The sequence below is a fragment of the Phalacrocorax carbo genome, chromosome 7, assembly GCF_963921805.1.
Source record: "Phalacrocorax carbo chromosome 7, bPhaCar2.1, whole genome shotgun sequence".
Lineage (NCBI taxonomy): Eukaryota > Metazoa > Chordata > Aves > Suliformes > Phalacrocoracidae > Phalacrocorax > Phalacrocorax carbo.
Window position 1 is genome coordinate 48,361,836 of NC_087519.1, and position 72,089 is coordinate 48,433,924.

Here is a 72,089-nt window from a genome sequence, read left to right on the forward strand (position 1 = left end):
TTGCGGGTGGGGAGGGGTACTTAGCGCCTTCTCCTGCTGGTCGAACACTGCGAGGCCAAGTAAGGGATTTTTATTTTCCATTTGGATAGTTAAATTCTGCACTTTCTTCAATTACAAACCTCAATTATTTTAAGAACCACAGCTTCAGCACCTGCAGCACAAAATCTATGCCAGTGTTACTAGGTCAAACCTGATGTCCTCTATTTATGTTTATTTTATAACTGAGCAATAAATGTCAATTTTGGTCTGTGACAGTTAAATTTTCTGTGAGTGGACATTGATGGAATAAGATGCAAAGGGTTACATAGTTATAACTTTTGAAAGCCTCTTATTATAGCACAAATATTATGAATTAATTTTTTTTTAACTTAGAAAACATGGAGTGTAGCTGTCTTTGGTTCTCTTGTCTGACATTGCTTTGCCAGTCTGGAAATTCTCTTCCAAATTAGTAGACTGAGTTTTCTTATCAACCCCTAGCCAGTTGCAACTACTGTCACTCTCTTCAGCTGATTTAACAAGTTTGTGCCAACTAAACAGAAATTTTTGACATAATTAGGGATTTTACTGAGTGGCCTGAACTCGCTGATATTGTTTTAAACGTAAAAGCTGTTTTACAAGTAGAGGTGGCAGGCAGGCACAGCCAAACTTTGTTCTCTGACTTCACAAACTGCACTGGACAATTCAATAAAAACTTGAGTGCCTAAAGGATTATACTTCCTGCATTTTTGCAAGGGATTATGTTTTTTGAGAACAACAATAATTTAAAGTAGAATAAACACAAGGCAACAGGTACAAGACAGAGCTTTTGAAAAATGTGCAGTCCAAATATATATTCTATTGGGAATTAAAGTGATGTCGTCTGAAATGCCATTGAAAGTGTTACTAGTCACATATTTCCATGGCCTGTTGTTCTCTACAGGCACATACAAAAAGTAAAGTTCTGATAATGCAGAAATATATAGAACTAAGAAGAAAATACACATAGACCCCAAGACAGCTAGGCTTCCTTTGCCACGTTTTCTCACTAGTATTTGCAGGAAAGGATCAGGTATGGGAAAGAATGACACGTAAAGATAGACGCAGGTACGTTCCTCTGAAAAGAAAAATGGTTTCAGCTCTTCTCTGATGGCAGTACCTGCTTTCACTAAGGATACTTCGTTTCTCTTCCTAGTGCTTCCTGCCAATAAGTGTTTTGACATTTGCCCATCTTGGGGCTTTTGAGATCACAGGAAAATGATACACCAGCCATCTGTGGAGCGCACAGCATCTGTGTAATGCATTACAGTTTTGGATGGTGTCTCTAGTCAAGATGGCTGAGCCAGTTCTTGCCCATTGCATGGGAATTAAAGCCCTTTTTATAGAAGGTAAAGGTTTTACAAAGTGTTGTCTTAGAAAAAGAGAAAGTTTGCCTTGTTTAAGAAGAGGGCCTTTGTTCTGGGACAGTGGGGCAGAAGAAGTAGTAGCTCCTCTTCCTCCTTGATGGTCTTTTGTATTCAGCTGTGGGAGGGGGGAGTGGCAGAGGACATTTTCAGCTAAACACATATTTATATATAACATCAGGGGGGTGATCAATGTTTTTCACAGGGTTTTACAAGCTCCTTACTCAAAATGATCTGAAGCAGCAGTGAGACCTCTCACACCCAGTTGCAGCAGCCTGTGTTGGAGAGTCCCAGCCTAGTGGGGGAACAGCCCTAAGAATGTCTGCCCATCGTGTCCTGCCTCTGGCAGTGGCCAGGAGCAGATGCCCAGGGCCAGAGTACAGGAACTGGGCAAACACTGAGAGATAACTCCTCTGGATATCCTCTCCCAGCTTCCAGTAATCTGCTACTTAAGGACTTACTGACCTGGAAGTAGCAGCTACATCACTGCATCTAACAGCCCTCAGCGGACCTTCCTGCTGCAAAGCTTGCCTCGTTGTGCCCTTTGCACAACAAGATGCAGTGACTTGAATGAGCAGTCCTAAATCAGAAATGTCTTCATCTTTAATGCTGGGTTATGGCACACCAAAACCATTCTTCTAATATGGTTTAAAATGTTTCACACACACACACACATATATATATATATATGTACTTGTGGAGGTTGTCATGCATGAAAACCCAGCCTCACAGCCTCCCTGAAGTTAAAGTTGTTCTAGTGTTACCAGTGTGGATCAATAAATCAAAACACTCAACAAAATACTTCGGTACTGGAGTCCAAAGCTGTGTCTGAAAAGTGTTCATGACCACGATGCGAAGCGCTGGATGAGTTCCCTTAGGTAGTGTTTCTATTGTGTGGCAGTATTGGCTAGTGCTCCAGGGAGAGGAAAGGCTTAACGTTTTAAAGGCCAGTGGAGAATTTTTTTAACAATAAATCTATATGCTTTGTCACTTATATGTAGACATAAAACAACTGTTTCTTTTGAAAGGAAAAAAGAATACTTACTGTGAGGGAGGAGCATGAATATATGAAGGGACTCATTTGACAGGAATGAGGTACAGCAGATTATATTTTGTCATTGCTGTGTTCTCCATAGATGTTTTTTAGGCATAGGTGCATATAGAATCTCATAGAGGGTTTTTTGCCATAATCACAGATATAAAAGAAAATACTGCTTTTCTCCCACACGTTAAGCTCTGGTTTTGTTCTCTGGTTTGAACTGAAGAGCGATAGGTTGATCCCAGCCATGCTGGACTTTGAGGTAAAGTGCATTGAAAACCTGAACCCAGAAGTGACTCCAAGGTGGCTTGCGTATGTTAAGCAACCACAGTTGTGATGTGGCTTGTAAGTAGGAAGGAGTAAGCTTTTATGAATGCTACATCTTAAGGCAAGGCCTCATTCTCTGTTCAAAGAACATTTAATCTATATCCTGATTTGACAAAACTGAGGCAATGTTGCAGTCAGACCCACTAACTCCTTATTACCAGTGTCTTTCTAAATAGGTGTTGTGCTACCAGGGCTCCCAGCCTCCGAAGTATAAAGGGCAATAGTTACTCTAAAGGAAGATGGTTCAAACTGCTAAAATCACATTGTTCTGGGGTTTTAAGTCACATTCATGCTTCCAACAGAGAAATTAATTTGATTGTCACCGACAGAGCCTTTGCTCCCTGTGGATGTATCTACAGAACTGTTTCTTCAGGGGACAATTAAAACGTACAGTGCTGAGAATAAGGGAGAAGAATATGGACATAGTATAATAATAACAAATAACAGATTGTGCCCAAAACAGTCCTTTCATTACTTGCTTCTCTTCAGATCTCTTTCCTGGCTTGTCTCTTTATTTGTGTTTGTTTTGCATCAGCAGGATGCAGTCTTTTTGTGAATATATTTCCTCAAGTAACCTCACTAGAAATAACCCACATTTGATCATAGAGAACAGGTTTTCATGGGAAACAAAATCCAACTGAGTGAAGAACCTTAGACCCAAAGTACATATATTTAAAAACAAAACTATATAAACTAAAAAACAACCTGTCCCCTCCCCACCCCCACAATAAACCCAACCCTCAGGAAAAAAAGTTTCTGCTGATACTCTGTTTATACCCCTTCTTTCTTCCTCTACTCTTGGTTGTTTCTAAATTCAAACAGCAAAACTGTTACAAAAAATTCTGGATCGGGCTCCCGCTGTTCCTTTATAACCATCAATAATTTGTTTCAAAAATTTCACAGTGCTGTTCTAGCTTTCTAGCAAGGAAAGCTCATTAAATCCTACCAAGTTAATCAAGAGGATATTCTGCGAAGAGGGAATGAAAGTCCTGACCCAGCTATGTCTGTGTAGCTGCAGGCAAGCCTCCGCCTCTCAGAGCCTAGGTACGTCAGGATAACAATACGGCATCTCCAAATTGCTTCGAGACCCATTAAAAAGTTACTGTATCATCCACATTCTGCTGCTGTACTGTGGGCCTTCGACCAACTTACAAAATATGTATACAAGATTGATACAACTGAAGTACCTAAATAACATCATCTTCCCCTTCATATACATACATAATTTAGAGACTATCTAAATCCCATGGTTATTAAGAATAAAACATGGAAGAAAATGTCTTTGGAAACCTGAGAGGCCTGGGTGGTCACAGGGCACTGGAGCCTACAGCAGGGAGCTGTCAGGCCATGGAGAAGGGATTCCATCTCCCTCCTTGACACAGACACACTTCTAAAACCCAATTCTGTTGTCTTTTTCAATCCTGATTTTAAGCCAGTCGTTTTAACAAGGCTTTGGGTGAAAAAATATTAGAGGGGAAAAAAAAGAAATCTCTTTAGAAGATTTGCACCCTTGTGTGTTCCTCTACACTTGTCTCACTTAAAACTTGCTTGATTTCTCTTCCTTAGCTTTCTGTGGTCCCAAAGACCACTTTCTGTGCAAGTCTTCATCTACTGCTCCAGTCAAATTAATTCCCGGGGTTTGCCTCACACAAACATCAACCACTTGGTTGATCAAGTTACTCTTCAGAGCTTGATGCCAGCAGTTGCTCAGCACTGGGTGGTTCTCCATGAAATGGTGTGGTGGCTGTAGGGACTGTTAATTTATTATTCTTCTGTTGTTTATATTCATAGGTACGAATGCTTTGTTTTGTATTGAGTTTTCTTCTGTGTTTTTATTGCCAAAATACAATGTCAGTGGCTACATGAAATAAAGCTAATTGAGGCTAGTAAAGTATACTTGGCTTGCTAGCAGTTGCCTTTTAACGGGAATATTCAATGTGCAGATGGGCTTAAAGAGAGGTTACCTAAGTTCAAGTGAGAATTTAAATGTAGATTCATAGATTTTTAAGGCCAGATGGCACCACTATGATCATCTTGTCTTATCTCCTGCATAACACAGGCCATAGAATTGCACCCATTAATTCCCACATCAAGCGCGATGTAACAGACGTGTTTCCTGCAGATGTTTTACTTGTCCTACCTTGGGCCAAAATTTGAACTGACCTTACATTGGCATAGAAATTAGTGCTGTTAATGACTTGGATTACTCTAATATTAAAGAGGAATGTTTTCAAGGCCTTCACTGGAAAATTGTTTTCTTAGTAGCATTTTTTTTTTTTTTTTTGTAAGAGAGATGGAGCTCTACAGCTGTTTTTAGTAGTATTTAGTAAAAACTCTAGAGGGAGGATCTGACAACCTTGCTCAGTGATGTATTGGCATGTCAGAACAGCACATGGTGAAAGGAGGAAAAAGGCAAGAGGAAAACCCAAACCAGAGCTTTTTAGAAACATCCTGAAAATTAGGTTGGTAACTAAACAAAGGTTTCTTGCTACCAAAAGTACAGCAGCAACAACAACAAAATTAGTCTGAAAATGATTTCCCGGTCTTGCAGAAAATCATCATCTTTTGCTTGTTCACTTTAGGAGCTTTTAATGGAAATTGTTCATTTTTCCAGCAGGATTTCTCACTTTCCTGGAGAAACAATGAATCTGTGAAACTTTTCCAAAAAAAGCAAACCTATTTTTGATTAGCCCTAGCCAAATCCTAACGCTGCTGTGTCAGCCAGCCAATACAAATGTTTCACGAAGTATTGTGAGCCCAGCTCCCTGGTCTTTGTTCACCGAAATGGCATTTGTTCTTTTGAATAGTCTTATTTGGTCTGATAGGAGCTAGGCATGTGACTAAAACATATGCAACATAAATAACGATTGCAGAATTAGATGTTATGCATTTAGCTGTTTTTAAGTAGGAATACAAAAAAAGGCGTAAGTATTGTTGATGTTATTTTTCAGCATTAGCTGAGGTGACTTGTAGTGGATCTGGCTCAGACCTGGGAATGGCAGCCTTTCAATTACTCCCGCTCAAGGCCAGGGTGTTTCAGCAATGCTCCAGGGGGTATGGAAATAGGCAACTGTGGGGTGGAAAATGGTAAGGGACAGCAACTGGGCAGGAAGCAGAGGACAAATACTCACAGGACAAAGGATGACACAGATGTTAAAAGGCCTTTTGGAAGCTCAGCCTTCAACACCTTTCCTCATTTCTTCTCTCTGCAGTAAGAGTTTATGACCATATGGTAAAAGATGCTGTGGAAGGTGGTAGTGTAACTCAGCCTGATGTGCCACAGGCTCTTCCAGCTTCAGCTTCAGAGGGTAGAAAACAAATCGTGTTCTTGTCATGCATCCTATCTGAGCAGCCTTTATATATATATACAAGTTAATAGTGGGCTACCTTCATTTTCGCATGGCTTTTAGAGAATAAGGACTAAAAGCAATAAACAAACAAACAAAACCTGCACAAAACAAAATGAATTCTCAAATATATAAAATATGGAAGAATTAGTCTGGGACAGTCTGGGAAGGGATAGTCTGATGGTGGAGATCCCGAGAGACAAACAACAAAAACTATACAACTGTGGCCAAAAATACCTTTGTATTCCTCACTTGCTTCCTGTCCAAAATTATTTTAATCTGAGTCCACTGAATACTCTGCACAGCCTATAAGCTGTCTGAGAGCAGAAAGTACATGCCATAGGAAGTAGGAAGAAAATCTTTTGGTGTTAGTCTACAGTATTTACAACTCCTGACAGGATGCCTTTTAGAAATGAGGGTTTCAACGTGGCTTAGCACACACACGCTGTAATTTGTCTGTCATTTCTCTGAAAGTTCATTGGCATTGTCAAGTCGTGTTTAACTCAGTAGGGAAATATGGATTTCGTCCTTGGTGATTTCATGACGCATTTTGATAGCCTTAAGGTGTCCTGCTAAAACTGCAACCTTCAGTCTCCTCCCCACCTCCTTTTGAATTACTGTACCTCTTCACAAGACTTCATTATGCAAATGATCCAAAATGAATCAAGAATGATTCTTTCAAACCATGATTGTTGTTTAAAAGGATTCAGCGTCTGGTTGTGTTGGAATACCTGCATAGCTGGAACCTCTCTGCATTCATGAGTAGGTGTCCCTGATACTACAGCTAGGTAATGGGCACTGACAAAAATCAGCTGTTGCGCTGATACAAGACGGCATGTGCCAAGCGTAATGGAGAACACTCCCTGCTGTGTTGGGACGTGTCAAGACCAGGATGACAACAGTACGTTGGCACTCTTCTTCCCCCTTTTCACTTTTATGAAAGAGTAGGAAACTCTCTTTGCAGACCTTTTGGGCTTGCTCCAATACCCATTGACAGAAAATCCCAATCTCATGGCAATGAGCCAGGGCCAGCGGCAGATCCGCCTTTACGCAGCTGTTGTTACAAACTTCAGATCAAGTCCAATATAACTCCAATGTATCTGGAGAACATTTAGCTTCCCAAGCTCAACCTTTTAGTTAAAGATGTTTACAGACTTCATTAACAAACATAAAAGCTGACAGATTAAAAGGAATTTCATTACTTTGGGAGGTGTTCTCCAAGCTAAAAAAAGGCTCGGTGCTGATCCCCCGAAGTTCAAATCTGTATTATGCAACGTACTGTGTGGTCTTTGGGTGAGTAAATATTCCATCGCCATATCAAAATAAGAATGTTTATATTGAAACATTCTTTATCATTTATTTTTCACTATTTTTAAAATCTGATTTCATGTGCACACGCATTGTATTTCATGAAGAAGTTCAGAATAGTATCATTTTATCTGATAAAATAAAACAGCAATTTTTATAAACAAAAATCTGTACCATGCCTTTCTTCATGGTACAAGTGAGCATAATTGCAGTAAAATATTGCTTTTAAGAATCCTGCCTTCAGCTGCAGTAAGTGTGTCTGACACACCACCATGAACCACCAGAGAATTGATTACACGTTCTGTTCCTGCAAAAAGACAGGAGACTTTCATTCTGTTTGTTACATCTTGAAAACAACTTTTAATCATCAGAATCCAACAGGGCATCATAACGACATTGTCTTTCAAACTGAATTTGGTTACCAAGTTGGAGGAGGGAAAGAATGCAGATGATCGCTTCTGCTAACTCTGCAAAATTGACTGTTGCTAAATCCACGAGTAGATTACTATCACGTTTTTGTCTTACTGCTTCGAGTAGACAGCTATGACAGAGTATATTACTGTTAACTTGCAATCTCGAGTGCTGGTTTCATCTGTGTCCTGGTTTCATCTGTGTCCTGGTTTCAGCTGGGATAGAGTTAATTTTTGGGGGCTGGGGATTGGACAAGATGATCTGAGAGGTCCCTTCCAACCCCTACCATTCTGCGACTCTGCGATTCTTTCTAGTAGCTGGCGTAGTCTTGCGTTTTGAATTTAGGATGAGGATAATGTTGATAACCCTGGGATGTTTTCGCTCCTGCTGAGCAGGGCTTACACAGAGTCAAGGTCTTTTCTGCCCCTCACCCACCCCAGCAGTGAGGGGCTGGGGGGGCACAAGGGGTTGGGAGGGGACACGGCCGGGACAGCTGACCCCAGCTGAGCCCAGGGATGTCCCACACCATATGCCGTCATGCTCAGTATATAAACTAGGGGAAACCTGGCCGGGGTGCTGCTGCTTGGGAATCAACTGGGCATTGGTCAGCGGGTGGTGAGCAATTGCACTGTGTGCATCACTTGATTTGTAAACTCTTTTATCATTATTTTTTTTTTTCCTTTCTTATCTGCCCTATTACATTGTCTTTATCTCAACTCACAAGTTTTACCTTTTTTTTCTGATTCTCTCCCACTCGGGGGGAGTGAGTAAATGGCTGTATGGTGCTTAGCTGCACCAGGTTAAACCACAATAATCGGGAACACAGAGCACTCTCTAATGGCGGTGCCTCATACTTTGAAATGTATCCACTTCTGCTTTGATGCAGATTTGAGGGGATCCCACACTGACATGCTGTCAAAGCATTGCTAAAGTGGGAGAAGAAAGGTATGGGTTAATGGAGGAGAAGCAGGACTCAGTGTGAAACCACTGTAGGGCAGAACCAGATGCCACAGGTAGACTATTGTAATTAGATAAGTCCTCCTAGACTTCTCCAACACCTCAGCAAAGCATTGCAAGTCTTATCTGGGGGACGTTTGTTTCGAGAATTGGTGTGGTTAAACCTATATTGTGTATTAATAAGAAGATCTGGATATAACGCTGTGAAAATATCAATAGATCCAAATTTCTCATTTGATGTGATGTGTGTCAGCGTACTGCAGTTCAGTCTCTGCTGAAGAACTAGTGCTCCCCTGATCCGTAATAAATCGTTGTGGAGAACCCACAAACAGACAGAGAAGAGCCGTCGCATCTCCACTTCGTCTTTCACTTTTACCACCAGCCCCTTCCAGAATCAGGAGTGGAAAGACAGTATCCATCCAAGCAACTTATAATAATAATTCCCTGGCTGTATTGCTAATACCCCATATAATTAGCATTTGTTCTTACAGGTGGAATAACTCCCTGCAATACATACATAAGTGTTTAATTTTAGATAGGCACCTGGATTCCAGTAATGAGTGGTGCAAATTTTAATCACATTTTGGAAAAATATTTCTCTCTTAATCCAGTATTTTGTTAGACACAAAATAACATTTCTGCTCATTATGGATAGATTTTTTTCTTTGCTTTTTCTGTTTAAATACAAAAAATGTAAAGAAGTAGAGGAAAGCCTGTTGACTGAGACAAATCAAATATGTACAGAGTAATTCATGTACAAGATTTATTTTTTTTCCCTGCTTCTCTGTAAAGTTATGATAATTTTCTGAATCAAAATCTCAAGCTTCGTGTTACTATGATCAATCCCTGACAACCCTTTCAGTGAAGAAATTTTTCCTAATATCCAATCTAAACCTCCCTGGTGCAGCTTGAGGCCATTTCCTCTCATCCTATCACTAGTGAGTTGGGAGAAGAGACCAGCCCCCCCCCTCACTACAGCCTCCTGTCAGGCAGCTGCAGAGAGCGAGAAGGGCTCCCCTCAGCCCCCTCTTCTCCAGGCTAAACCCCCCCAGCCCCCTCAGCCGCTCCCTGTCAGACTTCTGCTCTAGACATTTCACCAAAAACATCTTGTTAACTTATGGCTCATTGAGATACTCTACCCAAAAATTCATCATTCAGATTGGGGTCTTTAGTCTAAAAAGACAAATCAAGAGTTCAGGTTTGAAGTAGGAATAGCATGACATTTCTGTAAATAAACTAAATAACTTTAACATGTTGCAATTTTTGGTATTTCCAATTTAAAGATCCCTTTTCTCTTTCTCTGTTTATTGAATATTATCTTTCTACTCTGCTTGTCACAATAATACCTGAAGTTTTGTGATACATAGGCTTCGGCAGCATTATTGACTTAAAAAGTTCCTCTCTCCTTCACATTACATTGTATTCAACTCCCAAGATAAGATCGTGGATATCCTATATAGATCTGATCCAATTTATTTCAAGAATAAGATACTGGTTGGAAGAAAGTATATCCTCTTTAGGATTCTCTTTAGGAATTATCTAAATGTGTTAAAACTCCAAGCCTAACTATTTTTAAGAGTGAGGCTGATGGAGCTTGATACCTCTATGAAGGAAATCATATGAGAATATGCTCAGTATAACAAGTGACTGGACTTGATAAGCCAGGAGGTTCAATTTTCCTGATAATTTTTCTTAATTATGTTTTTAGGGGCTTTTTACTCTGGGCTACTTGCTTATATTGGTAGTAAAAATAATCCCCCTGTCATTGCTTTGATACACCCAAGAGCCAAATAAGTCTCTTCCATCTTTTTCTACTCATCTCCAAGGACTCTGCAGTCAAGCTGCCTGCTAAGGTATAATTAATTTACACTTTGTACCCCAAGGAGAAACAGCTGAATGTTCATCAGCCTGTATGTTCTAACACTAGCTGGGATCTTATTAGTGTTTATTTGAATACCCATAATAAACAAATCTTCAGTCTTTGTGGTCACTGGCAGAGCAAAATGCCCATGGCCAGGAGCTCCTGTTCTAAGTGACAAGAATGAATCTGCATTATTTCTTAGCAGTGTAATGGGGAAAAAACCCTAAGTTTTTAAGTAATTGTAATTGTGCTGGAATGGAAAGGATGTCTTTTTCCAAAATTGTGAATGTTGGTACAATTTTCATCTGGAGATTTTTATTCTTTTCATTACCTTCAAATTAGGCACTTTATTTTCTCTTCCAGTTCTAAACTGAGCTGTCAAAAAGCTAGGTTATAGTATCTAGGATGTGTGCAGAGAGAAAGAAGAAGAAAATAATGTCACATTTCTATGTTCTTTTATCTCCTTAACTTACCAGGAGAACTCAGTCTGACCCAGGACTTCAATAGGGAGAAAATCCAACTATAGAACAGCACATGAAAGGAAAGCAAATAGTAAATAGCTATTAAATGTGATATTCTGTTGGATTAGCATATGCACAATGCAGTAATGATTCTTGAATTACATATATCAACCTTTACATTCCATCAGAAATGTTAAGTAGCTGAGTGCTGGTAAACAGTGGCAAGGTGGTGAAGGGGTTACAGAAATCCCTGTTCCAAAACCAGGGTGCTACAAGCGTGGGGTGTGACTGTCTCACAAAATGAATGGGTATGTTAGGCAATTATCCTCTTTGAGACCAAAGTCACATTGACTCCATCACTGGTAATAAGAGATTCAGTGGCTTGGCATGTATGTGAAATATTCTGTGAGCTTGTTTGGAGAAATGTTCTGTATAGCACGTTTGCAATGCCATTATAAGGTAACTAGAATTAGAAAAATGAATGGCAGATTATACAATCCCACTTCATCTATGAATTAGAATTAGTAGTGACTCGTAAAGTGGAATGCTGGATGCATGGATGGTAGTATAGACCATAAACACAGGATATTTCTGAAAACCAGCGTTGTCAGGACGTTGCAGCTTGGCACACACCATATGTAGGGAATTGAGGATGCCTTCTGAAAGTCCAGCTCCTTTTGTGGCTTCCTTTCTCCTGCTTTATTTTCTCCCTCTGGAAATTTGTATATCTTGCAGAAGTTAGTATGGTGATGTATCGTCCTGCACCCCAACAGGCATAGGCAAAGGTGTGGGTAAGTTTTTTGAATCCAGAGAAAATAATACACTTCCTCTGAGGTAGATAATGATCAGCACAGCAAGGTAAGGGGAGCTCCTCTTTGAGGACTGCCTGGAAGTGCTGCTTTCTTATGATTTCTGATCTTCTTGCTCTTTCCAGTCATGTTTGTAAACAACAGAGCCTTCACATCCCTAAACCTTTTGAAAATTCCCCTTAAAGAGGACATCTACTGCACTCATCAGCATAAACTTGATATTTACTTTTCACATTGAATATGTTATTTGTTTACTTTCTCTCCTGAATACCAGGAAAGCATTTGTGGTTGCTGTTGTTCGTAATTAATAATGCTTGCCATGTTTTGCTGAACACTTAATTGCATATATTTTTAGAACTTAATTTAATGCAACATCATATTAGGAATAGATATATATTAAATCCCTAAGTCATGGTTCTTTTTTTCCTCCCCCTCCTCACATGCATTTAGTAGAAGCAACATTTCCAAAATTCCCATCTGTTCTGCATGTAAATTCAGCTAATTATACACTGATTGACAAGGCTATAAAAGGACATTTTTGTGAGATGATAGGTTTAGCGTCCTGCTGCACTAAAAATTAACATGCGTAGGCATTCTGCGATTTTCCCATGGAAACTATATGTAGGAGTCAGGAAGATACACATATATACAACAAAATGTGCTCTGACTATCACTCATGTAGTGTCATAAAGGGTTTGGGGTTGTTCATATGTATTCACCCATACTAGAGCAAGCGTGCACATTGGGAGGGATCAATAATCCAACAATAATGACTTAGCTTCAGCAGGAGCAGAAGTCAGTCTTGCACACCCATAGCCTGAATCAGCTGGTCATAATTCTTCAGGGCTCTGCTGTTGGCTTGAATGAAAGCTGGAGACAGTCCAGAGTGCTGTGCATGGGTACACAGACACGTACGAGATGCTCAAAGCAAATGAGCTGAATTTCTAGCCTTGTTGAAATCCTGAGACCAAAGAAGGAGTATTAAAACAACAGGAAGAGTTTTGTCTTTTGAGAGAACGTAGAAAACTTGGAGTTTTCAACCAAAAGTGTTTTGTTTTCTAAAAAATATGCTTATTGTGGTGCTCGTGATGAGATAAAGACCAAAGCAGGAAAATACTGTAGTACCTAAGGAAATGTTGGCCTTTATTCCTACATATATTCCCACTGTTAGTGATCATACCTTATCCAAAAGGATGATAGATTTAGCAGTTGAGGACCTTGGATGCACTGCAGCACAGTACTGAGAGCTGCAATAATAAATTTTGGGCATTAGCAAACACCTTTATATTGAACTTTAAATGCTAGACTTTTGCCTATATACAGCCATGATGCAAGCTGAGCCACTCAGTTGCTAGATAATAAACCACATATATTTCATAGATTTTTAAATGGTGCATATTATGTTTCTTTGTCCTTTCTGTTCTTTGGTTTTCTTTTTTTTTTTTTTTTTTTTTGATTTGTCATCTACAGAGGCCACTTTCACTCTAGGCAAGAAAGAGGAGACCTTGTATTAGACTATTACAGTCTTAGGTATTAAACGTAGAAACTCCCTTATTCTAGAACAGAGAGAATCAGGGGGAAACATTATCAGAAATTTCTGACAGAAATGGAAGGAAATTGAACGCAGGAAAGGTCAAACACAAATCAGAAAAGTTCTTAATTATTTTCTTAACAAGGGTAATTAAGATTTGGAACAGATTAATAATGGATGTAGTTCATGCACCATCAATGAGGAGCTTTAAAATAAGATTGCATCTCTTCCTAAAATGTATGGTCTAATTTCTGCATAAGTTAAAGGGTTAGATGAAGGGACCAGGAAATAAACTCCCGAACTGTGGTGCAGAAGAAATGCTCACAGTATTTCTGGTGGCCCTGACATTTCTGATTCTGGAAAAATCCTCTAGGAGAAAATTCAATTGTTCTACTAAAGTGAAAGGATAGTATAATAAGGTTAGAAAATTAACACATTTTCTATGAAAGCTGTAATCATATCCATTCTAAAAGAATACAGTGCACTATTCATGTTGGCCTGCTCGGTTTGAGTTGCTGGGAGAGGAGGAAGGGCTGATCCTCCACGCAGCACGTTTAAGAGTAGCAGGGGCATTAGCAAGGTAGCATCTTGCAAAAAGTGCACTGAACTGGCTGTGAAGAGTTCCCAGCTAAGAGGTTTCGTATACGCAGCGTGATTCAGGATTCACAGAGCTACATTTCTGAGCCACTGCCCTCATTAAAGTTTGAAATACACCTGGTTTACGAGTCTCACAGTGCCTGTACTCCCATAAATCTTTTTTGCCCATAGTATGTATTTTTATATTTTCTGCTTCGGACACAGATACTCTTTGATCACAATAACAAGGGGTTGCTGCCTGTAGTTCCCAGCCACTTGCAGGGAGTTCTTGGTCTTTCTAAGTGGTTCTTTTTTTTCTTTTTTTTTTTTTTTTTTTTTTTTTTTGAGTTTTCATGTTTAACAGGGTGGGGGAAGGAAGGGGAAAAGAAACAACGGAGTTTAATTGCTCCTCAAGTGCTTAGCCGCAGAACCACGCCACTGCTATGCTGTCATCCCCTTTCCTGCAGTGAAGTCTGTGGGTTGCACAGGATGCAATTCAGGAGCATCATTTAGCCCTTACAGTAGCAGCCCTAATCGGAAAAGCTGAATCTGGAAATGATATGTTTTAGTAAATGAAGTGCCTTTTTGTGAATCGAATGGTTCATCCCCCAGCAGGCGACAACTGAAAACTCTGCTCCAGATGGAGAATGTCAAGCTCCTCATATCGTAATTAATCTAAAACAAACTTCTGGCTGATTTAATGAGTCGTAGTTCACAGAACAATGTCAATAAGGACCGAAACATTGGCTAAGAGCTGTGGGGATCCTTAAATCAGAGAAAACTAATACCATTAGCACCTCAATAGCACTTCTACAGAGAAGAACAGCACTAACAACTCCTGGAAGTCAATCCAAAGCAACTATTAGCTTCTCTGATCTTGTGATTAACATGACAGTACCTAGTGCTTGCTGTGTACAAACGAGGGCAACACCATGTTTGCAATTCCATCTAATCTTGTGAAATGCATGAGCGTCATGCACTGAAAAGAGGAGAAATCATGAAGTATTTTCAAATATTGAAGCAAAAAAGAAATTTTTAATTTATTTTAGAACCAGTCAATCAAAAATTTTGAAATTAACGATTGATTCGGAGTGCTGAAAGGAGCAATCCAAACATTTGTAAAAACAACTGCTACCTAATGAAGATATTGTCCAACTTCTGTATATAAACTTATTTCTTTTCGTTTCTACATTTTAGCTGTTTTATTCAGGTAACACATAAAATAAACTTTAACCAAGAAGGAGGTTCCAAGCTCCTCTCCATAATGGAAACAACAAATGTTCCAGTGCTGTTCAAAGCTGTAGCATGGAAAAACTATGCACAAAGAAATGATTGGCGCAGAAAATAGCTGTCTCTTTGGCAACTGTCACTTCAATTTGTTGGTAGCAATTCACATTGGTTTGGTGATAGTGATTTACAGTAACTTCCCCCTTCACAGCTGAATACATCTGTAAAATGATTCCATGACAAATAAAGTCCAACGCTTATTTTTTTATAGTAAGCTTGTTACAATATTGAACCCTCCTACCATCAAAGAAGCACCCAAAGTATAGGGCACAGTCAAACCGCACATTAGAGGGAAAGCACAAAATATGTAACAGAACTGTCAAAAAGAGTGCTGGACTCTGGGGACTGAGAACTGAGAGAGGTGGAGGGAAAAGAAATTTTTTATGAGTTGTTTTCCCTATATTATTATTTTATGTTAATATTTATTTTAAAATTATTTTGAATTTATTTATTTTAATTATTGATTTTTTTCTCCCATTTAATTAGTAGAGGTTCAGTCCTGCTTTTTACAGTGTTGCTTGCCAGGTTTTCACTCTGGAAGGATAGAATCCTTCCCAAGGAACATTTGTAGGTGAGCCCAACACCCCACCCAATGCAGGGCTAACTCCAAAATTAGACCATATTGTTCATCACCTTATCGAAGGAGGGGATGGAGATCATGAGAATGGAAATTTTGTGTACACTGCCTCTTGTCCTTTTACATCCCAGAGCTGGAGACGATAGTCCAGGCAGGGTCTCATGGCTCCCTGTAGAAGGGAGCAACTTCACCCCTTGACCTGCTGTTGGCATGCTGGCTAAAGCACACTGAGCCTGAGCAAATGCTCATGAAGCTGCTAAGGGCTCTGTGCAGAGCCACGCAGGAGGGGAGGAACAGGGCACCTGATCAGGGACCTTTCTGCCGATGCACGTTTCTGCTTTCCAGGAAAAAGAAATGTAGGAGCTTTACTCTCATCTCCAGGAAATTGCACCTCACTGTTGTGGAGCTCTTTATGTTTGTTTCCATTATTTCAAGGAGCTATACTTTCTTAAGTCTTGGTGTTTTGACACTGTGAAAGCACGTAACTCCTAATTACACTTCAACCTGGATGTTGGATGTTGGATGTTGGCTTCATGTCAACAACCAGTTATTTCCCACTGAATAGCACGAGGGTCTCAGTGCAATAACAGGATCGTGTTCCAAAATAATGTAACTGCTGTGTGAATGAGACTTTAATTTTCGTTCAGCTTTTTTATAGCCAGGGGTACAAAAATGTTTGGTTTTTTTTCCCTTGTTGCTTTTAATTTACATCAGAACCCTTAGTAAACACTGCTTAGTCACCAGGAGGCTAAATTTATTTAAATCAATATCTAATTAGGTTGCTTAATGTATTACCTTTCACTTCAGAAATTTAAGAAATCTAAGCAATTAAGTCTGTGCAATGATATCCTACTGTTTTCTTTTTGTTTCTGCTTGACTAACTTTTGCATGTAATTGATCATTTCTAGATCCGAGTATCACATTGATTTCTTTAGCTAGTTGCTCTACTTGTTTATTTTTAGGAATGAAATAATTACATTTTGGGGTGGAAGAATCTTTCATGTTAACTCTCATTTTCTTCCAGAAAGTGGAACATAAAATTAAAGGATATGAAGCATGATATTATTAAGCAACAAGGCAAGTGTTTTCCTCTTGCTTGTACTTTGAAATTGCTTTGATTAAAAGGAAAAAATTGCTTCCATGAAAAAGAATATTTATGAAGTACAGAAATCCCTATTTATAGGCAAAGCAGAATATTTTACGAACTTTCTAATGTGGTGGAGTCAGGTAAACCCACCATATGATACTTCATGTAGTACTGCATTTGATACAGGATACTTAATGCAACCTCTCTTTTTCGTTTTAAAACCATTTAATAAGTTGAAGTCTTCTATCTTTTTTACAAGAAGAACCTGGATAGTAAATATGAGAGAAATGAGTGCCCCCACAATATCAGATAAATGAAATAATTTGTTTGTTAGTATGCAGCAACAGCATCCCCCTCATCACCCCAATCTAATTGTAATTGAGGGAAATCACTGAGGACAGTAAAGACTACTTTTCTACTGTGTTCCTTTGTAAAGTACCTGAGATGCTTCACAATCACACTGATACCCTCATCCATAAGATGATTCTCTGAATGGTAACATGTTCAAGTTATAATTCTTCCAGGAAAATTGGGAGTGTTGTTTTTTAAAAATGTATGAAAAAAATGAGCAACCATTTTGGGAAGAGCAGAACAGTTGATACAAGCCTGTTAGTCTGCTTTCTTTATATAAGTGATTTATTTATGTATGTGTGTATGTATGCAAATCCTTGACACTGAAAATACCCTGTAAGCAATGTAATTTACAGTAAATAAAAGAAGCCCTATAGCTATTCAAGAAACTTACTCTGTACAAACACATTTCCATTGCATGAGGTTTAGAGTTTAGGGGTTATTTTAAGAGTTCTTGGCTTTTAACATTAAAAGTGAAGAAAAAAATGATGAGCACTAATTTAATTAGACTTGCCAAACAAAATAGTTTACCAAAATATCCTAAACATTCTACCATAAAACTAACCATCATTTGTAGCAAACAAATTTAATCTCTTCATATTGCCATTAGCAAAATTTCTATAATTGGGGGGAGGGAGGGAATAATTTTTTTTGACCATTCTAATCCTACTAAAACAGCCTGGAGAACCAAAATATTTAGCAGAAATAGCTTCAAGATCACTGAGTAGTGAAATAGAGCCTTGGGCAGAGCTGCCATCAGCCTAATGCTATCTCAGACTTAATTTACAGACTTGGGAGTCTTAAGCAGCGCACGGACCTTGTGCTGGCCCTTTCCATTGGCCCAAATCTCAGCTAATCAGGAGGTACAAAGTGTTTAGGCAGGAGCTCAAGGAACCGTTCAGGCATGCACATAACTACTGGAAATGTCCAAGTTAAAGTAAATACACGATAAAATATCTTCCTAGAGAAGACACAAATGTTTGGGTGGTTGTTTCTTTTTTTCTCATAATCAATTGTTAAAAACAGGGTGAAACTCTGGTCTTGGGGAGCTCAGAAGCTCATGATTTTCACCCTAGATAAATTAGTGGTGACCTCAATACTTTAGTCCTGGCTTAGACCCTAAATACCAGAGAGAAAGTGAAATGATCATATATAAGTAGTAATTATAGTAAACCTGTCTCAGTAACATATAAGTTATGTTCTTCTGCACTCTGGATGTATTCTTATGTGGGACATTTATAATATTCAGTATAGGTATTGCTGCACAGATTTATCTCCTGCTAGCTTTCAGGTGCTTTTCCTAAATAAGGCCAGTATGGAAATGGTACATTATGGAGGATGTATATCGTTAGATCTAATTTTCACCCTTGACAGGAAAAGTGGCTGGCTGTGGTATCATAGGAGAGTCTGGTTTAAAGTAAGCGGCCCAGAAGGTATTTCTAGTCATTTCAGCACTGAGAATCTGAAATTGTACTTTCTAGTACCTGGAAATCCCATTCGCACAGAGACATATCGATTGTAACAAATAGCGTGTTAACTCATTTTATTCGTATTCACCTTATTTAGACATAGTATATGTAAACATTAAAAAAAAAGGACAAATAAAACCCCCACCCCAACAAACACTCGCTGAACGTTTCTGGATACATAGTTGTCATTCGTGTCAGTATAATAATTGCTAGATTTTTCTGGTTTTTCTGCCCTCCAAAGGCCTGGGAACAGCTTTCTGAGTTGTCTAAAAAAAAGTTGCATCAGAGATGACATTTCAAAGATACTACCCAATAAGTAAGGTTATTGTGCTCCTTTCCCTGTATTTCTAAGCAGACTAAGCTTATTCTTAGAAACAACAGCCCAATGATTGTGGCCGCTTATGACATTAATTAAGCAATGCTATATGAGGCTTTGATTTTGTAGTCTTTTCTGCATATGAATAGTCCAAAGTTCAATGTAGTTTAATGATTACGACCCACTTGAAGCGTTTGATTCTGCAAGATGCTGTTTTGTGCTACAGCTTTCAGCTCCCTTTGACTTACAAGTGGCTGGAACGTTGTGAATTGCAAGTACAAGTGCAGCTAAAAATGGAAAGAGAAGTAAATAGAAAAAACATAAAGGAGTATTTGGATTCTCATTCCTGCTATCACAACTCTGTGCACACAATAGCAACACTTAACTTGAAGAACTGGAGGGAAAAACATCGGGGTTTCCAATGAGCTGGTGCTTTTTTAAATGTTGCACATTTGTGCGATACAAATGCAGACTTGCCAGACACTGGTGCCACGTTTTTTACGTGCTCCATGCTCAGCTCTTTTGGGTATTTGGTGCAGAGAATGACCCTGGCACCTGCATCCACAGATGCACCCTCTGCTTACAGCCCTTATTTCATAGCTCATCCAAGTAGGGCAAGGTTCAGCTCTGCGGGGCGAGGAGGGGTGGGATGACCTTGAGGAGCGGCGGGAGCACGCACAGGTACTTGCTTGGTGTTGACAGAAAAAAAGGAGAAAAATCTACTAGTGATCAATTCCACACACCACAATTTCAGATATTTTTTTCTTTTCTGTCTAGACAAGGAAGTTTGTAAGTGTGGTTTAATGGCAGTCTGCAACATAAGCTTATCCGATGAAAGTATTTTTAATAAGGACATGCTACAGTAAACCAAATCAAATGTAAGAAACTTTTTTTTAGTCTAGTCTGCTTCAAGAGAAATGGTAGCTTCATCTCCAGTGCTAATGAATAAATCTATCCCAGCCCTGCTCTATTTTCTAATACAGCTTAGACTAAGACAAATTAAGGCTCAGGTAAATACAGAATTTTAAAAATAATACTGCCATTAGATATGTCTTTTGAGAAACGTTGCGTATATTTTCTGCCCCATGTTGGACTAGAAGAACAAGATCAAATTGGGCCCTGTTGATTCCAGGCTCCCAGTCAGGCTGATTTGTCCCAGGTTGCCTAGGCATGGTTAAAGAAACTTAGAGGAAGAGAAATCACAAGTATTTCCTGGTGATGGAGCTACTGGAAGTTACTGGGGCAGAGACAAACTTCTCTCTGGACTGCGGGGACACCAAGTTAAGAGTCTCAGGTTATCCAAATCGTCTCACTTCTGAGTATGGCTGTTGTTTTTTAACAGGAAAATGTTTAAACATCCCATTTGGATTGGAAAAAATGCATTATTTCCAAAATGGTCTCCTTCCTGAATATGTTTTCCTCAAAATACTGCTGAAGCGTACCTTCTCATCTTGATTTTGAGATGAAAATCAGTGTTAAAGTTTTGGAATTGTCCCACAGGCTGGAAAATCTATTTCTGAACCAGTTTTGTACACAACACCTGCAAAATAAGAGAGAGCAGTAGAGAGATCTCATTCCCTACCTGGAGGATAAAGCCCAGCTGTTGTTCCACGGTTCAGAGCCATGAAAAATATCATAATTAAAAGGCACTGACAGGGGCATCTCAGGTGGCACAATAAACTCACCTGTAACTTACCTCTATATTTAGCAAACAGATTTTTTTCATAAAAAGAATGGGGAAATTAATAATAATACAGGTTGCTCAAGCTCCAGAAGGAAATATGTCTTATTTGCTGCACAAATTCTCCCCTTTCAGCTTTGTTTTAATTTACAGCTGTGCAAGCCAAGTATAAAGTGCAGCTATTTTGACTTTGTAGTATTTTATGTCTAGTTTGAACAGTCGTAAAAGACTGGTGCAAGGCAGCCAAGAATTGGACCTTTTCTGTCTTCTGCTTGTTCTGTGGTGCTTGGTTTTATGTGGTACCTTTTACACTAAACCAAAGTCACGGAGGAGCCTAAACAGTAAAATAAAAGCCTGACATGCTCTACTAAATCTTATTCCCCAAACCAGAATAATTTTAATGTCATAAAAGTTTTATCCATTGGGTCCCTGTGGGAGGAAAATGTTGGATTCGTAGCAGATTTATTTTCACTAAATTTCTGAATTTCAATCAGGTTTGATCTAATAACTGTCAGCTGACCTGATTAAGGCGTACTTCTCTTCTAGTTGATTTAAATCAACTTGGCTGCTACACAGGAAGCTAAAATACATGCTATTTTAGACAGCCATCTGCTACACTAAATTCATTTATTTTGGAGAACTTTGCTTTAATTCAATTACCAGACCATATAAAGAAGAGTTGGGGAGGGGACCATTTTTTACAAACATGCTTTGTAAGAACTAAAATAAATTACTGCCTTTACCTTGGCTTTCAGGGTACGGGGTGTGGTGGTTTTTCAGGTTCTTATTCTTTGGAGAGAGAAATGTTTGGTCTGGAGTAGAAGCTGAGCAATGGCTTTAGACTTAAAGGGACCAGATTATTTAAAGGAAGCAAAACGAAGGCCCTGTCATGTTATAGACTTAGCAAACTGTCCCCTGTATCCTCAACTTCATGAGGAATGCCAGAAATGGATGCCATGCAGCCTGTGGGTACAGCAAATGACAAAGACCAAAATAAGGAGAAGAGAAAGAGAGAGGTACCCCCCATAGGACCATTCAACATTTAGTTATGTCCACAAAATTAAATGGCTTGAATTTAACCTGCAGCAGTATGTTCTTCAGGAAGCGAAAATTTTAAGAAACCAGAAAAAATATGTGAAGATGCTCAACGATCTTCACAACAACTTTGAGAGAGAAAACCCATTAAAAATGGATTTTCATTTGTTTCTTTCCTATTACACATAGAAGACAGAACTTCATAAAAATGATGGAAATAATTGATTAAAAAGGGTAATTAGCATGCATATACTGTTGGCACACCTTTCATAATTCAGTTCTTATTACAAAAAAAGGAATCTCTTTCTACAAAAGCTCCATTAGATCAGGTAGCAACAGCTCCCATTACTTGCCGTTCCCATCTCGTCGCTCTCCAGTGCGCCAAGTCCCAAGTAGCCCCTTCTCCACCAGCATCTTTTCACTGTACCTCTGTGGCTCCATCACACAAATGAGCGCTCCAATGTACATTTGTAGGCTACCGGTTTGATCAAATGAGTGAAAAAGTGTGAAAAGCTTGGAATGAACATGGGTGTACCATAAAAAGAAAATACTGACTTGACACGTAGGTTGGCACAGGACAATTACAAGCTGGACTCTGTTCCAGATTTGCTGTGCTGCAGCAGTAGGAGACAAACCTCTGTTTAGGGTTCTTACATGGGATATGGTGTAGGCAACTGAGGAGTGAGAGGAGGGATTGAATATAAAGGCAGTAAGAAAGGATTTCCCTGGAAGATTTAATTACAGTTTTAAAGCAGAGAACTTAAACAGGTTTTAGAATAAGAAACATTTTAAAGAAATGTATTGTGACCTTGCAAATTACTGCTAGTGTTATGCACAATGCAAAATCACAATAGAAATTATATAAATACTGTCACTTGGTTAACAGTTTAAGCATCTGACTCATAAATTATCATTAAAATGGTGCATATTTTAGGATCCAATGAGGTCTTTACCCGTTGCTTGGCTTAGAGTTGTAGGTCTGAAAGACAGAGCACCAGAGACAGCTCATGCCTGGCATTTGTGTGGTGTTCAGAGCCCTCTCATCACATCTGTCAGCTGTTGGGCAGGAACTGCACTTGACAGACGTGCTGGCATAAAGATCGATCAAGTGTGTATGGATGCTCTTTTCTAAACGGGAAAACACAGAGTAGTTGTTTAAAAGTACAATAGTTCCTGGTCTGCTGTTGGGCTCATGATAACAGTTGTGGCTATTCCCTACAAATAACGTAAAGGTCAAATCTGATGAATGTTCAGGTTAAGAAAAAGAAGTAGTATTGGAAAATTAGCAAAATTTATCTTAATGATTCTTTTGATATGTTATATGAAAACTTTAGTTTTCTTAGTTCGAAGCAACTTATTTTGGTTTTGTAATTCAGTTATTTTGTACCAATTGATACGAAAAACAAAAAGGTCAACATTGAATAATGTTGAAGATAATGGAAGAAAATATTTTACCAGACTTGGTATAAGTCTGTTTATTGATTATCATTTTCAATAAATTGATAAATTTTTCTTTTTAATCCTAATTTGGGAGAAAAAACATGCAAGGTCCCAAATATCAGCACTGGAAATATATTTCTTGTCCAGCTATACTCAAAATGAAGGTTTATTTCATTATAAACATGTTACCTGCTACTGAAAGGTCAAAATAGAAATGGTCTTTTATTACTGGCCTGACAGTCTTTTAAAAATTGTGGTTATTTTATTGCATACAGGTAGAGGAGTGTTGGTGTGGGAGTGGACAAGAGGGGACAGGGAACCTCTGCAAGACTCCCCACCACTCACCCAGCATCCCATGACTGTCCCTGCATCCTTGGGCATCCTGCACCAGGGCTGAGCTTCTTGCCAACTGAGGGGCACCCAGCTTTGAAAAGCAGCAGAAGTGGGTAGTTACTGCAACGACCACTCACAGTGTAAGAAGCTTGCAGTGTCTCACTGTGATGGACTGTGTTTTCAACCACCTTTATTTCATTAAGCCAATGCTATCAGGATTAAAGTAGGAGTTAGTGCCTGCTTTAAGGACTTATAATCAGAATTAATGCTTTTCATCTCTTAAAACCATTAGATAGTTAATCAGAACATTCGTAGTTAAATAAATGTGGTTGACAAAGATTTACTGTTTTTCCAAAACAGAAAAAAAGAAGAGAAAAAAAGAGAATTAATATTGCTGGGGTTTCACGTGTTTGCTACCACTTCAGGAAAAATCCCCATAAATCCATTACTGCCATACAGGCAGAGTAGGATTCACTTCTACTGGTTTCATACTTCTGATCAATTAGCTCCTGTTCTGCTGAACAGAGGTTGTGAAATGCATTCAGTTTTTCATTCCTCATTTAGATTTACTCAAAATTCAAACAGATTTGTAGCGGCTGGACTTCACCCCCGTTTCATGCCCTGCTGTCTTCATACACTCGTGGGATCAGTTAAAGCTGATGTGACTGTTGTGAGGAAGCAAATGTAGAAGCTGTAGAAATGTAAAAATGCATTAATTATGTTTTACCAAAAAAACATAACTGGAGTAAAACATTCAGGTAACGGAATACTGCATAATTACCTCCAATCAGCTTAATTCAAATATATCTTTTATCCCTTGTGAACCTCTACGTACAAAAAGAGTATATCCTTCTGGTAAGAATGACCACATTTTTAAACAGACAGAAAAAATGTGCAGTGCAAAAATATCTTTGGAATGGTAGCCTATAGGAGAAGTTCGCATCTTAAAACAGTGTGGTACCTGTAAAGTCTGAAATTATTGCAATTCCTAGCTTTCCACTTAAACTGTTGCGTAGGGAGACATGACCATAACAGGTGCAACCCACTTGCACCACAAATGAAAATACTAAGATCTGCTTTTGAAAAAGTTCGGGAGGTGGTAAACCATACCTTCACTTTAAACTGGAATAGATGGCTTGGATCTGTTTGGGGATACCCACAGGTGTCAGTTGATGCCTACGCATGGACTGGAGCGATTGGATGAAATTTTCATTCCTTCAATTAGCTGCCAGCCTAAAGCATCTTTAAACACTACTTTGGCCAGTCCATCCCTGTTTCACAGAGTAACAGTGTTCACTTTACATGTGATGCAGAGACTGTGCATTGGTAGTTTAAGCAAATTGTAATAAAGAGAATTTTCTAAAGGCTAAAAGCAATTTTGCCATTGCAAAGTACTCACAAGCTTCCATTAAATATTTTCTCTTTTTAATTGCAAATGTCAGCTTGGAATGGCTCTGTTTTTAGTGCAGTTAGTAGCGTATTAGTTTTTTCCCTCCAGGGGAAGAAATGAATTTTCCCCTTCCAATCAAATGCCAATATAGAGCATTTAAATAATTTCTTTAGCAAACACATTTTTTTGTCCTGCCTATGAATGAAAACAGAGATTTATTCTCTGTGCTTGATTTGTAGTTTTTTCTTCTACAATTATGAGCTTATACTTTTAAAATATAAATGAACTGAAGTGATTTCTCAATGCAATTTTTAAATTCCAGTTTTCAGAGCAGTTTTCTGACTAATCTTTATACATTTATCTGGAAGGGGGGACTATAGAACTGACTGAGGACATTAGCAGTGATATGTATTCAACTTATTTCTGACTGACTGATATAATTGTAGCTCTCCAAGTCCTATTGTGATTGCAGGATTAGATACATACTTTTATTTCAGTTTAGTATTTTGGAGAAATGCCTTCTGAGGAAGAAAGAAACTAATAATTTCTTGTCACTAGCAAGCTGTAATTATATGTATTTATATTTAACCTTTCCAGATACTACTCATTAACATTTACTTGGCACAGGCACAGTTTACATTTTGATATACTGCTTTTGTGTAAAGGTTATAATGACTACGGTAATCTTTGACTTGCTACTGTTCCCTCTCCCGAAAGTGCTGGGGCTATGTCAAAACATAAGCTTGGAACAACAAGGGTTAGAGCATGGGTTTTAGTTTATTCTGCTTAATAATTCTGTTATGGTAGTCATAGCAATACTAATTTAAACATAAAAACAAAACAACATGATAAAACTGTAAAAAAAATTTAACAGATCAGTTCTAATCTTAATGCCATGACACTATGAACTACTCCTAGGTGCATAGAATAACTTCAGTTGTAAGGGACCTCTGGAGGACATCTGGCCAAACCCGGGCTGGCTTCAAAGTTAGATTTAAATTCAGAGTTAGACCAGGCTGCTCAGGGCCTTGGTCACACAAATTTTGAACATTTTCCATGTAAAGAGTAAACCCACCGGTGTCCACAAAGGGGCAAGAGAAGACACTGCTCTGAACTACTTTTCTCTTCCATCCTGTGCTCTGGAGGGACACCACTTTTCTTCTTTTTGCTCTCCAAGAATGGGAAGGTGCAGCTGGAAATACTGTCCTATGCTGAATTCTCCACCTTTCTGTCTTTCCCTGAGGCATCCATAGAAAATAAAAATGTCATGCACAAATTTAGGTAGCAATAAAAATAAATCTATTGTCATGACAATGACTATTATAATTATGGTCTAATTAGAACAAAAGCAAGGGGGATACTTTGAAAGACACTGTTTCTAAGAAGGGAGAAATTTTATTTGCTTGATTTTTCCTTCTTCCACAACTCCTTCCTTCTCTGTTGTTTGAAGCTGCAAAGAAAAGAAAAACAGTTTAGGAAAAAAGGAAGTGATTTAAGTGCATTTTGGCTTTTACTTCTGACTGCTGTAAGGCTATTTCAGTCTTATCAAGGTGGATTTCTTCAATGAGACCAGTTAGTGGAATTGGGTATAATTAATGGTTCACTGTGTATTGTACATTTGTAACTGTATATTAGCATCATGCTCTTTCCCATGGCTTTCTTGTCCAGGCTTCCTTTTTTTTTTTTTCTTTTGTTTGAAAAGTAAGGAAGCTACTGTCTTTAAAAATAGTTGGTAAAATTTCCTTTTATAGATTTCAGTCTTGCAGGCTGATCTTTGCTTCTAACAAAAAGGAGAAATTTTCTTCTCCATTTATGCTGCTGGTGGGCTCATCCAAAGACTAAGCACTTTTGGCGCTACCTGGTGTTACAATTTGATGGTTTCAAAGAGTTTCTTCTTTGCAGCACGCAGAATACGCGCTGGACACAATTCACTCAGCTTTTCCAAACAAAGACCTTCATTAAAACACTAAACAAAGAAAAGGTATGTTGCCCCTAATTATGTTGAACTCTTCTTGGGTAATACTTTTTAAAAAATTCTTATGTGATCAGCAGTCATCTCATTGCAGATGGCCGATACTTCTAATTGGCATGGGCTTTCCCATGAGCTAATTGTCTGCTTAAAGCCAGTTGTGTAAACCAGGTGAAGTAGTAGCCCATGATTAATAAAAATAAAATTCCTTCAAAGACTGAAGCGTCAACTAACTGAAAGGTATATCTTCACTAAAATTTCAGCAGGTCAGGAGGACTGGATAGTATTACCAAGAAAATTAAAAGTGAAGTGGTTAAGCTACTCAGCATGTAAGAAAAATTGGCATGTAAAAACCAAACCAAACCAAAAAACCCCTCTAGAATGTATTTGATCAAATAAACGGAAGAATTGGTGGTTGAATAGCTGACAGCAAATGAGAGTGAGATGCAGAGTGAATTTTTCGGCGCTCCAAATAGGTTTAATTGCTGGAAAACTGGAGAAAGGAGCATGCGTTTGGCAGGGTTATTGACCTGGGATTTTTCACACATGATCTCAGCAGCTTAGAATATCCTGGTAGCCAACACATCAAATAAAACCGTTTTTACCTGGGGGGGGGGAAGGTGAAGATCACATTAAATCAAAATTTACTTTAATTCTCGCCAGAGAAAATCTACATGATCATACATTAAAGTAGCATAGAGAAATTTGCTTAAATGCATATAGACCTGAAGAAGAGTAAGTATAGCATCTGAATCTGAACAGGCTATAAAAATATTATAGTAAAAAAATCTCTTAGTAAAAATTATTAAAGTATATAGAAATTATAGAAAAATGCAGCTTTTTAATAACTACTTTGTGCCACCATTTTCCACTGAACCTTAGATTTTTAAGGCCTTGAATGGACTCTGTTTCCAATGAGAATTTTAAATGTCCCCACAGCTTGTGCATACGTTGTGTGATCGGCAGTGCTTGCGACACCCCGCACTGCGCTGGGAAGCCTTCACCTTCATGCAGCTTTCTTAAATCAGTGTGTGTACACAGCAGGCAGCCGCGAGTGATACCAAGAGACCCTCAGATACTTCATTCAGTAATGAAACATTACAGTACATAGATAATCTGTTCATTCTTTTGAGAGTTCTTGAAATATTCTACAATAAAATCTAATACTACATTTTCATTAAAAATGACAGATAGTCATGATCCTATGAGCTCTTGCCATGGGGAAACCTAACTTTTAGGTTTTAAATAACTAAATAAAACTAGAGACAAGACTTAGAAGCATTAATCTACACATAAGCACCCCCATATTTGCCAACCTCCAGGGGTTGGGGAAGTTTGTGTAGGGTGTTGGATTGAAAAGTGGGGTATTTTGAGGAAAAGTAGTGTGTGATATAAACCAGGATGGCTCCAGCCTGGTCTTTAAATTCTGGAGGGTTCATGTTTAAAGAAATGCTTTGCTGCCAGCAGATAAATACCAGAATAATTGTTCTCTGGGGCATGAACAACACCAGTTAAGATGCAGACACACACCCAATTCCTAAATTTTAGAGCATACTGAATGTTTGATACACTAAGGACTGGCAAATCAATCAGGGAACTTGTAGGTCGTACAACAAACTTTGGCCCATTTCTGTGTTTACCTAATTTGAAACAAAGCTTTTAGGTGATTATCATTCAATGTTAGAAAACATTAGGATTCACCCCTATTTTACAGTGTCACCTCATGCTGAAAATATTAGGATGGAAAAATAAGATGAGCCTTTGTGATATTTCCAACTTTATCTTAGTGCAAGTAACCTCATGAAGACTTCTGGGGTTCACAGCTGGGGACATGCTGCAGGTTTCCTCTTGGATGCTCCCAGTAGACCCTGCTGGGTCATGCTGTGCAGAGCTGCTGGTCTCGGATGGTTCATGGAAGGCACTTGCCTGTGATCACTGGAGGGCTGGCTCTTAATGCTTCAGAACAGTGTTTTAACTCTCAAGGTTCCCATCGGGTCCTTGATGGACAAGACAGACAATGATGTTGGTCCTGGGGTGAGCTGAATTTTAATTACCTCAAGTCCAGGACAGACACACCTTCTTGGAGTAGAAGTGCAGACACGCTTGCCTGTGCAGTTCTGTGTGTAAAATTTTGCAAAGTGTCTTTGGGGCACCATGACCATTACAAATAATAAAACTGAGGTATCAACCTAATTGCTTGATTCTGAAATTCACAGAGCAATATCCTGGAGGAATGATTGAGAATATTTTATTATCTTTCTTTCTGCTGGGATTTTCTTTTATCTGGTCTCCTTCTTAAAACCGCTAAACAAATGCCACCTGGCAACCGTGAACAACTTCAGATTATTCATATGAATAAACACAATGTTATCACAGACGTTATCACGCAACATAATCTGGAACCAGCAAATGTGCTGTGATTAAAACACCAAGGGAAAACTGTTTTGGTTTCATGTAATATTAAGAGTTATGGATTTGAAATCATATCTGTCTTGGAGACTGCAAGACTTCAACCACTTTGCAACCAGTAGGATCCTTTATGCAGTCTAGCTTGTACAGAAAGAGTAAATCCTATTTCATGTAAGACTAAGATTATTGCTTATGAGTTCTTATCCTGTAAGGTATTTCACGGTCATCACCTGATGCCAAAATTGTAGCTAAGCCTCAGGCTGGACTGGCTGTGCCAGGGTAGGTGAGACCCTGCTGGGATCTCCTCATCTTGGCCAACTCACAGCCCTGGAAGTGTAGGCAAGGCTGCTTGAAGCAAGATTCAAAAGAAAAGTGTGTGTGGAGACTCCTTCCCTGCAGGTCACCCATAATTTTGGTAACATAATGGATCTACCTGAAAACTCTACTGAAAGAACTACCTGGTCCCTCAAATGAGGCACATTTTCTTGCAGTGAGATGTTACTGGGCAAGGCAACATACATAGTAAATCATATAAGTGTCTGTCCCTGGGGTTTGGAAGATTCAGTCTTAAAAACTTAGGGTTTTGAAATTGCTTTGCAAGATTTTTGTTGTGGTTATCGTAATGCTTATATTTGCACACTGATCTCCCTTCAGCTGTTCTCTGCTGACAAGCTGAAAGACTATTTTGGTGAAGACCCAGTGGGAATGACAAACTCGTTTATCTTCTGAAATGCTCTTAATCAGTAGCAGTCACTGTCATGGCCTCAGTCCCGTACCTTCTTTTCCTCCACCACCATGGTTTAACTCTTGCCTAAAGCTCTTTTGGTCTGTAACAGGGATGGAGGTAGCTCTCCCCCATCTGGCCAGCTGGGCATGGGGTGCTCCCTCCCACTGCTCCCAGTGCTGCCTCACCCTGTGTACACCTTCTCAAGGGAGTCAGGATGCCAGTGTGAGAGAAATCAGTGGTTCCTCAGGGTAGGGGGTTATCGGGGGATACTTCAGCAGTTACTAATGACCATGAGCACAAACCCCAGAAAATGGGCTAGGGAAAGGGGGGATCCTGTGAGGCCCGCAGGGGTGTGGATGTAAAGGGGTAGGAATGGTGTCAGGTTTGGAGTTACCCCATATCCTGATGTGGTCACAATAACAAATTAAAACCAGTGCAGGAGAACCATGCAGAATTATTGTGCAAAAATAGGCACAAGTTGCATCAACCAAAATGCTGCCTCCATCTCCACACAGGGCCCACAGCCTGCCTGTGCTGTGGCCCAGCCCTGCCATGAGCTGCTCCAGGTGGCTTTGGTGCATAAATGGCTTTTTAAACACAGCTGAGGTTTCCAAAAATGTGGTAAGAATGATGTCAGTATGCAAGAAAAGAGATGACGTGTTTGAGGGGTGCTGGGCTAAAGCAGTCCTGGTGTGGCTTCAAGGGCTGGAGGAGGTGGGTCAGTCATTAGGGCCAGCTGGGGGTTTAGGGTGGGTTTAGCTTTAGGCCTAGGCTTAGGCTTAGGCTTAGATTGAAGAGGAGGGAGGAGGAAGGATGAAAGAGGAAGTTCTTGGGTTTTGCTGTTGGAGAAGGTAGGTAAGGGGGTGTGCTTGGTTATGGTATACATGCTGATTAAGGTAATATTTTTACACCTATGTTTTGTTTGTATTTGTGTTAATAAGTATTTGTCCTATATTCTGACACTGAGACCCTGGGTTAAAGTCATAGCTTTGGCAATGCATTAGATGTTGTTTAGGTTATCAAAAATAAGCAGAATTTATGTTTTCAGCAGTGTTTTGGCACAAGTGTCTTCAGACAATGAAGAGTTGTTTGTGAAGTACTCTGGTTAATGAAGTGTCCTTTGATAATTAATTTGTCAGATTCAATTTATTATTTCATTAAAAAAAGAGGGAAATTTAATGTTGAAAGCCTGGCTTAAATGTAAAACTAGGGGGGGTTGCCAGACCAAACTGTTATGTAAAAATTAGTCCCAGTATAGTGGTGTTAAGGGATTCAGTCTGAACTTGCTGTGATCAATTAACATTTTGGTACTGGATTCAGTGGTGCAGGAGGTGACCTGTGCTGTGCTGTAACCATTTATGACATGTGAGCATGAGACCCATTTCTCTAGGGTAATCCCACCCCAGGGCTTGATGTCCCTGTCTGCATGGCCTCAATTATTAGTCAGCTTTTTTGTATGGAGAAGAGATTATGTTTTCATTCCTTAGTCTCAAATATCTGGGAAAATCAGATGCTTTGCTTTGCAGGGAAACTATTCTTAGTGAAAGTGAGAATTAATGGGAGAGGTTTCCTCTGCACTGGGTTGCTGTAGGGACTTGGTCTTCTGTGGTCTGGAGCCAACACAAGGGTAAGATAAAAAATTCTAGGGTAGATAAGGGGTGGCTGGTGGTTTCTGTAGTTCATATCTTCACGATAAAATACTGGTAATCTGTGAGTTCTGATATTTTTTAGGAAAACAAATTCCAAAATGTAGCCAATGCAATGGAGTAGTGAGAACTTGGTGTTCAGAATTTGAGTAACTAAAGCTTCTCCCCTGTGTTTCCTGCACATGCTGTTTTCAGGAGTGTTAATTAGATGTTAACTAATGTGGAAGCTTATACTTCTCTAATTTTTGATAATTCCCCTCTAAAGCTTCTTTCTGGTGATGTGGGTATTAATAAGCCTCTGCTTGGTTGTTAGTTACTGTTGTGGTTTAACCCGGCAGGCAGCTAAGAATCAAACAGCCATTTACTCACTCCCCATGCAGTGGGATGGAGGAGAAAAAGTGAAATTTATGGGTTGAGATAAAGACAGTTTAATAGGACAGAAAGAAAAAGGAAAATAATAATAATTATTTTAAAAATATACAAAATAAGTGATGCACAATGCAATGGATCACCACCTGCTGACTGATGCCCAGCCAGTCCTCAAGCAGCAGTTGCTGCCCCCCAGCCAACTCCCCCTTTTTATGTACTGGGCATGGTGTCATATGGTATAGAGTATCCCTTTGGCCAGCTGGGGTCAGCTGTCCCGGCTGTGCCCTCTCCTGGCCTTTTTGCTGGCAGGGCATGGGAAGCTGGCAAGTCCTTGACTTGTGTAAGCACTGCTCAGCAACAACTGAAGCATCAGGGTGCTATCAACATTATTCTCATACTAAATCCAAAACACAGCACTCTACCAACTACTAGGAAGAAAATTAACTCAATCCTATCCATTACTATGACACTATTAATAATGACAGTATGTTGCTATGGTAGGCATGTGGAATTTCTTATATGTAAATATTGTTCAAAGGAAACACCACCACCCACCACCACCCCCTATTTTCTGTTGCTAACAATACATGTGAAAGTTGTGATTATAAGCTTCCTGAAATTTTATGGATATATTCACTTTGCTGCTAGAGGCCGAAGACATTTGGGTCTGTGTAGTTTAAGGAATGTTGCCCACCTGTGGAAATTGTCAGCTTGATTTAGGGTTATTCCTTGGACTCATCCAGGACATCGTTACTAGCCATATGAGAGAGGTAGTCCTTGTTGATACAAAAGAAAAAAGCACAGGAGCTTAGCCTGTTGTTGAAGACTAACTGGGACTGTCTGAACTGTTGGTGGGGTTTGTCAGAGATGGGATGGATTGCAATCGCATGGGTGGTCCCTTTGCAATACTGCAATTTTCTGCAAAAAATAGAAAGAGCTGGCTACTCTATATGATTTAAGGGACTTGTCAGCCATCTAAGAATTAAAATGCGTATGTGCATCTATCTGCATCACTTTTGATGTCCTCTAGGAGGCTTGTTTTCCCGCTTACTTCATCTTCCAGCACTCTTCAGGAGTGCCATAGCTGCTGATGTGCTGGATGTGTCGTGTTGTGTGCAAAGTACAAGACTCAAGGGTGGCCTCCAGTGTTTTGCTCTGTTTTGTCATTAAATTTCATTAGGGTGATATACAAGAAAATAATTGTCATGAGTTTAGTTTTGGTTTGGTTCTTTTCCCTGCATGTGTTATGTCTTTGCCATCATTTTTAATAACCACGGTACTTTGCCTGGAGGAGATGCTGCATGTCCTTGGTGTGCTGCTTTTATTTATAGGGTCAATATGTGAGAAAATGACTATGTGTTTTCTTGGACCCCTGAATGTTTCCTTTGGACTCTTTGTGAAGAGGAAAGCTGCAATAAATCTGGAAACATTTCAGATCTGAGACTGTGCTCTCACTTCTTCCATCACTAGATGGCACGCTGTGTGTAGGAATGTGCTTCTGTCTTGGCTGGAGCTTGGAGATGCTGAGCCATGCCAAGCGGTGAGTTAATTTGTGGAGACGCAGAAGTAACTGAGCAATGACAGGCAGTTCACTTGAAGAAAACCTGGGTGAAAGGGACAAAAGCTGAGCAGACAATTAACTCTGAGGAGATGTCTGTGGTACATGCTGAATGGACAGATAGCAGGGAATGGGCGCAGATGACAGGCGTCAAACTGACAGCTCTCGTTTCGGTACATGACACAGGCAGCAGTGCATGTTTGATGTTAAAACATCAGCGCTGTGATTTTTTTTTTTAGAGATTATTTTTAACGTAGATGCTACAGGTACACAATAGCTATCAAAGAACTACCTTCAATTTTTGTTCAATATTCCAAATGGTTGTTATCAAATATATTCCCTGAACCACAGTAAAGAGGCATCTGAGGCAGTTAATGCACATATTTGAAAATAAACTTAAAACCAGAAACAAAACCAGCATTTGTGGAGTTTCAGCAGGCAGCAGCCAAGCTCTCCCTCTGTGCCCTCAATGGCAAGCACAGACCTGCTCTGTCTCATTTCAAGGGGGAGTTGATGCTTGTTCAACACTTAGTTGAAAAAAATGCTACCACTGTTCTGAGCCCTTTAACTCAAGGAGGTGATCACAATGGCTCCTGTGGGAGTGCTGCTAACCACGCCCTGCCTCCTTGCACGCCCAGGCTTTGCTCCTGCCGTGCATAGGAGCAGTGCTGGCGATGCCTCCCATGGGCTGCTGTCTCTGGATGCAGTGTTAACTTGTCCTTAGTACTTCTGCATCAGATAGAAAATACTATCACTGGGAAGAAGAAAGAAAAGGAAAAAAAGGGTGGGAGGCTGGGGAAATCCCCAACCCCAAACAAATCAAACTCTCTGCACCCCACAATCCACAAACATTCTCAGGAAGTGTGATATATCGTTTAATCTTCCATTTACTACTAAACATGGTATAATTATGCTGTGATCTTTTGCAGGGAGTGAGGGTATAATACTGATGCAATGAGAGTAATGGGAGCTTGAGTGAGCCAGGACCTCATTGTTTAAGTCTGGTATATAAAGGCTATCAAACAGTAATCTCTAACTGCTTAATGTTATCCACAATGCTCTTCCTACCTCTGTGTGATGAAATATTGGACCCTCACTAATCTCACTTTTTGTGGTTTGGATTCAAACCCCTCTGAGAGCAAGAGACAACTGCGCTTGGCGTCCCCTAATTGGGATGCTGTGGTAGGGCGGATGTGGAGATCTTGGCTAATTGCCTTCAAGATGAGCAAGTTGGGTAATGAAAGGAGTATTGATCTGTGTACCAGTGAACATTGCTCCTTTGAATTGAGGAGATTGATTTGTGATACTCAAGTCTCTTCAGCTTAAAAGTGATAAAGGAGTTGGTACATTATTCCAAGGAATGTGACAATTCCCGGTTTTGTCAAATATCTGCAATTCCTCTAATGTGATTCAAAGGCAAAGATAAATCTCTGAAGGAGGCCCTATTTCACTGATATTTTATATCTTCCCTCTACTGGATGCATTTTTGGCAACTTAATGACAATATTAAAGTAAAATATCAGGGGAAGATCAACCGACTACAGAAGCCTAGAGTTCTGACTGTTTCTGTGCATACTTGTCATGAAAACAGCATGATATACTCTATTTCAGATGACATTAAGAGCTCCAAAAACACATTGCGTATTGTCTCTACTGTAGGCAGCTGGATCAACAAAATCTTTGGAAAATATGGCTGCATATCAGTGGGACTTCATACAGGCTTCAATAGTTTTAGCACCCTTTGAAGAAAACCCCAGTTCTGTAGTTAATAAAGGAACAAGCAAAGCCCCAGATTAACTTAAATGCAACAAAATCCAGTTTCCAATATAAAGAACTAAAAACAAACCTATTTGTATAAACATGATGCTCCCCTGAACAATGACTTCTATTAAGATAGCTAGTTAATCAAAATTCCGTAGAAAATAGGGGAATATAGCTTTTGTAGAAGTGCAAAGTGACAAGAAAATAGCAGCAAACTCTTAAGAGTGCTGAATGAATACCTTCAAACTACTTTGCACTTGCAGGAGAATAAACAGTTTCTGCAGGAGGAATCCATGCCCTAACTCTTTCTGCCGCAGCAGTCAGGTTCCTATTAAGGTTATAGGTTTTGACTGGGGGTCTTTTTAAAGAAAATATTAAAATAATACATATGTTCAAACCCATTAACTGTGAATTTATCATTGGAGTTTTTTAATAATATCACATCATCAGACAAAATAGCAAGGTAATCCATTGTATGCATGTGGTCTGTCCACCTGAGGTCTGCTTATCCTAGAAAGAATCAGGACTTGTGTTTCTTTCCCTGTTTCACCTCTAATTTTATAATCTTGGAAGCTACTTTAGAGCAGGTATTGCAGTGAACTAGATTTAAAAAGTGTTGAAATAGAGGTTGGTCTCTTTGCTTTAATTTTGTTCTGTTCTTCTGTCACCAAACATCTACATGTGCATGCACTGAAATGCTGTCACTCTAGAAGTGATCTCTTCTGCTGGGTCTCTACCCAAGAAGATACATCCTTTGGTCACTAAGGAAATCTTCCCTTTTTAATTAAATACTTAATTTTAAACAAGGGTCAAGTTCCATTCTTATCCAGTAAGTTTGTTTTTATATATTTTTTTTAAAAAAGCACGTGTGTTGGCACGGCAGCTCCTCCTTCCTCTTGCTGCTACTCCTGTACCAGGACTGCTGACCTGTAGCAGCCAGGAGAGTATTCCTAAAATGAAGGAGAGACTTCATCATATTCCTGGTAATTCAAAAGGCCTGTTCAACGGTGTACTGGAAAATCTCAGCTGCAATCAATCACTTTATTACTCAAATCTTACACAGTTGATTTTTAAATGTTAACATCTAATATGGTTATCAAGCTATTGCTTCCTCTGGTTATGAAACCTCTCAAGTGAAGTCAGGCATGTTTGTTTAATCACCAGTTTTATAACTGGTCATTGATGAGATAGTGTTGAGTCTGGCTGGTGTGCTAACCATTTATTTTTGTTTGGCATTCTGCTCATAACACACACTCAAATCAGTACTGTACTCTTACTTTCAGGTCCATAAGCCTGGGAGACATGGGGGGGAGGGGAAGAAGGAAATAATGAAAAAGAATATTAATTAAAGTTTGTTCAGCAGAGCTTTGGGAAACACAGAAACCTTCATTCCAATATATTCATTAGAAGCAGTGCATGTCACTATAAATATGGCTGCTGCAGTGATGCATGCTGTTATTAGTCATTAAACATAAAAACAAGAGTAAAGACAGTTTAATTAAATGACTGTCCTATTCCATGTCTTTCTCCACGACACGTGCATTCCAAGAGAAAGGGAGCCTCTGTGTGCATCCATCACAAGACACAGTACATACGTTGGCTTTTGATCTGCAAAATTTCTGAAAAACAAGAATCGATGTTTTTTTCCATACCTATGTGTTCTAGACTGTGGTGAAATATGTGGGGAAAGCACTGCGTGTTTGTTTCAGCAAGGACTTGGATACTTTATTCTGAGCATAAGATTATATCTTATTTAATGTATGTTGCGATACATATCTGCATAGTGGTAGTAGGTCTTGTACAGAGCATAAATGGCAGTTCTGGTAGTAAAAATCCAGGAGGTATTAATTTTCAAGTATCTTTCATAAGGATGCATATTATGAGGTCAGGAGGCTCATCCCTTAAGTACTTATCGTAGCTTGTTCTTAAAGCCTGAATAGTTTTCTCCATAATGTGGGATCACTGCAACTGTAAAACGTTTCAGTAGACCAAGTTCTGGTATAAATAAATAAGTCTAAATGGGATGTAGGTGGTAGATCAGGCAAGGGTTTTGTTTTAGGTAGGTAACGTAGAAAGAAACACTCTTCGTGTAAATTATGCATATATTTCAAAAGGAAGAATAAACGGAAAAATAAGTTGTTATTTTAACTTAGAGACTAACATGATGGAGGAAAACAAATGCAAAGATTTAATGTGTGTATGAAACCTAGAAATTAACTGAGCAGGCGTATTATCTGAGATGTTTGAGATATGAAGCTAAACTGCATAGGTGGTGATTACTTTGATATTTACAGTAGTCCTGTCTCTACGAGAAGTGAATGTTAATACTGTGTATTATTTTACGATCTCCAGCTGAAGAACAGACCTTCATCCAATGGCCATTGAAGTAAATGGCATGGGGTGGGAGAGTGGGTAGGGAAGGCGGCAGAAAGTGAAGTAGGTTTTACTTGAATGAGTGGTCAGTCGGGTCTGCATTAAGAAAAGCAGGTGAAAGCCTGCTCAAATATCTTTACCTGATCTAAATCACCACCTGCTTAAAATCAAGGAATGTGAAAGGTATGTGGTAATAGAATGAGGCTGAAAGAGCCCTGCTGGGAGTGGAAGAAAGTCACTGTAATCTTACCAAAAGCAGTTGCTATGTATATCGTCCAAAACCTAAGTCTGGCATCTGCTTCTTCATAACCTTTCTAATAGGAGCAATATGTTCTTTCAGTAATCCCACACTGGACAGGTGTGAGTGGATGGGCTGTGGTATATTTACACTAAGGTAGTTTACAGTGAAGTTCATTTATTTGAACAAATATGCTGTAGATTGCAATTAATGACGTTATTTTTCATAGCAAAAACTTATACTGTGCTTTGCTCTAAACTTAAACATTCCCTGAGGAATCACATGAAGTAATGTAACATAATTTACGTCCTTATTTGAAGCTGTATCATCTAGTATATAATTCCTATGAGCAGTTTTTTTATTGAGAAGTATTGCCGCTATCAATGCCACTTTTATATTAGAATCCTTTTATACAAGTATATAATGCAAACTGGAAAGAAAACTGTATTTCAGTCACTCATCCCTGTAAACCCCAGACAAAGAGCTGAAATTCCTGGGGGTGAGGCAGGAGCGTTTATCGCTCCAAATTCTGGTACATAAAGCCCAGGAGATCAGATGGGTTTCTGAATGCTGAAAGACAACTGACACTATACTTTAGGAAAAAAGAGGGGAAGGGTGGAATTTACTTGAGAGCCTTCACAGTGGAAAACAGGGTGAAAAACATCATGTTACAGAAATAGAGAAAAGATGAGCTTTATCTGGGATTACTTGTTTTAAATCCTAGGTGAGCTGAAATCTTCCTTAAGAAATGGGTTAGGCCCTGTTACGTTTTATTTAACAACTCTCAATATAATACCCAGCTCTGATACAGCAGCTCATGTATAGGGACCTCAAGGCAATGATATTTTTTTTACCCCTATTTTATAGATAAGAGAATTAAGGTAAGAAAAGGTGAAGATAGGTGGCAGCAAGTGTCAGAAATGGAGCCCTGCAGGCTTTTTGGTGTAGGTTCAAATTTCGTGGTTCCCTAATCCTATATAATTAGGGTAGGCCGCTATATCTTGTAACTAATAATTTAGTTAATTCTGGAATAATTGTTCTCAGTGTAAAAATGCAGAGTGGTGGATGCTGTTATTTGCACGGATGCCTTCCCAGTCCCTCGGTGTGTGTGGTGGCTTGTGGGGTGAATAAATGGTTTGGCAGCTGGGGCAGGTGGAGGTTCAGCCTTTGTGGCTGTTGCTTCCCCAGCTCTTCAAAGTATTCCCTGGGTCCATGGCATGGAGCAGAGCTGCTGAAGCATGTGTTGGTGGGAGATGTGCAGAGCATGCTCATGGGACATGCGGGATGGTTCAAATAGTCCTGTGCCCACAGCCTGTCCAAATAATAAATCCTTAAATTTTAAACTGCAGGATTTTACAGCTTGATTGTGTATCTTTGAATGCCAGCGTTTATTTTCCTTACAGTCCAAATCATCCCTTAAGCTCTCTAACCTGGGCACAATATGTTCTATTTCAGGCTTTAAGTGGAGAAAGATAGTGAGCTGCACAGTGTGTGTTTGTCCTGTTAAAAGTGTAACGGTATGTGTTCATGTCTACATCTTTTATTAAAAGCTATTCTTATTTTTAAGTCAAATACCTTTCAGTTAATTTTTCTTTCTAAAGGTATTACATGAGGACTCTGGGTACTGAGACAAAACAGTATATACCCCAGGCAGATGCTACAGTGATCAACTTCATATCTGTACCTGGTAATTCCCTAATTCAATGCCAGTATTGATTAAAGCAAAGTATGCTGGCTTTGTGGTTCATTAGGGGTCCGTATTGAACTTTGTTAGCAGTGACTTGGAATATACGTGCTGCTTAGAGACTGGAACAGGTCATTCATCTCTCTCTCTAACGCTACCTACCAGTGGGTGGGTTTGTTTTTAAGTCTCAGACATCAGATTCTCATGAACGTGGCTCTTTCCCCTGGATGTCAAAATCCAGTAGGACTTTACAGATACTCTAGACTCACTTTCTTCAACAAATATTACCCCATGCACAGCATAAGGTAACCATGTCCAGCAGACTGCCACGTGGGGCAGGAGCTACCCCTTGCTACTGCCACGCTGGAGACAAATGTCCTGGAAGATGGATGTGCTCCTCTTTAGTTACAGGATGAGCCCATCTCTGCTGTATGGCTGGAAGTGCAGGTATTATAATTGTGGTCAAGCATAATCATTCCGGTTGAGGATAAATGGGATATTTATACACTAGAAGAAAAGTTCATCTTAACTGTGAAACACTTAAAAAATACCTGCTTCAGCCTACACAATTTTTTCAACAGCTACAAAAATCTCTTAAGAAATTGCATATGTATGTGTCCTTGCTGAAAGGAGTGGCAAACCGTGAAGAGATGTTTAACAGAATAACTCAAGTCTTCACAGCTATCATAATTCAAGTGAAAATATGGACAGCTTTTTATGACAGGACAATTTGACTATGCACATAGCTTGGCATACTCGATCACCGCAGGGAATTTAACTATTTAACTCCAATTAATCTTTGAAAGATGCACATACATCTCCAGGCAAGTGGAAGAAAACAGGTCCTTAATAGACAGGTTTGGGCCAGACTTTCCTCACACAGTTTCAGTTCTTGGGTTGACATGGTTAATTCTGACTTTTTTCCTCTCCACTAACCCAAGTCTTCCCACAGTGCATCTGCCTGGCTGCAGAGCCACCAGATTTCTAGAACTAAATTGTACTAATCCAAACGCAGTGTTGAGATCTACAATTGGCTCCTCATTGGGTTAACTGCAAGATCTTGCAGCCAATTCTTTATTTTTAAGCCTGTTTTTTCACTTCTCTGACATGCAGGTATTGTACTTGGGGAGGATTTTTAGAAACTGCTTTTGTTTCATAATACAAGTTGTGAATTAAGTACTTTGGCCTTCCTGCACCAGTGGACCTTTCTTTGATATGGCTAAACACCTGAGAGTGTGGGTCTTTCCCTTAGGGAAAACCTTGGGACTTTCCTCATTGTGGGGGTATAAAATATAGATTATTTCTTAAGGCAAAAAAACCCAACCCTATCTTTGAAATGTGTTCAGTGAGAAAAGTGTGCAAGGTTACTGCAGCCCTAGGGCGACAGTAATTTATGCTCCACAAGCTATACAAGTTTGACGTTGCTTTTTTTTTAATAAAAAGCTGCTGTAAAACAAAGCACTGTACAGCACTTATCAGTGGGCAACTCTTATCGAGATCTATGAGATACTGTGAACTTCACGAATTAATGCATCAAAGTTAATACATCACTAAGGAGTCTGAAGTGTTGTAGTCATTCAGTGGAGAACTTAATTTTAATCTGAGAAGGGGTTGGGAGAACATTTTTAAGTGATGGGGTTTGCTCCTTCTGCTCAGATGTACCGCAGTGACGCTGAAGGTACAGGGTGGGTTGTGCTTATTTTTGGTGGGGTCCAGTGAAGCTACCCTGTTCAGCAGTCTGGTTGTAGTTTCTTTCCTGCATGGGATCAATGCAATGCTAAACAATTGCAGAATAACACTGTATTTTTCATTATTTATATATTATTGATAAAAAGGCAGGATTTGTTTTGCTAATGCCAGCCTATTGAGTATGAAATCCTCAGCTTGCTCTGATGAAAAACACTAAACATCTTAGAATGAAACATGTTGTGTTTGTTGCCATGCTGATCTATCCTCGGAGATTAGATGTTTATCCAGGGTAAAATGTAGCTATGTAATGCAACCTCAAGGCAACCAAAACTTAGCAAACTGTGTAGCTCTGCTTTAACAACTCCGGACAGATACAGTGGCAAGGGATGCTGCAGCCTCACCTTTGGTATGTGGCACAGAAAGGCTGTTCCATGAAGCTGTACCTCTAAAAGGTAAATAAAACCAACTTCCAGAGAGCTTTTCCTGACTCTTAAATCTCTGCAGTGACCGAAGTCTATTCGGTTGGTTGCTGGAGGGACCCTTAGCCCTGCGGGAGGTGTTTCTTACATGGGGTGGGGAAATGAGTCCTTTCTGAGATGTCCTCTCTAAGCTATGTGGTGACTACCCTGTTAGGAGGAAATGATGCCAAGTAAACCCATTTTCTTATTCTTGAAGCTCTGCCTGGTCTCAAATTAGGGAAAACAACAGAAGATGGTCCTAAGATAATTTTTGTTCTTCTATGGGAACCATGTTGTTTAACCTAGTTCATCTCCCTACTTAGACCTGCTGAACTTCTCTAGGGGAATAGAGATCTATGTCATTTTTATTATTATTTTTAAGCAAAGAATAAAGGCCAAGGTTTAAGTGCTTCCTCTTTTCTTCCTTTCTTACCTTGCTGTATTCTGCCTTGCCAAATTTCCCCTGCTCAGTGGAACAGGGCTGTGTGAGAGAAGGATGTGTTATTGTGAAAATCAACAGAGTCATTTTTAGTGTCTGTCTCTGAAATAATCCATACCACCGTACAGTTCTTGAAGGAATGACCTTTCACATCTTTGGTGATACCTGGATTTTATCAGTTGAAAATGGTGCGTTTTTTTGAACAGCAGCTTAGTCACAAATCAGCCTCCCCTGAACTCTAGTTTCAAGCTGCTTTGGTGTTATTTTTCTGACTTTCTTTGCATGTGTAATAAAACTGAAAATTATTAATATATAGGTAAACTCTCTGAATTACTTAATTTTCTTGCTTTACTCTTAAACTTTCAGCCTCTGCACGTTCTAGCGTTAGAAGATGTGTCCTCAAGACTGATTCCTAAGCATCTAGTCAATGTACTTCACTGGCTTGAAGAGAGAGTGTTTGTGTCCTTGACCTGTATTTCAGTGATGCCTGTGGCCTTTTCATATCCCAGGCCAATATGTGAAGTATGGTCTGAGATATCTATCTCTACATTCCCCCTGCTGCTTCCCAATGTGTTAAACATTTTGAGCCTGTGTTAGCGGTGGTTGTGACCTAAAATCCCTTTTTTGACCTCTCTGGACAATTTGATACCTTGCCAGAAAAGGCTGTGGTGCTATAAATTACACACTAGTCTGTATATACTGTGTATCCACAGGTCCCTGTGCTGGCTGGGATCACAAGAAAGCCTTAGCAGGACAAGTGTGTATGTGCAGGTAGCTGTAAGCCAGTTACTGTTGATAAAATAAGTGCCAGATCTTTAATCATAATCTTGAATCACATGTCCAACTTTGGTTTAATTATTCATAGCTGCTGGAAGCAATCTTGAAATGATGTACGCTTTCAGGAGAACACTTAAATGCGGTCCAGGACTATACATGTGTGCTTAAATACCTTATTAAGTGCTTGTTCTTCAGAAATATTCTGTACACTTGGGATCCTGTGCCTAATTGAATGGAGAGGCTGTTAGGAGAGAAACAAGAGGCAAATTTAAGGCATTACTGCAAGAGGGAATCCCTTTTCTTATTCCAGTGGTAGTCTGACTGAACAGAACTTGGCCAAAATTTTCAAAGATGTTTAGTTATTCTATGTATTCTTGAAAGTATTCCTGGTTGATGGCGGTGGGTGGTTTGGTTTTTTGTGGTTGATTGTTTATTTGTTTCTGTGGGGTAGTAATGTTTTTCCTGTGGGTGGTTTTGAGCTTTTATTGTATGTGTGAATAAATGGTGTTTTGTTTCTAATGAACTGGTTTTGAGTAATTTTAAACAGTCTCCTGCCAGTCCCTGGATCATTTCTCTCACAGCCAATGGTAAATGGAAACTGCAGTCCATAGGTGTGATTTCAAACTTTTGACACTGAGTGATTTTCCCCCCAAGAATGACCTGTAAAGTGAACAGCTAAAACACCACTCTAAACGGATGGTGGAGAGGTTGAAGTATACCTCCCATAACCATGAAATCCTAAAACTGTGTTCTGCATTGGAAAATTAACTGCATTTAGGTCTGATTATTTTAAACGGTGTATCCTACAGGTACATGGATGCTTGGGGTAACATTGCATATTGTTTTAACCTCTTATGTATCCAGAGCAGTGTATGTAGTGTTGAGACTCCACCCCAAGAAGTCTTTGTGCATGTAGTAGCGCACGTTAACAAAGAAACAGCAATGTGGGGAAATTAAGTCTCTTCTAATTCTCTAGCAGACCTATGACACTTTACTGATACTTGATAACTCTTCTATAGATTTCTATCCTTTTATTTGCTGTTACCTTTGTGGAAAAAACCTGATGGAATTTATTAAACTGTGTTCAGAGAGGAATGTCATCTCCTGCAGAACGTGTTTTTCTGTGTTGTCAGAAAACAGGGTTATTTTGACAGTAGAATAATGGAGATAGCTATGATTTAAAGAACGGAAAGAATTCATGACAGGAGTAGAGATCTGTCCTTGTTGGGAGCCTGCACAGGGTACTTGATCATGGGTATTGATTCAGCCCCTCAAAATGTGTTGTAGTAAATGTAATTTATGCTCTGACCTTCAGCCAGCTCTCAGCTGGAATGGAAAAACACAGCACAGATACTTACAGATGGGTCTACTTATCACTTGTTCCAAGGAAATGCAGGATAGATGTATGAATTCAAGCAAGCGTGCAATCTGGAGGGTGAGCTGGAGGCAGAAGGACTTTCCAGTGAAAAAAATGTACAGAAATATCTGTTCCGTATGCATTACTTCAGGTGAAAATCAGCCATTAAAACCCTCAGATAAAGGAATTATAACTCCCAGAAAAGAACCAACCCTCCCTTGTTCCCCTTTTCAATTCCATTATGACATTTTTCGTTATTGGATGCTAGGTCTCTTTAATATTATTTTTATTTAGGCCAATTCACTGGTCTGGGAATTTGTGAAGTCACTTGTAAACTGGCAGGGTACGCAGGAACACAGAGTTAGAGTGGTAGTTTCTATCTATTGCGAGGGTTAAGTATGTACCGAATGGAACAGAGAAATTAAAAATACAACTGGGAGAGGGGTAAGCATCACTGTAGAGGCAAAGAAAGGAGCAGACTCTGATGGGGGACACTTATTTAGTATTAACTACAGAAAAGTAACTTGTTACCTAACCTTTTAGCAGGATGACCCAAAGCAGAGTGGGGGAAAGTCTGAAGAGCTTCACCTTATTTCAGTTGTTATTGCAGTATGAAAGTATATCGTAAGCAAGCCAACTGTGTGTTACAGTGCATAATGGCACGTATAGCTTGTGTGAGTGCTGACAAAGTGGAATAGATGTAGTTTTGTGCATAATTGTATTGTATAGTGGTATATGTAAATCAATGTCGTGTCAAGGTATCCATTCACTATATGATACCCTGATATGTTGTAGTTGGTAAGAACTTAGGGTGGTTGGGTGTGTTTGAGGATGGTGAGACTGTAAATGGACCCGGGACTGTACGCTGGACCCTTTGTATTTGATTAAACCCCCTTGTTCTTTGCTGGCTATGAGAACTTAACAAATCTTCCAAAAGAGGTTGTAAAAACCAGAATTTTTATCATAACTGTTTTTCTACCATTAAGCCAGGTTCTCCATATCATTAATTCTGTTGCACACTGTGTGAACTGATGGAACTGTATATTTTTAGCACAGTATGGGGGGGGAAGGAAGAACCCACAATGGCAAAACATGCCAGTTCCTCCCTGTACACTCTGTATAAGAGAAGTGTCATGACGTCATGGTGCAAGAGGCTGGTGTACTAAATCTTATCTTTTGAGGTGGAGAAAAGAGTTCCTAATGGATCAAGTTCTTGACTCAGCTGGCTGGGAGGTTCAGTATCTTGGTTAGCTGCAGTGCCCTCAGCACAGGAATCCATTTACACATGGACCATAAGTGGTATAAAGAGCAGGTGAAGTGCTGATCTATGGTTTGCACTGTGTAAATATGAACATGGAATGGCAGGAAGATGTGCCTGGGGAGGTGTAGGCTAGATATTAGGGAAAGGCTGTTCCCCCAGAGAGCGGTGGAGCCCTGGAACAGGCTCCCCAGGGAGGCATCACAGCACCAGCCTGGCGATATTCAAGAAGCACTTGGACAACGTCCTCAGAGGCGTGGTATTAATTTGGGGCTGTCCTGTGCGGGGACAGGAGCGGGACTCAATGGTCCTTGCAGGTCCCTTCTAACTCAGGACGTTCTGTGATTCTATGATTTATGAGAGTGATTTGAGCATTGTATCTGTGGAGGAATCTTTGCAAATCCTACAGCACATCATAGGAATCATGTTTGTACTTGTGTAGGAAAGAGTATGGAATAACGTAAAAAAGGGGATGGTGAGCATGTGGAGAGATTGGTATTGCCATGTATCCTGCAAATCCTGTGTGCAGTTAGTGTTTTTCTTCATGCATCTCAAAAAACTCAAAATGAGCCTCCTCTGCTCCAAAAAACCCCCAAACCAATCAACCAAACAAAAAAACCGCACCCCAACCACCCCAAAAACCTGCTTCTTTAGAAGCAAAATTGCAAATTGAGTCTCATGGCAAGAATAGAAAATGGCACATCAATTATTTGCCCTGACAAACTAACGAGAATAGGGAAAGGTACAATCTCATTACCAACTTAATCTTCTGGCACTTTTTGGATGCAGTACAAGTGATTCTATCAATCTAGAAACAAAAGGATTATTTTTGGGCCAATTATTCAAGCTCAAATACTCTTGACATATTAAGTGGGTTGATCTAAAAACCCACGGCACCAAAGCAGTCTGAGGCGGACGGTATTCTGTTGGCAATATGTAATTTGTTTCTTTAATGAGATTATTTGTCATGCAAGTGTGCATAGCCTTCTGCCAGCCGTGTGTGCCTTTGCTGCTGCCGTACAGTGTTTGTGTTTTGTCTGCTGGCTCACCTAGTACAGAAACCACCTGAACTTTAGATGACCACTCCTATGAATTTACTTTCATAATTAGGGTCGTCTTACATCCTGATGCTCCGGATGATGCTGTGGAAACAAGGGTGCAGTGGATTCCTCCGGAGCCCAGCTGCTGCGCAGCTGTAATTTCCCGACCTGGTCTGAAAAATACTGCCTGGTGTTATTTCCTTACATTTCCCTTGCTCAGGCTGTAAGTCCTGATGCAGTGAAACTATGATTGATTAGCAGAGGCAACAGGCATTTAAAGAAGTGATGTTGCTTCCTTCTTTGTGCAGAAAACTTAAGAGTCTTAAAAACCAGCAAATGCTATGGGAAGCCTATAAATAGGTATAGCCTCATTTATCCTGGCAATAGTATGATGTAAACTGCGGTGAATGTATGAGTAAATTTGAGGCATTTATCTTTTTTTGGGTGTATTGTTAAAAAGCTAAGCAGAACTCTGGTGGTTGGGGCTCATCTGTCTCCCCTGAGCTGTAAGTCCTGAGAGCAGCTCAAAAAAAGTGGTGCTTTGGTGACAGGTGGCTTGGGTGCTGTAGATCCAGGCAGACACCATACTGACCAACTTGGGTGGCAGGGCATCTCCACCCATCCACTGCTGCCTGACTGTCACCTCCTTGGCGGGACCATGTCTCCTGGTCCCTCTGCCTGCAGCCCTGCCCTTGCTGGAGGATGGGGGGTAGCCTGGTGGCACAGGTGACCGGTTTTTCTTTCAGCAGCAATTTATCACAGATGAGTCCTGTGAAAATCTAGCACATTTGTACTGATAAAAGACAGGAGTCTATATTTCCTTGGTATCTGTTAGTCTTTGTGATAATTACTTTTAGAAGGTGTGACTTAAAAATAGCAATGTTGGCATTTTTCATAAGAAAAGAGAAAGTTCTAAATTAAGAGTTAAAATCCTTTTCAATAAAGTCTGTGTAAACGCTTTCTGAAACACCAACATTACCTTTAAACTTCAGTGTATTTGAAGACCTTGCAGACAGGGTGTTACCTCACTGATTATAAAAATGATCATTATATTAGTTCCAGGCATAACTATATTTTTTTTTTGCTTTCTTCCCTTTTGCCTAAATATTTCTGAAAACCATAAAAAAATATCTGCTGGAGATACATAGTTTTGACAATCCAAGCTGGTTTGGGTGACAGTACAGTCATATTAACATAAAATCTGGTTTGGGCTATTTAGCTGTAGTGAGGAGGAGAATTTATTGTTTACTTTGGGGTTGACATCTGTGCTGGCTCTGGTACCCAAGTTAGCTCCTTCAGAGTTACCTTAAATGACTGTGAGGCCATCACTCAGCATCGAAGCCTCCTGAAACCCCAAATTCTATATCTACATATATATGTATATATATAAAATACACTTTAATGTATTTTAAGTACATATATATAAAGAGTTTAGGGTTTTTTTGGCATCCTTTGTCCCTGAGTAACTCACCGGGCAGCGCGTGCTGTGGGATGTGCTCTGGATCAGCCTGGAGCAAAGCGTAAGCCACTCTTTCGCTCTGACACGCGCTGATGCGGATGTAGTGACAGCCCGCTCACAGCTCGCATCTCCTTTGCGCTGCTGCTGAGCAAGGGATCCTTAGCACTTGAATATTTTCCTATTTGTCAGTACCTGCTTTAACACCAGTGTTTACATGCAGGTTTTGTGCTTAAGTAATTACTGTAGTAGTCCCACTGTGTACCCAGTCAGTGCTGCATGTCGCCTCTCCCATCACTAATCTGATGAAGGAAGAGGGGGAAGATCATGGATATGGGAGATCTGTTCATCGCACAAGTTGTCTCCTGCTGCTGTGGTAATAAAATCCTCTTCCCTGTAATATATTTAGGGATTTTTGACATCTGTCACAAAGCTAAGATCATACATATTTACTTTCCTATCTGTCTGGAAGCTTGCTGTGAAGGAGTACACGCAGCTCTCCCAGGGGCTGAGCCCTGCAACTGTACCTGAACACTGCAGGTGGTAGAAACAAATAAGCCTCCAAAAGTGATTGTAGAGCCTGAGGCTAGCGTGGCTTCAGCTTCAGCACCTTTCAAAGGGCTTTTCTGGAGCTCTGCTAGCCTCCTAGTGTGCTCCTGAGCCAACCCCTAACATCTAGGGAAGCTTTGAGTTTAGATTTCACCTGGATCAAATAGAGGATGTGGAATGAGGGCTTGTATTTGCTTGACTCGAAATAAAAAGTTCAAATGAATTTAAGTGTTTTTTTATTGATTGAATAATCGTGTTATATTTTTTTAAAAATACAAAATTTACAGGGTATAAATGTCCTGAGAGGTGACGTAGCCCAGCTTCTGTTCTCAGTGCTGCATGGTACCAAATGGGTACAATACTGAATCTTAAGAGGTAGTAGAAACAATTCCAGGTGTAATTATTTATTCATTTATTTTGAAACTGGTTTTGGCCACATGCCTTTGCTGAGTTATTTGGGAAAAATTATTTAACTCAAGGTGTTTCATCCTAGTGATTAGTCTATAAAGGCCTTGCCTTCTTGGTCTTGCATTTCTGTTTTCTTGTAATTACTGCATGTAATCATGCCAACATAATTTAGCTAAATTCCTGGGGACTTAATAAAAAAAAAAGGCCTTTCTGCAAAGGCTGGCTGGCTGAGATGCGTGACTGACTCGAAAATGTGACCGCTTCTGTTTCAGTCAGAGATTTTTTGCTATCTCCAGGAATGGAACTGGGAAGTAGTCCATGCTGCTGGCCAGTGGAAAAGGACTTCAGATGGAGCAGGAGAGTTGTGTAAGGAAGATAACTTAAAAATAGGGAAAAACAAGGTCAGTGTGACTGTCACAGAGTTTGAGTGTCTTATAGGTAGTTTCTGATCTGCACTGTACCCTCCCCAGCTATTGAGTCAATAAGGGGAGTTTTCTGCATTCGTTATAGGAGATTTTTTTGGGAGCTCTTTTCCAGTTTGGGACAGTTTGGACCCCACATTGGGCCCGCAGTGCCTGTCACTGGGGGTGGAGTGGCCATAGTGCTTGTCGCTGGGGTTGATCTCTGGTATTCTGAAATAGTTGTTTAACCCTAAACAAGGCTTGAACCATGTTCAGGAAACATAACAATAGTAGCATGCTGGTTTGAACATCCCAAGGATATTCAAAATTCTTAAGAGCTGTTGTAACCAGCCTGAAGGAGAAAGGGAAGGTGAAGGAGCCAAGGAAAGTGTAGCTTCCCATCTCCCCCATTGATTAGCTTTCCAAGAGATGGCTCCCAAAATATAGGAACGATGGCAGTGCTGAGTACAGTCTCATGACCCATAATTTTATCATACCATAAACCAGTGTTGCACAGTACAGCAAAGCGATAACTGTAATCCAGCTCCCAGAGGTGATAAACAGCACCACAAGGAGTGCATACGGCAAGTAAGGTGTTACTTCCCACAGCTCTGAGAACAGGCACAACACCTCTGAGAGCAAATGAATCAACATTGTGACCAGTGACTGCTATTAATATAATGAATGCTTATCACAAATTTGTTTTAACATGCTCTGGGCAGATCTGTTGTTACCTTGAACCCTTCGAGCCCCACGCTGGGTGCCAAAAAGGTCTGTTGTGGTTTAACCTGGCAGGCAGCTAAACACCACACAGCCGCTCGCTCCCCACCCTGCTCCCAGTGGGATGGGGGGGAGAATTGGAAGGGCAAAAACAAGAAAATTTGTGGGTTGAGATAAGAACAGTTTAATAATTAAAATAGCAATGATAATATTGTAATGCAAAAGAAAATGAGAGAGAGAAGGGAGAAAAAACAAATCATGCAACTGTTCACCACACACTTACCGACACCCTGCCAGTCCCTGAGCAGTGATTGCTGCCCCCATGGCCGATTTCCCCCAGTTTATGTACTGATCGTGGGAATATCCCTTTGGCCAGTTTGGATCAGCTGTCCTGGCTGTGCCCCTTCCCCTCCTGGCTTCTTGTGCATCTGGCAGGGCATGGGAGGCTGGTAAAGTCCTTGACTAGTGTAAGCACTGCTTAGTAACAAGTGAAATATCTCTGTGTAATCAAATTATCCTCAAACTAAATCCAAACACAGCACTATACCAGCTGCTAGGGAGAAAATTAACTCTATCTCAGTGAAATCCAGGACAGTACCCTATCTTTCATTTATTTTTTCCTTGTGAATTGTTAAATCAAACTGTTATTGTGGGGGAGGTGTTTTCATTAAGAAATAAAAGAATTTATAATCATCCTTACTGAAGAAGGGGTGGTAGCAGGCTGGAAGGACAGCTGGAGCATGTCAAATGTGTCAATAATGAATAAGGCTACTTGCCTGCTGGGTGACCTGTGGACACAGGTCACCCTTCCACTTGCACCTCTGTGTTACTCCACACAGTTTTAGCTGCTGCCAGCTTCTGTGGCTACTCTCTGCCAAGTATTCTGAGCTTCCCCTCTACCTCTGGGTAAAGACTTATGGTGTCAGCTGAAATAGATGGGGGAGGCATGTGGAATGTGGTAAAACTTCAGCTTCATGTGATGGTCAAAATGGAGCAGAGCAATGAAGAGACAGTGAATGATGCTTGGTTTTGCTGTGCAGATTGCAGTATACCACCTGCCTGGCTTGTCTTTGTGTGTGGGAGACAAATAGCGTATTCCAGTACAAAGATAGTTTCCTTCTTTTTCTTAACCCAACATCAAGAATATGGCCATGCTTAATAGCTGATGACTTACATTTTTTTCCTGGATTGTTTAAACTGCTTTCAGACTAATTGGATTGGGTTCAAATTAACAGCTGGCTAAAATACAGTCCTGAGGCAGAGCATTTTTTTCCTAGCAAAGCAAATTCTACTGAATAAACATTAATTTACTACTTGAAAAGCCTTGTCCTGCAGGTTAGGTGGGTTTTCAAGAAGTCCTTAGACAGTCACTTCACTGATACCAGCATATTAATCACATAGCGTACCCAAACTGTAAAATATAATTGACGATTAAATCCAGTACAAATACAGATATTTTATCTATTTGCTCCTTTTTTCAATGGTATAAGATAGTGCTGAAATCCTGTCCAAGCTGCTGCCCAAAACATGGACATGTCACAATTTCAAGGGACCTGCGCTCAATGGCAACGGAATTCAAGCAAATGGCAGAAATCTGATTGCATTGGGATTGTCTACAGGGGTGGAAGGTGAAGTACCAAACTATGTTATAAGATACAGAAGTGTTTGCTCAAATAACATCAGGCAAATACTATTTGATATCTTGACAGTAGCATCAGTTGGTGTATCTGTAAAGAAAGCTATACATGAATTGGTGTAGTGATTTAGGTAGCAAATGTGTTACAACAGTAATGTGGGTTTCATGAGGGACACAGCTCAGGTTTTTATTAAGAAAACTTGTCTACTTTCAAGAAAGCAAAGGAAAGGGAGTGAGAATCCAGTAAAAATAAGATCAAAAAGATCCCGCCTTTCCCCCACACGCCAAAGACCATGAACAAGCAAGCGTACAAATCCAAAACCCTGGGTCCCAGGACTCTCATGTCTGAAGTCCGGTGTGTAAGACTGAGGAGGTGGATGCACACCACAAATGGTTCCACAGGGGAATGCTTACAGCGTCCTTCCTAAATACACTTTAAAATCATGATTCAGGTAAGTGGCTGTGTGCTCTTGCACAGTTGTTGGCATATCGGTGCATCTGGTGCCTCTGTGTTGTGGCCAGGGACGATCTGGCGCAGTACTAGGAGGGTACCATGGGTGCAAGAAAACAACCTGTGTTCAAACAAGATTTTTGGGGATCTCCAGAGCCACTATGAGTGATCTAAACACAAAACACTCCCTCTTTGTGAAGAGTAGTTCAGTAGAAGAAACTGAGTGTAATCATCTTGCTCTTGCACTGCAGTTGCTTGGGTTTTAGACTTCCCCTCTGTAAGGATTTTGGTTTTCTACCCTCAACATTACAACTGAGGCAGATTTGCAAAGCTACTGTGAGCCGGGAGAGAGCTAACATTTACTGATGGTGTTTGCTCTATTACTGTTTTAGAGTATCTGCTCTTAAAATCCTGAGCCAAGATAAGATCCTTCAATAGCTTGTTAAAACTTTAATTCTCAGAGACTATATGCAGTCAAGAATAACAGTGCCTTTGATGCCTGAGCAGTCAATAATGAGCATGGCTCAGACTCACCTAGCGAGAGAGATGAAATGGCCTGAAATATATTGCTATGGCCTGCAGCAGCATCACCAAACACAGAGAGCCAGCCCCATCCTGTGGCCCCTCAGTGCCTCTGGAAGTGTGGTGCCGCAGCATCCCAAGGCAAACCATGGGATCATTATGCATTACTTGGCACATGTTATGCCTTACCTCAAATACGGTGTCCAGTTTTGGTCTCTCTCTGTTCAAGACAGTGGAAAAACTAGAGAAGGGCCAGTGGAGGGCCACCTAGATCATTACAGGATTTGACAACTTAGCACATGAAGAAAGGTTTAAAGAGTTGGGCTTTTTCAGCCTAGAGGAGAGAAGGCTCGGGTAATCTAGCCTTTAGTACCTAAAAGGTTGTTGTGGGAAAGATGGAACATATCCCTTTGTAAGGATGCACCGTGGTAATATTAGAGGCATCAGGTACAAGTTGCTTCAGAGAAAATTCTGTGTGGCTAGAACAGGAGGGAAGAAAGGAAGAAGAAAAAAAGAATAATTAAACACTGGAATAAATTGCTCAGAAGTGGAGGACTGTCCCTTGCTGAAAATGTTCAAGACTTGGCTGGACATGGACCCTGATGATGTAATCTATGGCAGCGCCTTCAGCAAAAGGGACAAGGTGATCTCTGCGGGTCCCTTCAGTTTAGCCTCTTCTGCAGTCCCACAGTTCTTTACTCTGGGGCCACCCAGAGGAATGTTTTACAGCACAGGAGGCTTCTCTCTTCTTCTACCCCTCTTCACAGTCAAATGTTCTTATAAGCCTCAGGTTAAAAGTTGTTCAGAGTGTGGTAGCCCATTGGTTGGGAGGTGGTTTTCTGTGCATTGTTTAAAAAATACAAAATACAGTGCACAGTTCCAAAACCAGATACTCTTGGGCTTCTGCTTGAGGAGTCTGATAGAAGAATCCTATTTCAAAACTGATTCAGCTCCATTATGGATGTATCATCAGAAAATGGTCCTGCCTACATATGGCTGGTTGCCTGCGGTGCAACAGCAGCCACGTGGCCTTGAGCAGTTGAGAGTGTCTATCCTCTGTGTATGTTTGGAACAGGCACACTTACAATCAAGCAATGTAATTTTTTGTTGTTATGAGACTGATGTCTGGAAACACAAGAGTTATTAATTGAGATATATTTCTTCCTCTGCTTTCGGTATGAATATAGATGCTGGTTTTGGTTTTGCTGAAGTTAAAATCTCCTTCCCCCCTCCCAAAATGGCATGGGTAATCACTGCTGTGCATTTGAATTACACTGGAATTAAGTTTCAAGTGGAACAGCACTGAAGCTATTACATTATCTTTCAATTTATTCCAGAATTATGAAAAAAACATTTTCAAATTTCATTTTCTTGTGTAGCTTCTTGAGATAGCACATGTGTATGACAGGCCAAGATACAATATGAACTGTTTTAATATATTAATTTGAAGAAGCAGGCATTGAAAGGTTCTGCGTTTGGTCATGAATACATATATATTTGCATACCTTAACTAGAATAAATGGATGTCAGTGCCTAGTCTTGGATTTTCAAAGGAGCTCAGGAAGTTATATTTCTCTTTGAACATCCTAAACTTCAGAGGAAATATCATGTTTTTTGCAGTCACTCTGTAGTTTCATAACCATCAAGAAGAAATATTGATTATGTAGTAACTGCAGTTCAGTGACTATCTGTCCTTTTCTAGCCCATCTCCTTCTAGTTATCTTGAAGTCTTTGTTCTCTGCTGCTGTGTCCTAAGCTTGTCAATTCTTCTTAAGTAATATTTCTGAAATTCTGCCCTTTCTAAACAAATGGTCAGCATCTTATCTGCTATCTTGACTGCTGCAACTTCATTCAGTCTCTCATCCTTTATCTATTAGACTTACTTCTAGTCCTCTTTGAAGCTACTGAGGTCGTTGCCGTTGTCTCTGGCACTGACAGTCCCATCAATTTTATATCCCTTCACTGGTCCCCTTTCTTTCTACCACATAAAGATAAACTTATTTTTATTTCTGAAGACTTCCTCTTTGTTTTCTGTCTGGTGTTGGCTCTTAACACATTGCCTGCTTGCTGTCAGCTCCAAGTACTTTAGCACTTTCTTAACGTGGATGGTTCCAGATCTGCAGTGCGGGCTCCTGTGTCCATTGCTCCCTTGTCAAAAGCACAGGGCTTCCTGCCATTAGTGCTTCCCTATTCTGCAGGGCCGTAGTTTGCTCATGTAATCAGAAAAATGCAATAATTAAGATGATCGACCAGACTGAGTTAGTGCTCACAAAGGCGAGCAGGGTCAGCCATCCGCCTTTCCAGCCAGATGATATGTGCTGGCGAGTTGCAGAGTCCCACTGTGCCTCTTTGACACACTCAAAACGTGCAGTCCTCTGTGAGAGCATGGAAGAGACCAGGGAAAACTTGGTGGTGTAGGTAGTCCTGCCGTTGGGGCTGTGCTCCTGGTGAGGTGCCCATGCCCTTTCTGCCAGGAAGGTGATGTTTGCTTTTGCACTGCAGAAAGCTGAACAAAGAGGCCAGTATATTAGGTAAATCTTTATTATGTGAGGTTAGGGTTGATCATTCTATCACTAATTTTCTGCTGGTTTTGTTGAAACACTTCTGTGCACCAGCCTGATCCTTTTATTCCTGATGAGTTTGCAGTTGTGACTGCACATCTGTTAAAGTTTTCTTCAGTTTCACATCTTATTCCAAAAAAGCTATTTATTCCAGTAAAGCCATTAGTTTCATCCCTGCTACTTGAGAATGATCCCAGCTCTTGTGACTGATGTGGAGTTTGAAAACTTAAGCCATACAAAACACTTAACTTTTTTTGGGGGTGAGCACTGCCGTCTCTGTGACTCACTCCCTCTGGGCACAACATAAAACCTCTCCGTGTGAAAGAATCCACCTCTCATTTGTACTGCTCACACCAAAGGCACCTATTGCTCTCTCCAGCACAGCATACAGCCTTCTTGACAGCCTGGAGGACATGTTTAGTCAACATGTGCTTGCTTCGAACAGAGCGTCCCAATTCCTTAAACTGTTTCCAAGGACAAACAGTTGCCTGCAATATCTGAGTAACAGTGAAGGGAGCAATCTGGTTTGTCCAAATAACCACAGTGTATCAATAACTTTTTAAAAAGTCGTATGGTATAAAATAAAATGTAGTCATTGCAAGATTATATCACTTGAATATTATAATGTGCAAAGGTGCATTTGATCCCATTCCTATAAAGACCTGATTATATTAAGGTGAGTCTTCTGAGATGCATTGTTATGAGAACTTCGGAATTCAGTACAGAAATAACTCATTTATTTTAATCAGAAGAAATGTCAATTACTTTCATATTTGAGCTCTGAGATCATATAACCAAGTCTAGTCCTTTCAATAGTGAATGGTTAACACAAAAAAGTAAAGTACTTCAATAGCATTTACCATAAAACATATATAAAGACTAACAACAAAGTACAGAATCTTATCTAGCTTCTCATTGTTCACTAGGTTAATAAAAGATATTTTTAATTCAGCTTGATAGCAGCATGCATACTCAAAACCCTTTCCTCCCTGGCAATGTTGGATAGTCTTCCTTTTCCACCTTGTCTAAAAGCAGAAAGGCATCTCTGTGGAATTCAACTAGTGGGAAACCTCCTAAACCAAGTGTCCAGGAAGCTTAAGAGGGCTTCATGTGAAGACATTGCCTATGAGTTCTCTTCCTACTGAATAAGGAAACTGGGCAGAAAGTTCAACTGGACTGTTGTAAAATTGAATGCAAAATAGTAAGACTCTGTCATCAGTTCTATTGCATAACTTCCTAATAGAAGAACCCAGTAGGAGGACATAGTAATGTTCTCTGCCTGTGGCAGAAGGTGGAACTCTTCATAATGCTGTTTTAGGGAAACTGAGGTGTGTGTTTTTCTAAAGTTTGTTCTTTTATCAGCTCATAATAAATGGCTCACTCTGCACTGGGACACTAATTTAGGGTAAATAGACTATATCTGCCCAGACTGGTATGAAATGGACTTTCAAGAACTCATTGGAACTGCCTACTTAAGCATGGAGAGCTCCTACATCTCCTTGTGCTGGCCTACAGTGATGTTCATGTGTAGCTTAAGAACTGTTGGTCTTGTGTGCATAAAGGACCAGCTTAATTAGGAAACACAGAGGACCTACTTGCGGCTCTGTTCCTCAGTCCCACCACAAGAGAATGGGTGCAGGAAAGATGGGCTTGGATTTTCTTGACTGTGACCTTGGTGAGCAAAGGTCTTTAGCTAAAAGTGGCTAAAATAGGCATCTCGGTGAGAGAAGTTGCTGCAGAAACAAGAGGGCAGGACATTACCCTGCAGTTGATAGGTACAAATATGTGTAAGGTGATCTGTAATGTAGTAATATAACTCTGTAGATTACAAAGGGAAGTTCCTCCTAAAAAGAAGTAATTTAAATGCTAGTAACTAACTGCTTTTGGGATAAGCTTGTAGATCAGATGTGCATACACGGACTGAAATTTTGCCTCTGACTAAAGCTGACTGTCAAGAAAATGGGAAATATTCACTCTTCTCTACTCCAAAGCACTAGACATGTGAATCCGGTGCCAGTGATACACTTCGCTAAACAATTTTTCATTCAAGGCACAGCAATATGTAGTGAGTTTTTTAATGCTTAGTATGCAAGTACACAGTCAGAGCTGGCTAACTGGGCTCTAGTGGCAAGGATCCTGGTACGAGATATCCACGATGCCACGAGCAGAAAAAGAGGACTCTGTTCTTCAGCTGCAATTGTTTTAGTGCTGTGCAATAAGGGGTTTGCATGGTGCATCTATCTCAGCAAGCACACAGTGCTTTGTGTCACCGGCCAAAATTTTCACGGTCTGCCTCAACAAACACACTTACAGAGTAATAAACAAGCTTTTTGTATGTGTGACTGCAGCAAATTCTTGTTGAAGGTAACTGCTGTATTTCTTTCAGAAGTCCTGCCAACTTTAATTAACTAAGGTTTATTCTGAAATGCAGCGAGATTAGGAACTTGTTTGCAATCTGTTTGCATTGTAATGTACAAATCAGAACACATTTCTCCTTGTGTCTTACTGACTGCAAAACCTGTCATCTGGCTTTCCACAAGTGAATTTGAACTCTGGCCATATTCTCTGCTCCATTTAGCTTCTGCTTTTTTATCTTAGGTTTGGGGGTAGTCACCATTTTTGAACAGTTGGGGAGAAGACAATTGCTTGCCAGGATGCACGCGCTTGTCAGACCTAACAGCCACCGAGTTCTCAATATTTCTTTTCAGTTATGCTTGTATCATATTTTAAAGTTTTTCCATGTCACCGTCTTTTCACACCTTCTGTCTGTGAACACTTGATGTCTCTGTTTCAAGGACTAAGCTCCAATCTCCTCGAGGCAGAAGTTGCATCCAACTATCACTGTGCAGTGCCTAGAGCAGGGGGGATTGTGCCTGGGGTGCATGTCTGCGTGCACGTGGGGTGTGTGGGCTCTGGTGTAATAATACAAGAGTTGTATAAACACACATGTACATGTCTTTCGCAGGCCTTCAATAAAGGTCAAGAACAGGTTTGTACAGTATTTCACTATTGATCCTTTTATCTGCAGATCAGACCTGCCCTGGGACAGTCAGCAAGGCCTGGGGAGGGATGCTGCTGTACCTTCTCCTCCCATTTCAACCCCTACTCACTTAAAATTTAAGCAGATTACTGAGAGCAAAGTTTTGGGTTAATGAAACAGAGCAAAGCACATTGCCACTGACCAAAATAATAGTACCCACTGTGGCTGGGACAGAGATGGATGCTTTTGAGCTGTAGTGCAAAAAAAAGCTATTGTAGTACTGGGGAGAGAAGGGAAAACACTGTCATAATGGAAATGAAGGATAAATAAATACTGCTACTAAGTTCATTAGATGATTGTGTTGAATTGTTTTGGACATGATTTCCTTTTTCTCAGGTGAAGGGAGAAGTGAAGTTGTTCATGCTACTGCCATAAAATGCCTTGTGTGATTTTTATTGTAGTAAAATTGGTTTCTAATGTTGATATATTTTGACTCATCACTCCAGGTTTCAGTGCTGTATGTATTACTGAAACCTGTAACTCTCTTCATGAAAACATTTCATAACAACAGGCCAGTGTCTCACGAAGTAGAGAAAAACCCATCATGTGCTATCACAACCTCTCCATTGGTATTGAGTGCTGCATTTACTTGCTCTCTGTGTTCACATCATGGAAAAAGGGAATTTTACCTTGTGGCCCTTTAATAAAGTCTTTATCCCTCTGCTGACCTCTTGGTGCCTTTCTGCCATTCTCCCACCCCTGGGAAGGGCAGGCCTGCCCTGTGCAATGTGTAATCTGCCAGGAGGGGGTGAGTTGTGGCCAAAATAGTGCTGGAAAGGTGGCCTTTGGCCCTGGGTTTACAGCAGAGCTCTCTTTCATTTCTTCTGCTGCTGCAAGCTGGCCTGGGTCAAGTGAACCACTTAACCAGCAGAGAGCCTCGCTGGCTGAGAACGTGCCTGTAGCTGGAGGACTCAGTCCTGCTGCAGTGACAAAAGCTCTCAGAGTACAGTTACTCTGTGCAGGTGGAAATGGAGATCCTGAGGTGACTTTTAAAAACAACATTTTTTTTTTTTTTTTTTTTGCCAAGGAAGGCAAGGGATAGCAGACTCTGGCAAAGCAGCCACCTGCTCGTGCTCTTGTTTGAAATATAATTTAGGTGTCCTCTCATGTCATGAATATTTTGAGTTACTGCCAGGTATCAAATACTAATATTATTTCATATAATGGGGCCCTTTATGCTTGTCTGAAGGACCTACAAAACTATTATCATTGCCTGAAGGGTTTTAAAATTTCAAGAATTTTTGCTCGATAGTTCTATGAGGCTTTTCTTTGAAAGTCATCCTGCCACAAGGGAGCCTGCTCTCCTCTCCGTAAGCAGGCATATGGTAACTCCTTCTGACACTAATGGGAGCTGTCTGCGTGAGGACTCAGTAATAGATTCCATATAACAAAGCTCAGCCTCAAGAATATGAATGCAATGGGAAAAAGATAAAATCACAAAAGGCCTGATTCTACTCTTACCCAACCCAAATTTTAAAGTGATGAAAAGTTTCCTGTAGATTCACTCCTGTGAGTAAGCCTATGTGAAGAGCTGATTGTTTCTTGGGTTTCTTTCTATCTGGTAGTCAGTCTTCCTCACTCTGTGCTTGAAGGCTGTGCAGGTCCTTCTGGTTCATCACCCAAACATGAGTTTAGGGCAGGCTGCCATCACCTCTGTAGCTTCTCTGTCCACTTGTGCTGGGGCACCATCCATCAAGCGAACAGGTTGGAGGAAAGCACAGTAGCTGTCTGAGCTGCCAACCTGAAATAAATCACAGTGCTGAACGAGACCGGCTTCTTGCTCCCATTTTTTCCTGCCTCATTGCTAAGTCAAAGCTTGCTATCTATTTGTACGGCACTGGAAGAGGTGGGCTTTAGGGCCATGACTTTCTGGGCTGAAGAGGCTGGAAATAGTGAGGACTGCAACATCTGAGTCTGCTCAAGCCTTGGGAAAAAATATCTCCTGTTGCTCAGTCATCCCTGTTCTAGCTAGTCTAGGAGAATATCATCCAGAAATTCAGGGTTGGAAGATGATAATCCACAGGCACCTGGAAACAATGATTTTATTTATTTTAATTATTATTTTTTTTATTAACTATTACTACTAAGTTCTACCACAACCTCAACTTCACTGTATACGATCCACATCCCGAGACGTGTGTGAATGCAGCCCTTTTTCCTGAACAAGGAATACCAGCGCTTTGGTGTTGTGGTGGCACCATTCAGGAGCGTTTTGTCCAGGGTAAAATTCTGAGGTCTTAATTTGTAGCTTGTTCGCCATTAGGACATGTACTCTAGGGAAAGTTGATTAATGTATTTATGAAAGCTAAAAAATAAAACCATGAAAAAAGTCAAAAAGAAACCAACTTTGGTAGCTCTTTTGCAGTTGTTGAAAATCAGGAAGTCAATAACTATATATAGAAAGTAAGGATGTAAGAAGGACCCTTTCCTTCCTCCCCAATGAAAAAAAAAAGTAACAGAAAAAAGACTAGTCGTCTCTGAGTGTGGAAAATATGCTGTTTATGAGGAAGCATGACCAATCTATCTTGAGTGATGTTAAGTAAAGGTACCAGTGCATTCAAAGTTTAATTTATCTAGTTTGAAAAGTGTGTGGTGGACCTTTCTTGAAACTGTTCTGCTTCAAGGAACAATCAGTGATTCTGGACAAGACAGAATGAAATGATGAATAGTTCTGTAAACATCCCTGATCACGCTGCACAAACATGCAAACGCTCATGGATTGCCTTGATGGAGGATAAACACAAGCCTCTCAGAACCAGGGCTTAGGAAATGCTGCGTGCAGATTGCGTGCCATGGGGGAGCAAAGCTCCTGTCAAGAAAAAGACAAAGCTAATTACTAGTGCACGTTTTCAGAAATGTTTTGAGATTCTAACCTTGACTTCTAGACATTTAAGTTAAAAACAAGCCTGCTTTGGTCCTTTTTCATGTCTTTATTTGCTTTATAGGGGTTCATGTTGCTCAGTCATATTTTTACACTTTTTAAAGGTGAACTCATGGTTAATACAGTTACCTTTATTTTTCTGCTTTCTATTTTTCCTTTGATAGCACACCTTGGGACACTTCTTTGCTACTAACCTTAATTTTAATCAGGTTTTGAGAACTGCTTTTATATTAGTCAGGCAATCTTGGTGGAATAAAAAAAATATGGAAATTGAAATTTGCCCTTAATGGGTCTATTTCTTGTGGAGGCTGTTTGAGATATAAACATGCTAAGCTTCACTTCCCAGTTTCTAAACCAAGACTTCCAGGTGTGTCAGGTTTACACATGGAGTATTAGAAGATTTAATACATTTCTACTACCAAGATGCAAAGTTGCAGTAATGTAAGCATTTGATGTAATACGCCATACTATACGAGCTCTAATAGAGGTCGTTATAATGCATGTTTTGAAAGTAGTGTTATTGATGAGCAGCTGCTCCCCAGAACCCAGATTGCCTTTCCAGTGTGCTTTCTGCTCATAAGTTGTTTTCTCAGTGGGAAATAAATTGTTTTCACTGTGGGAAATGTTAGTTGTTTACTAATAAGTTGTTTTCTCTGTGGGAATAGATTTTGAATGTTAAGATAGAAGGTGGTACTTTTCTTTGTTCCGTTGGAGGAAATACAATGTGCCTGAAGTTCTTGAGCTGCTGGAACTTTTTAAAAAGATTTATAATGTGTTGTGTCACTGTTGCACCTGGTATGCTTTTTAAGAGCTGGGGAACTGTACCTTAATGGCCACTCAGAACTGGGGGTTTGTGTTGTGGTCAAGTCTCCACAACGCTGGCTGCCTGATGAGGTCTGCTATTGATGGTAGCTGAGGATGGCTTTTGCTGGAACTTTAACTCATCTGCATTTTTTCCAGGGTAAATAATCTGTTTGTAGGTGACACATAATCCTGAGATACCCATGCAGTGCAGCTAAATACTGTATTTAGTGTTTATGTGTATTATGTTATGGTGTTACAGTGTGTATGCGTCTGCTTTTTTCACAAGTCCACCTGGATTCATTAAAAACCAAACAAAATTCCCTCTCTGTGGTAGGGTGATCACTGGATAGACATTTACCTCCAGAGGTGTTTGGCACCAATCATCAGAACAAACACTAGCTGAAATATATTCAGTGGAACAAGTGTTTCATAGTTAGAAAACAGGTAATTAAGGGGGAAAATATTCAGAAATTAATTTACTTCCAATATTTTTCTTCAAACTTTATTTCAGTAGGTCAAAGTAGCTTTTTGATGACACTTTATGTAAGACAATACAAAAAAATCATCACAGAGTTCCTCAGTCTTTAATGAAACGAGACATTTCAGAAAAGTTGTTCAGAGGATTTGGTGGAAAAAGGTGCGAGAATTTCTCTTCTGCCACTAGAGGAAAGCATGCAGCTCACTTGTTCAGAAAATCAGAATAAAACTCAATGGTAACGGACCTGGGGCAGAGCCACCTGCTCAAGAGGAGATGGGTGCTGTTGTAGGGGTATGAAATGAAGGTCAACTCTTCTCTGAGGGAGTCCATTCTAGTCCTAAGCATGCTAATTGGAGGCACATCTCCCATCATCAATACCCTCCTGCCTTATATCCTTTAATATTTTAAAAGTTGTGTTGCTGAGCTGTAAGGTGGTTCTGACAGCTTTACTTGGTTCTGCAGTAGCAGATGATGTAGATGGGGTCATTTACGAGGCCCTTTTCAGCTCGCTTGGTTTGGATGCAGGTTGCCTAGATGATGTCCCTTCTCCACTGGTTCAGGAACGAAGGGGTTGTAGATGAGTGCCTGTACCTACAGCTGCAATGCGCTGGAGTGGCACATACCCTGTGAAGCAATGAGGGACTACTCACCTCCCTCTGGATCTGTAGTGCTGTGATTGCATGTCAGGTCCATGCTCTGCCTTTCTATATGGAGCGTTGATACATCTCCAGCTTCTGGCAAACCAAAATGACAGTCTTTTCAAAGGAGGTAGCTGAGAGCTACCAATCTATGTGTTGCTTCTGCAACTTTATAAGACTTATGAATGTCAGCTGTAGCTTGTGAAGTTATCTGGTGCCTCCTGAAGTGCCTTTTCAGTGGCATCAGATCTCCTATTTGTCACCCAGCTTTCACAGACCATATCTGTCCCAAGCCTAACACTGTAGACAAAAGGCTTCCTAACTTACATTAGTAATTCTGTGATTGAGTCCCTTCACACCCAAAGAAATAACTTGGATGGCTTGAAGCTTGCTCCAGATTGATAAACTAGTTAAACCAACACGAAAGCATATTAATATTTAACTGCTTGTGGCTTCCTATTGCAAAAAAAAAAGAGAAGTGATTACACTGTGTGATCTTCAGAGAGGCTGTAGCAGCATTCTTGTTGTCAGAGGACACCTATGCTATGGTAAATACAGATTGAATGGAGAGCTGCCGGCTTTAGCAAAACCAAGCCTACAAACATGCATTGCTGGTGAAATGCAAGTGGAGAGAGTATGGGTGACTTCACTTAAGTAAATTAGTCCAGACCAATGCATGTGGCGAGCGAGCTGAATAAAACTGATCATGTTGAGGCAACTGAGAAATATGTTCCTCTCCAATGTATGGATGGAACAGATGGCATACGAGTGATGAGGAACACTAAAAAAAAACGGAAAAAATTTATATGAACAACCTCACGAAGGTTTGTATAAAGGAGATATGAGGAAGTAGATCAATAGGGAGTGAGCAAGACAGACTACAAATAGAAAGGATTAGGTCACAGGCAATTAGCACAAAAAGGATGTTATGATTAAAAATAAATTTCAGGAAGAACGATACAGTAGTGAAGTTAAAAAGATAGAGAAACCTGAATTATTGAAGTAATAGTTTTAAAACTTTCCTCTTCCTTTGCTGAATAAGTCAAGCTTGAAGGAATAAACCAATAATCCAAGCAGCAAAGCAATGCAGAAAACAACTCATTGCTCTACAGAATGTCACTGAAAGCACTGGGGCTAACAGCCACAGGTTCAGTGAACGTTGCATACATCAACACCTCAGACAGTGGCTGCAGGCACAGGAGCGTAGGACCTCAAAGCAGAAATACCATGCAGGTCATGCCAGTACTCACCAGTTTAGCTGCGGCGTTAAATCACTGCTTTGGTAAAAAGAAGGTGACAGAGAATAAATTAAATCTTGCTACATTTTAAGTGAAAGTCTTCGATTTCATCTGTTATTAAAAAAATTATATTCTATAGTTATTGTGAGAAACTATTTTCAAACAGCTCATGAATCATATATGGGTTGTTTAAAGGAAATTTTGAGAGACAGCAGTGCTGTGGAGGGGCTGTGAAGGAGCAGTAAAGAGGAATTGCTGTAGTTTGGGCTGCTCTGGCTGGTCGGTTCTGCACACTCCTGAAGCTGTAATTATCAGAAGGATCATGTTTTGACTCTGATTAAATCTGGGGAGACACTTATGAAAACCTGCTACACTAATTTTCACAGCTGTGCATCTGTGCCTGAACACTCTAAGAACAGAGATTTTGCCTAATACCATTTATATCATTATATAAATCTTAAACACTTAAAATATTTTCCTTTAATTATAGAATCATGGAACGGTTTGGGTTGGAAGGGACCTTACAGGTCATCTCGTTCCAACCCCCCTGCCATGGGCAGTGACACCTTCCACTAGACCAGGTTGCTCAAAGCCCCATCCAACCTGGGCTTGAACATCTTCCAGGGATGGGGCACCCACAGCTCCTCTGAGTAATCTCTTCCAGTGCCTCACCACCCTCTCATAGTCAAGAATTCCTTTCTTATATCTAATCTAAATCTACCTTCTTTCAGTTTAAAGCCATTACCCCTTGTCCTATCACTACCTGCCCTTATAATAAGTCTCTCTCCAGCTTTCTTGTAGGCCCCTTCCAGGCACTGGAAGGCTGCTGTAAGGTCTCCCTGGAGCCTCCTCTTCTCCAGGCTGAACAACCCCAACTCTCTCAGCCTGTCTTCATAGGAGAGATGCTCTAGCCCTTGGATCGTCTTTGTGACCCTCCTCTGGACCTGCTCCAACAAGTGTAATAGTAGTTAAAGTAGCAATAGAAAATTAAAAAGTAAGTTATGCCAGCGTTTCATAAGGAAACTGCAGACACAAGTCTGCCTTGCAGAACAAACCAGGTTCAGGATAAGCACCTGGATTTTTCATCTTCCACACATTCACCCGTACCCCACGTTTCTCCTGGCTAAGAGAGGTGGTGGTCTTGTAATCTTCAGGCATCACCTGCCTCTGGATGGAAACCAGACCTCTTCCTTCAATGTGTCTGTGTGCAGGTGCTGTGGATAATTTAAAGCTGATTGGCAGGTCAACTGTTACGCTTTTAATTTAAAAAGCATTACCCTTTGTTGCTGCTCATTAAACTCATTCTTTATTAGGTAGGAGGTTTTGTGGCATTCTGGAGGCACTGGTCTCTTTGGGGGAAGGTGGAAAACGGTCATTTTGGTGGTGGTACATTTCATATTAGACAGTGAAGGATGTCTTGAGTTTTAATGTAGTTCTGCGCTCTCACTCACTCTTCAATACTCCTTTGATACCTGCTTCAGGAAACATGGAGGCTGTACTACAGAACAGAGCAGCAGTTTGCCCTCATTTTCTGCAAGCAAATGTTGCAAAATTTGGAGCCTGCTGGCTGCTTTGGTTCTGCAAGATGATATCTTATTAAAGAAACCACAATGTTTTTTCTTATGCCAATGTAAATCCAAGATTATTGCCACTAGATTTTGTTTACTGGTGTAATTTATACAAACTATGGGTCTTGGACAAGACCCTACCCCATTTCAGGAGTGCATTTTTTCTTGTACCAGGGATGCACCATGTTACTTGGAACAAAAAAAAAGTGAGGATCTTTACTGAAATATCACAGGTAGGGCTATTGGAGCACAAGTGTTACCCATCCACAAATCATATACTTGTCTTTTTAGGAAGAAGCCACTACCTAAACTGCCTTGTGAAAATTACTGCATCTGGAGGGTTATTGCTCTTATTCTCAGCAAACTGCTATTAGGTATACAGCAGTAATCTTTATTCTGAGGAATTTTAAAGAAAGCTTGGTGTACATTTTCTGTAACACTTATGTTCAGGTAAAATATGAGATTTATGTGCTTTCAGGAGTTTTTGAACATGGTAATAAATTTATGTTGATCAAATAGAATGAAACTACTGGAGAGGAGTTTTCTGAGGAAAAAGTAAACCTCTTTGTCTCCTAAACTGGTATTTCTGAACAGCTAGGATGTGTAAATACACTTGGTATTTGGAGATGTGTGGCACAAAGATGTTATGGCTAGGGAGAAGATGGCAGATAATTTGACTGGGGGCAGAGTCTGGATGACTGAGTAGAATATGTAGTCCCAACAACAAATGGGGTATGTGGTCCCTCTCCCAGCTTGCTCGCTGCAGCTTTCCCAGGAGACTCAAATAAAAACCTCAAGAATTTGAGATTTTGCATGTAACAGAATTTCCATACGATAACTGCAGTTCCTGTTGTAATTCATTGGGTGCTGGGACACCCAGCCTTATGTGAACACAGATGTGAACTGTTGGTGCTACCAATAAATTAAAAGAATTACTAAAAAAAAGACATATCTTAAAAAAAAAAATAAAAATAAAGCAGAGAAGACTAGGGAAAAATCTTGAGGGAGGGAAAGAAAGTGTCAGATATGCAGAAGAAAAATCGCAGTAATGAAAATCAGCAGCCCAAAGGCTTCTTACAATGTACTTGAAAATAAATTTTGGAAACAGGAAAAAAAAGAAGGGTTGTGATGAGACTTATAAAGTGATGTTACATGGTGATTCAGAATAGAAAGAGGGGGGTTTGCAACCAGCTGCCTTCTGTGTCCTGGTGGGCAGAGTCTTTCTTCCAGACTGTGGGAGAGTTTGCTCAGTGTTAGTTCAAGGACTTGCTGGCCCGTAGCAAACTCTTCCCACTCGCTTCAGGAGTTTTCTTCCACCAACTCTCAGGTCCGAGAGCTGATGAAGAGGAAAAGTCAGATTGCTGATCTTCTCCAGGCACAGCTTTCCAGCTCCTCCAGGCTCCCAAGCCCCTGCTCTGGGTGTGCTTGGCACCTCTCCAGGGGAAGGGATGCCCTCCTTCCCCAGGTGCCCCAGCCCCGTCCTCCCAGAGGAAGATGTGACAGTGGGCAAGAAAGAGTTTTGGAGGGAAAGAATATTTAAAAGCACTCAGCAGCAATGCAGATTCATGATTTTGAGAGGAAGTAAAGTTAATGATCTCTAAGTGGCAAAAATGCAATTTCCACTTGTGTAACTCGGTTTTCCAAATGAAGCTATAGAAAAAAAGTCTTCTCCCAACCAAAGTATACAAAGGAGACGTTTTAAGTCACCTTCTTTCTCTTTTTGCAAGCATTGAGAAAAGCATGTCAATGCAGAAAATAGTCCTGAAAATTGTAGACTGGCTATGTGAGATATAGTGTGTATGTAGAGCATACCTTTCTAATACCCTAATGAGTACGATTTATCACTAGTCAGTAGCTCAATTAAAATGAAGTTTCATTTTCCTTTTAATGCAGCTGGCACAAAAATATGCTGGGACCTCAAAAAAGATTTAAACTTTCGAGTTTCCTATATAGTGCCCCAGTTCCTCTGGATGTTTCTGTCTTGTTATCCTTAATAGAAACATTAGAAAAATCTCAGTTACCATGAGATAAATTGGATGCAGCATATATTGAAGTAAAAAGAATGTAAAAGCACAACGCAAAATTTAAGAATGGGTAGATAACTACCCTTTCTAACTCTCCAGGTTACTTTCAGTGGTTTGGTGTGTTTCTCCTAAGGTTTTGTGAAATGTGTTCCTTTTTAGGTCATTTTCTGTAGTATAGTTAAAAACAACAAAAAAAATTCCTGATCCAATTTTCAGTTTAGCTGGAAATACATTCTGTATGAAAGACACAGCAGCAAGGGGTGCGTCACAAGGAACATGGCTGGGCTTTTGCAGGAGGAAGCGGAGCCTGCAGATGAATTGCAAAAGCACTTCTGCCTCACCAGGCTGAGTATGGGCACTCAGTAACTGTGGACACAGTTACCTGGGACCTGTGGATTTCACCCCTCCTTGGGAAAGGTCTTTCCAAGTATGCCAGCTCTTATATTACATGCAGCTTAGTGTTTTGCTCCGGTTCCTTGCTCTTCTGAATTGGTCTTCCTGGTGAGATGGTTTGTCTCAGCTCTGGTCTGCAAGTTGCCTTAAAAGTTAGGTAGGATTTGCTCTCCTACAGCTAAGGAAAAGAAATTAAAGAAAAAAATAAAAGGAAAAGAGGCTAGTATGAGCAGAGGTGGAGTAGGAATGTGTTCGGGAGCTCTGGTTACCAGAAAGCTGCCTCCAGAAGCACACCAGGCAGCAGAGTTAGCATCAACCTGTGGACTATATGGTTTGTATTAAGCCGATTTAAGCAACCAGCCAGCTTGTTCAAGGGTTGCAGGAGCACCCTTGGGTTGAAGTCACCTTCACGTGTTGTCGTCAAACCCTGGTTTTCACTTTGAGTAGAGATTAGCATAAGCAGGACTGTGGCTTCTGAATCCCAGGAAAGTGAGCTGGTTTCCCAGTGTACCCTGAACAAGTTGCATTATTCTGCCAAAATATGTGTGTATTCTCTACAGGGTTATATACAAGGATTCTGTCCTATGTAAGGTTTATATATATATAGTGGGCATTAATATAGAAAATACTTCATTATGTTTTTCGGTAGATTCACATCTTTCATGTCAGGCCAATTACAGAGGGAAGAACACTTTGGCATGGCTGAAGATTTTAAGACTATGAAGAACCTTATGCACACATTTTCTGTATTCAAAAGCCAGACATGTGTTGATGACATTAAATTTTGTTATATCAGTAACTGGGAATGATATAGTTATAAAGTGATATGATCAAGTTACTTTAAAACACTGGTCAACATAATTACTTGAGAAGTTACAGATTTATTCACAAAATTGATATGTGGTTAAAAGAAACTTTCTTTCTGCAAGTTTTTTTACTGCTTGTAAAAAAACTTCACAAACAGCTTTCTCTAAAGCTTGGGGCCTACCTCTACTCAAAACTTCTTTCTGGGTGTGGGCAATCTTGTCTCTTTATTATGATTTTTCTTCTTTCCCCTTAAAGTAATACGGAGAATGGTGGCAGTGGGGCTTGGGAGGGACGGACAGAAGTGCTTGAACAGAGAGGACAGAGTTACTGGTATTTGATATACTTCAGCAAGGAGGGAAAATCCCATAAGGTTGAGGTAGACTTCAGCAAAATCAGTCTGGATTTTGCTGTAGGGGAAAAATAGGTGGGGATATACCATATTCCTTAGTCATCATACCAGCTGCTGTATATTGATTCAAGGGAGATGGTGTGACCCCCCCAAGATGGAGCAGGAAAATTGCTGCTGTCAGCACATCCTCAGGGAGGCATGGCTTTCCCTACCCCCCCGGGGCACTGGGGGTCCACCAGACCATTGCACACACAGTCACCAAACAGTCATTAAACAGCTAAGCTCTTCCTTTCTCAAAGCAGTGATTCTTGTGATTCAGTGAAGTTCATAGATCAAGTGCTGCGACACAAAGTCATTTGGGATTGAGCAAAAGGAGGAGGTGAATTATATGCAAGAAAGCTCAAAACACGATGCCTTGCATTTGGACTTCTCTGCTTCAGCCCACCCTGTAAATAACAAATAGAAATCATAAAGTTATGAAGTTTTGACTCCGAAATCATAAAATCATAAAATTTTGACTCCAAATTCAATTAAATACTTTATGGTCAGGCTATAAGTGCTTTCTAATTGCTTCAGGTAAGCATCAACATCCCTGCTACCACCAAAGGCAGGCAGAAGGATCAGTTCAGAATATTCCCAACCCTGAGAATTCTTTCAAATGATTCAGGGAAATAAGAGTTGCTTTTTATTTTAATAAGACCTGAAAAAATGTAAATCAAGAATCTATTTTGCAATGCTTTTTCAACAGTGAGTGGGTAATAGGCTTTTGAAGTTGTTGCTTTTGATTCCTTCCAATGTACTAGTGGTAAGCCAGAAAGCAAATTACTTCTTTGTATACCTGAGCTGATAGAGATTTCTTTTGCCATAGGTTTTCCACTAGTAACTTTTTGCTTTAGTTAAGTTAGGGAACAGCCTTCAATTATATCTTCCTTGCATCAGACTACAGAGTTGATACAATTAGTTGTTTGCTATCCAGAGTAAAATGATACTGTATTTCTGAGATTGTGGTTGGTTTGCGACACAACTGATTAGCAAAGTTCAATGCCTGTGTACAGAGAACAGCTTTTCTAAGACATTTAGCACAAGAAACAGATACAGAACTTACAACAAACAGATAAAGTTACTTGGTAAGTCTCGAAATCTGTTGGTGTGTTGCAGCAGAAGCACTAACAAAACCCATTAATTAACCTTGCAGGTATTTCTGGAAACCTATTTTCACCAGCTTCCATGTTTCCAAGGCACTTGCCTCTTGGCCTGAGATTTTCACTGCTTGATCTGTAATTCAAAGAAAAGGTACTTGGACAATGGAGAAAACAGCTTCTTAGCAGCAGCTGAGGAGCAAATAGCAAGAAGTTCTTACATGAAACTACTTCTCTTGCATATTTAAAGTCTATCCCAGGCTACTCTTGGTGGGAAAGGCAAAAAGTTGGCATGTTTATATACACACCTGCACAGTCTTCCAGGGACGAACTGTACTATGTGACTAAAAGAAAAAGAGGTTGGGGAAGCCTATTTCATCTTGGTGTGATGCAATACATATTACACATAATGATTTTATTTTCATGGAGGAAGGTTTTTCTAAAACCTTGAAGTTTGGTATGTCAGGACAGAATCCTACCAGCCCACACAACTGCACGCTTTTCAATTTTTTATTTTATTTGTTAAATCATTTTGCTTTTTAGTTATTGGGTAGTTTGAACATACAGAACAATTTACAGGATCAGGACTTGCAAAGTATGTCAGTGAGGAAGGGCCTTGTAGTCATGAATGATGATATAGTTTCACATTGATGAGTGGGCTAGGGTCAGCACAGGGTGCTCTGCTAGGAACACGTTTTTCTTGGTGGAGATTGGACTGGGCCACAACCCTCCACAGGGGATGTGGCGAATCTCTGTGTTGCCTCCAAATTGCTGATAAATAATTCAAATGCCAGCTCCCCTGGGGTGTCAGAATTACAACAGTGTTCCCTCAAACATATTCCTTGGATGCTAAGTTACCTCTGGTGACCATGATACTAAAGGCGGCAGGAACAGTTTATTTACATACTGCATTGGAAATTTTTAAGTTTTATGAGAACTTACAAAGTCATACTGTTGACAACGTGTGTTGCTGTTTTTTCCTCCAAGCATCAAAAATGTTACTGCTCTAGTAGATGCAGTGTATTACAGCAGCCCTCCCTCTGTGCTGGCCTGTAAATATCTGAAATTTGATTAGGTGCCATTCCACATCTGAAAGGTTAAACAAAAACATTTCAGCAACCCAATATTTTGCCAGTTAAAATGCCTGACCCATTTTTTCCTACACACAGGACAAACAGAAGCACTTTTATGCTCGGGTTATGTGTTTGGTTTCCCCTAAGAGGAGTTTGGCTGGCTGGCTGAGTTTTCTAGGAAGGGAAGTGTATTCAAAAAGCCCATGGAAATAAGTTTAGGACATAATCA